Source organism: Cinclus cinclus, chromosome 25 (genome assembly GCF_963662255.1).
Source record: "Cinclus cinclus chromosome 25, bCinCin1.1, whole genome shotgun sequence".
Classification (NCBI taxonomy): Eukaryota; Metazoa; Chordata; class Aves; order Passeriformes; family Cinclidae; genus Cinclus; species Cinclus cinclus.
Window position 1 is genome coordinate 3,850,582 of NC_085070.1, and position 71,310 is coordinate 3,921,891.

Here is a 71,310-nt window from a genome sequence, read left to right on the forward strand (position 1 = left end):
CACGTTTGCAATGCAAAGCTGAGATCTCTGCACCTCTTGGAGCATCCGCTGAAATCCTGGGCTCCTCTCTGAGCTGTTCCCTGCCTCACGGAAGTGATCAGTGCCCGCAGAACTCCTGGGTGTGTTGGAAAATTCTCTTTCTGGATGATGACTCCATTGAAAGGGTCCTGAGAAATGAGAGACTCGATGGGAAATTTGGTGTGGGTTGATTTAACGGTTTCTCTGCTGTCTGAAGAGGGTTAAGCCCTCTTTTGAGTACCTGAAACCTTATTTTGTCATTACATGTCAAAAATATTGTCAGATAGCCAACTTCCCTTGATATGCAACAAATCTCTTTTCATTCATTGAGCTGCTTTTAGTCTGTTGCTTTTCCTGTGTTTTCAGTTGTGTGGCTTTATGGGGAACCGTAACAACAAAGAGCACCAGCAAAGACTTTTGCAGTTCACAGGAAGTCTGACATAAACTCTGCTGTATTTGTAGGCTTTCTATATAAAGTGTAACATCCAGTAAAATAAAAACAAATGGATGCTTGCTATGAGTGCACTGAAGTGGAAAGGGAGAAGGGAAAAGGACATTTCTTTCCCCTGAAACTGCAGCAATAATTTAGGGAGGCAGAGAGCATTGCTCAAGGTTTTTTGAGCTGGTTTCTTAATTTTAATGGCTAAGGGCAGTCTGGTGTTTGTTATTAATATTTTTTCAGCCTGTTTGAGGGTGAAACCATTTCCTCATTAGAACATCCTCTCGTTTCATGCTGAGTTCTCTGGGGAAGGAAAAGTGGGAGAGAAGGAAGGATGAAAAATCGTAAACCCCAGGTGGTCTTGAGAGCTTTTCTGGAAGTTTTATTTGTAGGCATCCCCAGGGGACAGAGCCCCAGTGGCTGCTCTAAGAGAGCACTGAGCATTTTGAGACAGAAGTGAAAGGAATGAGGGAATTGTCTGTACATGCTTACTGTGGGTCTGCTGGTGAATAAAACTGGATACTGAGAGGTGAAAGAAACAATGGGAAGAACCAAAAATTCCAGAGGAATTCCACTGAGTGACACAAGGATATGAAAAGCAGGGGTACACATTAGCAGGGGTTTGTGTTAGGTGATTTGGGAATCTGGACCTCTCAAGAACCTCAGCCAATGGGGATAGAGAGAGGGAAATGTGGCTGGGAAATTGGGATAAAAAGGAGGCTGCATCCTCTAAAAATCTGAGAGACCCCACAAGAAATGCCCCATGGCCTCTCCCTTTATTCAAATAAAGTTACAGGACTCCTCTCTTTTTACAAAACCTCATTGTAGCCACCTCTGAAAAACGTGATTTGAAGTCCTCTGGCTTTCTGATGCTCCTGAAGAGCCTGAGGAGGTTTGAGGGGCTCCTCTTCCTCACTGAAGGGTTACACAGGGTGCCGTGTCTCACCTCAGAGCTGCCCGGGAGCTGCTGTGACACATTTCTGTACCAGCCCCTTCCCCCTGCATGCAGCTGCTAACGATGAGCTTTGCTGAAACCAGACCCTGACTCTGAGCTTATTCCTGCACAACCCAACCAGCCCTGTGCCAGTCCAGCCTTGACTTCCTTGTGCTCTGTGGATTCCTCCTTTTCCTGGGTAAATAACCATGGAAGGGGCTGGAAAATCCAGGCCAGGGAAGGGCAGGTTTGCTGTGGTTTTTTTTACAGGGCTCTCACATGGAGGGAGGACTTTCTCCTTCTGCCTTTTCCTGGCTCTGAGAAAGCTCAGCACTAGCAGGGCCCATTAATTTTTAATTTAGTCCTCTCTATGCTGCACTGCTATTGTGGTTTATGAGGATATTATGCTGGAACAGACGCCTGTAAAACAGGATTTTAAAGTTTGGGAAAGGAATGGTTGTCATACATAATATGCACGCTGTAGTAGAAATGAGTGGGTATTTATAGCAGAGCTAATATTAATTATTTTTATTGTGATGTCAGCCCTGCAGGTCAACTGATGAGTAAGTTGCAGTGGGAGCCAGAAATCTCCAGGCATTAAATTATATTAATATGAAATGTTGAAAAGTGGTTAATTTGTGCTGCTGGCTTTGTTTAAAATGTTTTCCTGTACAAAGCCATATCTCCAGTGTGATAGATTATTGTTAGGAGGGATATAATTCAGCCCCATTACAGGGGAAGCCCATGTGCTTCATGAAACCCAGAGCTGGGAGTCCAGCTCTGCCTAAAATAAAGAACTACAGCAAAATAACACTTTTGGAATGGCAAATCGCTATTTTTAATTGCTAACCACATCTCTCCATCACTTGTGCTTTGTCAAAGCTATTGGCAATATCAAAACTTTCCTGTTGTCTCCAAACTTGCACAGATTCCTCCAAGGGATGTTTGATTCCCCCTGCTTCATGAAAAACTCCAGCGAGGGGAAGTGTAAGAGCTGAAATGAGGGATGGGGGCTCCAGGCGGCTCTTTAAAATGCTGATTATTGTGTCCAAATGCTGCAGCAATTCGCAGGTCGTGGATGACAAGAGCCCAGCCCACAGGTGTCAGCCTCACCTGTGGGTTTGTCTGAAGCCACTTTAATTCTGGTTACAATGCATTACAGACTTTTCTCTGTAGAGCATTTTAATACACAACAACAATCAATATTTTTACTATTACCCACCATAACTACTAACGTTACCATATTCATGTTACTATTTCCAATCACAAAAAAGTTAGTATGTTACAGTTTAAGCTGGAAGTTGTTTCTCAGTTTTCTTGCAGTGGAAAATTCTGAGATCTTTCCTCTACTTGCAACATTGGCTTTCTCGTTTGCCTGTGAAAAGCTTTTTGCTTGGTAAAAGCATCTTTTGTTTGAGATGGATTTATCCTTTGCTCCGAGTCATAAAAACCCCTTCCAACTCACTTGCTCTTTGCCTTCTAGTAAGACTGGCTCAGCAATTCTTTTCTTCTATATCGAAGCTTTCTTATCATTTCTATTCCTTCTTCAGATTCTACATTCAAAGATCTTTCTGTTACACATACCCATCTGTGAGACCTTCCTGTCAAATCCTTATCTTTTCCAACAGGGAAGCTGAGACTGAAACGCTCGCTGCGATTCTGTGAAGTTTTGTGAGGAAAGTTTGGGAGGATGGAGGAGCTGTCTTGTACCCATCATGTGCTGGATGTGAGAGATGGGGGCTTTTCAAAGCGTCTGTTATGTTGAAGAGGGAGAAATTGCTTCCCCTAAAAATCTCCTCCTGAGCTGATATTTTCCTAAAAGCTCAAATTCTGGCATTTCCCTGCAATGGACCCTGGGTGTTCCACCAGAGCTGTGCCTCAGCTGATTGCATGGAAATAAAGACTCGATCGTCTTTAAACAATCAGGGAATGATTCAGCTTTGATCTGCTGAAGAGGAGAGTTAATGGACGAATGTTTTCAAAATATCTGTGCTCTGTGTGCCTCCAAACTCACAAGGTGAAGGTCTCAGAGCTTTGGAGCCAGGGGCTTTTCCAGCCTCCTGTGCAGGATGGGCAAGGTGAGGAACAGCTCCTGTTGAATTGTGACCTCGTCTGGAGATCCTCACTTTGGATCACAGTGAGGGCAAGGTTGGGGTTGTTTTCTCGGTCTCAGCACGAGAAAACACTAAAATATGGAAATGAGGAACAGCACAAACATTTTAGGCTTGGCTTGTTTGCTTGTGGGCACAGTGAAGAGCCAAGAACTGGAGGGAAGTCTTGGTCTGTGCTGCGCCTTACCTGAAGAGCTTCAGGACCAGCTGATTGCTCTTGTTCTTGAAAAGGTTGCTGCCAGAGAGGGTGACTGATTTGAGAGGCTCGTGCTGCCTGAAAATTGCAGCATCTTAAATCCCTGAAGCCTTCCTCCCTGCAAAAACACAGAAAGATAATGAAAACTTGATGAAGCGCAGGAGGAAGTTCCTCGTCAGCACAGTGCAGCGGTGGGGAATCGGATTTTCACAGCTCACTAACCCCTTAAGTGTTTAATAAATCCAAGAGATCTGCTCCAAGGATAAGGTGGCCCTGGTATCTGAGCAGACAGACTCTACCTGCTGTCATCTTTCTTAAAGCTGACCCTGCTCAGCAGGACCAATTACCCAGCTAACAAAGTGGAGACAAGTGTCTCCTTCTGCCACCCCGGCCCCGGAGCTGGAGGCGTTCTGGTTGCCATGGCAATATTGCTTGAGATCCTGATAACAGCAGTGGCTGAGATAAAGTAAGAGAATAGGGGATGGAGGCTTCCCCCCTGCTTTTCTGTATGGCCTTTGCTGGTTATCCATGTGCTCCTTGCTCTGGCAGGCTGCTCCAAGCAGCTGTGGCCACTTGCTGCGGTAAATTGGCAAGTTGGAAGCGTGGTGGGTGCTGAGGTCAGTTCAGTGAATGAGGTTCTGGGCTGCATGAGAGAGCTGACCAGGAATATCCACGGGAAAAGGCTCCTGTGTGCAGGGAAGCCACGTGCCAGGCTTTCCCAAACATCACTTTTTAAGCTGCTGTGCCTCGTGCAGGTGACACTTGTTCTGCTTGTCAGGGTGAGAATTCCTGTTCCACCCTCAGCTGCTCCTTGAGGAATTCCTGCTGCCCATGGATTGTAGACCTGGGCAAATGAGGATTTCAGAGCTGAGAAAATCCCAGGAGAGGGCACTGATGGCACCAGGCCACTGATGTCCCAATCAGCTGCTGGTGGCAGGAGGGCAGCTGGCACCTCAGAATTGATCTTGGGGATGAGCTGCTTGTCTCTGCACTCAGGAGAATCCCTCTGAAGTGTGTGCATTCGTGCTTTATTTTTTGGGGAATTTTTTCCTGTTTCCAGCTTCGAGTTCCGAGCCAGGCTTCAGCTTTTGAAAACTTGGAGATATTTTTTTCTGGTATTTGAAAAATATTGATCAAAAAGGACAACTCTAAAGTTTTCTCCTTGTTTTTACAGCCTGGCTGTCTTCACAGAATTATGAGAAGTCTGAACTTATCTTCTGACAGGTTGACTTCCATCTTTAACAATTCAGCAAAATTTGAAACAAGTGGAACCAGCTTTGATGCAGGAGGTCCAGGACTGGCAGTCAGCCTGATTTATTGATATTGTTGTTTAGGGATCTTAGGAAAGTTGTGTCTGACCTTCTTGCCTTGATTTTCTTAGTCAATATTGAAAGTACTGACTGACCTTGACTTATGTAAATCTGGTTTACATGCCTCAACCAAGGGAGGATTAAAAATTCCATGTCCTGATGTTGCATGTAACCAGATTGTCCCAAACCAAGATTACTTTCCCTGTGCAGAGCAGAAGTATTTTGTGCAGTTTTATTCTTTTTTTGCCCTGTCAGAGCAGTGATTGATGACCATCCCTATTCAAGCCTGGGTTTCCTAGGGCTCAGCTCAGCTGCAGTTGTGGGTCAGAGCAATTCAAGCTGCCCCAAATAATTACTGATTAAACTGGCCAAGTTCTGGCTCAATCCCAAAACCAGGTTCTAGTTCTGTAGAACTGGGTTCCAAGTGGGATATTTAGAAAATTCTGTAGGAAACAAAGCATCTGTGCCCTTTGGGGATGTGAGATGTTGCTGTGTGAGGGCACAGACCTGGAATGGCATCGATTTGCATACAGAAAGCAAATCCTTTACACAGTGCAGATAATGCACATTGTAAAACAGTTACAATAACATTCACCACAGCCATGAAAACAATTTTACAGCAGATTAAACACACTTAGAAAAAGGGGAAAGATGAGTGAGAAGGCAATGCTGACACTAAATTAGACTTGAGTCAGCAGCAGCGAGAGAACAGAGGAGAAAATGAGAAAAATGTTCCAACTGTCCTGCTGTGTTTTTTTTTTCCCCGAGGCCAACTCCATTCTGTGCTCACCTATTTTGTTGGACTGGGAAGCTTTGGTGCTCTCTGAGATTGTGGTAATTAGTGGAAAATATTGGAACTGAGGTGAGCATTGCCTGGGCTAGTGCTCAGAGGGCAAGGCAGTGTCATGGTTCTGACAAAGAGTGGTTTAGTGGGTTTGGTCTCCTCTGCCATGTCAAACACTCTGAGTGCTTGAGAGCATTGCAGTCATGTCCCACTGTCAGCCCTGTGTGATGTATTTCAGGTGCTTTACCAAGGATGTGTTTCCCCTGCACGGTTTGGGATTTGCCAGGTGAATTGTTTGCATGAGGCACAGAAGCTCGGGCAAATGCTGAATTTTGTTCCACACCAGATCATGAAAAATGAGTTTTGTGCCATTGTAAACTTATGGCGTGGTTGTAAACGGCAAATTTGGATTTTTGGATGATCTTTTAAATGCTGTTTTTTGCCTCCAGGCTCTGGATCACACAGGCAGAGGGGTCCTACGATGCAGAGGGGCCAGGAGGTGTTGGAGGCCCGGCACTGCTGAAGGTTCAGATTAAATTTGGGAGGTCAAACACATTTGCTGCAGCTGCCTGGCTGTGTCTATAGAATTTTCATTAATGAGCTGTTGCTTCTTGACTTTACACGTGTGTGTGGTGGTTGATTATGCAGGATTATCTTCTTGCAGCACACAGACACCTGCTAAAGAGGGAGTAATCTTGTTATAGGAGCCAAATCTCATCTGATCGTTAAACAGTGTGCTTACAACTCACTTGTCAGCTCTGCTTAATTCAGCATGCAGGGCTCTGTCACAAGGGCTATTGATTCATTGGGATTGCTTGGCATCTTTGGAGATGATGATCTCGGTGTCCGACAAGCTGCTGGGCCCTTGCAGGAGCAGAGCTGGCCATAAATGCCACTGGCTGGTGTCGGGCAGTGCCCTGGCTCCTCTGAGCCCTCCCTGGCCGCTTTTCCTGGGGTTAGGAAACCCTGCTGGGGTTCAGGTGTGGGTGGCAGAACGGGGGGGTTCTGTCGGTGTGTGTCCTTTGGAGGACATCAATGGCCACAGCAGCTCTGTGGGACGGGGCTCTGGGCGCTGTGACAGCAAATCTGAGCCCTGCTGGTTGTGAAACGCCCGTCTGAAATGGTGTGCTTTGTTTGGAGCTGTGCTGAAGTGCTGCGGGGATGTGGAGGAAGCTGTTCCACAGGTGAAAACACCTGGGTGAGGCCAGGCTGGGCAGGACCTGGAGCAGCCTGGGCCCGGGGAAGGTGTGCCTGGAATGAAATGGGCTTTAGGGTCCTTCCAGCTGAGAGGAATGAGGGATTTGTCTTTATCTACCAGCAGACCCACAGCTTGTTTGCAAAACCAGCACCGAGATATGAAAGAAACAATGGGAAGGATTCCACAGATTGATGAATGGAAAAAAAAAAAAAGATATTTGCCTTTACAAATAAATTGTAGGTTTGCTGATAAATGAAATTGGATATTGAAAGATGAAAGAAACATGTGGGAAAAAAACCATGAACTCCATAAGAATTAAAAATTAAAAGGGAGGGTTATACATTAGAGGGGAATCTCAGGTATCAGGTGTTCTGGGAAGTCTGGACCTCTCAAGTACCTCAGCCCACGGGGAAAGAGAGTGGGAAATGTGGCAGAGAAATTGGGATAAAAGGAGGCTGCATCCTCCAAAAACTGGAGAGACCCCAGGGGAATGCCCCAAGGGTTCTCCCTTTATTACAATAAAAAGGACTCCTCTGTCTCCTTTTCGGACATAAACCTCTGGTGTTTGTGACTTAATTTTTCCTGACACAACCCAAACATGGGATTCTCTGAGGGACACGTGGAGGCCGTGGGATGGGGAGAGCTCAGGTTGGTGCAGAAGCGAGGCTGAGCACGTCCTGTGGGGGCTGAGCCAGGGTCAGAGGGATGTTCCCTGGAAACTTGGGGTGTCTCTGAGCTCAGGAGCTCCCTGGGGTGCTGCTGGTAACACACAGCAATGGCTGCAGATCAAACGCTGCTGCAGGCTGTCACTGCAACCTGCATTTCTTAAGAATCAGTCTTCAGCTGTGCCAAGAGAAGTTTAGGTTAGACATCAGAAAGAAATTCTTCACTGAAAGGGTGATTGGGCACTGGAATTGTCTGCCCAGGGAGGGGCTGGAGTCCCTGGATGTGTTTAAAACCAGACTGGATGTGGCTTCAGTGCCATGGTTTGGTTGAAGAGGAGTTAGGTCATAGGTTGGAATAGATGATCTTAAAAGTCTTTTACCTGCTTCATTCTGTGATTTCTGTCATACCCCTCTACCAGTGTTCCCACTCAGCTCCATTCACTCATTATGGTGCCTGTTCTGGTCTCTGTAAATTACCCCTTTTTTTGGTTAAAAATGAACTATTTCTGTAGCTTTTTCTGTCTGGAGACTGCTGCCCCTGTTGCTCTAAGACACTGCTCAGTGAAAGGAGTGCTTGGAAGGTTTGGTTGTATAAATGCTGAAAATACCTAAAGGAGGCCAGGAAAAGAAATTCTCCTCCCAAGGAAGGAAAATACCAGTGGAAAACCTTCTTGTGGAAATTTTCTTGTGATTTGAGTGAGTGCCAAAGGCCAGAAGGTTCTCTGGGACACTGAAGTGCCCCCTTTGGGGACAAGGAAGGATACATTCCCTGTTGTCCCCACACTTGTACCTGCCCAGGGCACAACTTGTCACTGCTCCTGTGTGACAGGGCTCCCCGTCCTGATATTGCCGTGGGTTTATTCTGATGGAAGTTTGCAAAAGTTCTGCCTCCTGAGGGATGAGCGCAGGTTAAATGAAAGTCAAGAAGTTGATTCTATCAAGATCATCTGGGATTTTCCATCCTGGCAGATTCATTACTTCCAGAAATGATAACTGATTGTATCTGAAGAGGTGAGGGGAAGAGCGATTTAAATTGTGTCTATTACCTGTCAGCAAATAATGCTGTGTGCAGCTGTGAGGAGTGAAAGGAGTGCATCTGACACTGCTGTAGCCTCTCCTATTTGACTTTCCAATAAGAGCTGCTATTTGTGCTATTTTTTTCCCTTTTTACACATCTATGCCCCATGGAAATTTCAATTATCACGACTGGAGGGAGAGGTACCTGTGGAATGTGTACAGTGAGTGCTCCTGGATAAGGGAGGCAAGTGGAACAATGTGTTACTCATTAAATCTTGCAATCACTGGAAAACCTGGCCTGATGCAATATTCTGATCTGTTAATCACATTTCTACATGGCAAACAGCTTTCTGGAGTGTTGTTTGCTCTCTATCTCAAAGCTAATATGTACTTTTGATTTGAGAATAATCCACAGCTTCTGCTTCCCTGTTAACAAAAGTCATTGCTGTTAATTAGTCATGGGCAGAGATGAAATATTTATTTGAGGGGGTGTCTGCTCTAATTTCACTTCTTACTGTGTCCTTACGTGGGTGCACAGGGCTGAGGCTGGAGGAGAGGTGTAGTTCTTGTAGTGTGCAATCAGAGCAGACAAAGGCTGGCTGAAAGAGCCACCAAAGCCCCGTGGAATTCCCAGAGGAATGCTTGTCAGGCTGTCCAGCAGCCCTGGAACAGCTCTGGGCTGGTAACAGGGAATTCAGTGTCTCCAATGAGTCTTTCAGCTGGGGAGTGTCCGTGGGGTTACAGCAGAGGCCACTTGACTTCTCTGCAATTTATTTGCTTTTTTAATGTGCTCTCCTAGTCCCTGTCCAGCCTTGTTGATTCTTCAGGTTCTAGGAAATTAATTGGATTGGGATTAGACTGTTGATTTTCACCTGTTACACAGACACAGAGCTCCTTACAGGGCGTGGTGAAAGCCCTTCCTGGTCTGAGTGGAGCCCCCAGGAGCACAGTCCTGAACCCTGCCTGTTATCCCGAGAATTCCATCCTGAAAATTCCATCCTGAACCCTGCCTGTTATCCCGAGAATTCCATCCTGAAAATTCCATCCTGAACCCTGCCTGTTATCCCGAGAATTCCATCCTGAAAATTCCATCCTGAACCCTGCCTTTTATCCCGAGAATTCCATCCTGAAAACTCCATCCTGAACCCTGCTTGTTATCCCAAGAATTCCATCCTGAAAATTCCATCCTGAACCCTGCCTTTTATCCCGAGAATTCCATCCTGAAAACTCCATCCTGAACCCTGCCTGCCATCCTGAAAATTCCATCCTGAACCCTGCCTGTTATCCCGAGAATTCCATCCTGAGAATTCCATCCTGAGCCCTGCCTGCCATCCTGAAAACTCCATCCTGAACCCTGCCTGTTATCCCGAGAATTCCATCCTGAAAATTCCATCCTGAACCCTGCTTTTTATCCCGAGAATTCCATCCTGAAAACTCCATCCTGAACCCTGCTTTTTATCCCGAGAATTCCATCCTGAGAATTCCATCCTGAGCCCTGCCTGCCATCCTGAAAACTCCATCCTGAACCCTGCCTGTTATCCTGAGAATTCCATCCTGAACCCTGCCTGTTATCCCGAGAATTCCATCCTGAGAATTCATCCTGAACCCTGCCTGTTGTCCTGAACCCTGCCCTGTTATCCTGAGAATTCCATCCTGTGAATTCCATCCTGAGAATTCCATCCTGAACCCTGCCTGTTGTCCTGAACCCTGCCCTGGTAATCCTCAAAATTCCATCCTGAGAATTCCATCCTGAGCCTGCCTTCCACCCTGAAAACGCCACCCTGAAACCTGTCTACCATCCTGAAAAATCCCATCCTGAAAATCCCATCCTGCCACCCTGCAGGACTGCTGGGACCTGTCTTAGAGCTGAGAAATCCCATTTATCCATCTCTTCCAGCTCCTGTGTGTGCAACTTTCCTCCCTGCTCTCTCGCAGGTTAAATTCCTGTGGTGGTGCTGTGAGGCTCATTAAGAAGTAGGGCTTGGAAAATGTTCCAAGACTTTTATGGGAACGGCTCTCAGCAGTGTGGAGAGGTCGTATTTTGGTTGATTTCCTTGTGAAATAAAATGCAGAGTAGCTTGTGCTCAGTATTTTGGGGGTGTAAAACTTGTTTACAATGTGTGAAGCTTATATGTAGTTTACTTTTACTGGTTTTTGGGCTGAATATTAATAGAGAAATAGCTTTAAATTCTAGATAGTGGAGTAAACACATTATTAAATTTTTTGAGAGGGACTTTTTTTTTTTTTTTTTTTTTTTTTTTTTTGCAGAGGGTTCTATTTTCTGCCATCCTAAAATGCCCAGAATTTGGGGTAGGGACTCTCTCAGTGCAGCTGAGGAGAATTTTTACTTCAATTTAGCAAACTCCTATAGAATAAACCCCCTGGCAACCCAGAACTTCCACTGGATTTAAATACCTGGCAGCTGTTTAATTAAATGGGATTTCTGGGAACAAAGGTGCACATGAAATTGGAGATCCATGTGAAGGGGGGTGGATTTGTTAAACCTACCAAGCAGAAATACTGACAGACGTGGCAGCAACAGCTAGGACAAAGTCCTGCTGGTGATGTTTTCAGGAGAATTTGGCTCATTTCTTGTGAGCTGGAAGTTTCTTGGTGGGAGGGAACAGGGAATTCTAAACCAAAGGCTCCTCCGCAGCTGCTGGGCTGTTTCCCTGGGAGCGGAGTCGCTGTCTCTGCTCCTGTTTGGTTCCACTGATGAGGATTCCTCTGCTGTGGGGCCAGCTCTGCCCTGGGCTGAGGATGGGAAGCATTTCCTGAGGAAGGGGCTCCAGGAGAGCTGAGCTGAGCTGTGCCATCCTCATTACACAGGAGCACCCTCCCCTTCCCTGCACGGAGCACAAAACTCCCTTCACTCGGTGATTTATTAACAGAGCTGGCAGGTGATGCCTGGAGATGCTGGACAGAGTTAAAGGAATGAAGCAGAGATTTATTAAAATCCTTCAAAGGACTCACCTTGAGCAGTGCAAGAGCCTGGTCGAGGCTGCACCCAAGATGGACTCAGAGTCAGGAGTAACACTTTTAAAAGTTTGGGTCTATTTCCACATCGGGGTTCATTGTCCAATTCCAGCTCTAGATCCTCCCAGATTCTCTCCTCAGTACTGTTTTTTGCACTTTTTGGGGCTGAAGCTGCAGCTTCAAGATGTCCTTGGCTGTGGGGCTGGACAAGGATTGTTTTGTGTGACTGAGCTTCGAGGAGAGCTTGGAACACTTTGTATGGATTCAGAGTCACACTCCAATGCGGTTCAGAAAATGGAAAATATGAGAACTCAAACTTAAGGCATCAGAGGGACAGGGACAAGGAGGAGCATTTTCCAAGTGGGGGATAAGAAGGGGATTATCCTGCTCTGCATGGGAGTGCTCAGACCCTGTAGGGGACACCCTGACCTCCTGGGGAAAGCCCCATCAGCATTTCTGACTTGAGATGATGAAACTTCAGTCTCTGAAGAGCTGGGGAATATTCCATGGGTTTGCAAAGCAGAGAACCCTACAGCCTGTAGTGACAAGGAGAGGGTGCTGCCAAGAGCTTCTTCTGGACGCCTTAAACTGGTTCTGATGTTCACTGGCCACATTCGCCAGCTTCATCTTAAGCAAATTGACATGCAGAGGGTGATTTAATATTAAATATTTAATCCACTCCTGCTTTGGATGCCATTAGCATAACATAAGGAGAGAGCCGTGGCACAGGAGGGATAGATAAAAGCAGTTCCCATGCCCTTGGGGGGCTTTTCCAACCACAGCTGTTGAGCCCCCAGAAGTTTTCTGACAGCTGCTCTGCACTTGTTCTCTTGTAGCCTGTGTTTACAGTTCAGCAGTAAAACTGAGAACTCCTGTTTCATGTGGAAATCTAAAAGAAATATTTGAAAGCATCACCTAGCTTCACTTGTGAAGGAAGGTGCCAGAGCAGGACTTCCCAAACCAGAGGTAGAAATGACATTAGAGACATGAACTGGCTGGTGAGAAGGTGGTGCCTGAGCTGGGGAAGGTCTTTCTGTGCTCTTTGGCCTCTCAGGTGGCTGTGGCTGTGGCTGTGCTGGAGGATGATGCTGTGGCTGGGGACTAAATGCATCTCCTGTGCACATCTCCACAGCAGAGGGGCTCAGCCTGGTAGGGAACACAAGTTTTTAGCCATGTCTGGTGTATATTTGTGGTCGTATCTGGTGTAGTGACAGCTGTGAAAGTGGTTTTTGTGTCACCGTTAGGTTACAGCCAGGGAAAAAAGTGTTTCTGCTGAGTGCCAGAGCTGCAACCTCCAGAGCAGAGAGCAGGGGAAGTGACAGGGGCTGCAGCTCCTGGGGCTCTGCTGAAATGCAGATTATTGTCCTCCCTGGCCAGGAGAACTTCCTGGAGGAACAGGAGCTTTTTAATTCTCCACTCAAGGCAGTGATGCAGGGTAAGGCTGAGCTCAGGAGATCTCGAGCAGTGCTGGGCATGGAAAAGGGAATTTGGCAGCTCTGATGGGCAGTGCTGATGGTGCTGCCTTTTAAAGCCCACCTGCAATGGAAGCAGTGCTTTGGAGAGAGGGTTGGTGTGAAATATTTGTGAAATATTAATTAGTGCTGGGTGTTGAAGGGAAATAACCAGGGTGGGGGTGTGCACCTGCTCTGGGGAGTAAGGGCAGGGAAAGCAGGGGAAAACTGGGGAGGAGGAGTGGGAAACCAACAGACTTGGTCTGATTTAGTAACTCTGAAGTTCAGTTCTCTGGCTGAGACTTTCCCAGAGAAGCTTTGATACTCTCTGCAGTGTCCAGCCCCAGCTTTTCCCATGAAGTGATGAGAAATAAGAATATTTGAGGGAGTACGTGTGTTTATAGCTAGACAAATAACAATTACAAACCCCAACCCACACCTGTCTTTATCCTTTCTGATGTTTTGAAGGATAATTAAGTACAAAGGTACCAAGATACCAAATATCACAAAATTGGTACTTGAATTGAATTGAGGCTGGAATTTTGGGTTAAGGGGTGTAAAAGAAGGCAGTTTATGCATGAAAAAGGAAAAATCATCATCCTCTGGCCACATATGGCTGGAAGACATCTTTGCCCTCAATACAGCACAGCTTTGTGGCAGTCAGTGAACCTGAGATGTTTGGCAGGGCTGAGGGGGATTTATTTAAGTGCAATTTTATTTTCAGACTCATTTTGTCTGTTTTGACACCTCCTGGCAATTTTCCTAAGTGCTTAAACTGCACATTCCAGTGAGGAATGTTTTTAAGCAGCTCCACATTGAAATTGGGTGAGGCTTATTTTCTGTGTGACTCCTGCCAGTGACAGCGTTCATTTCTCCCAACGATTTCTGCTAAATGAGTTATTTTTCAGTTGGATTGAGCAGGTTCCCACATTTGCATCTCCTTTTCCATTTGCATATCATGCCTTTCCTGGCAGTGCCAATCCCGGAGCTCCCTGGGTAAAGGATGATTTCAGGAGCCAAACGTTGCCTGACGTGGTTTGTGCAGCAGAAGGGGCAGGAAAGCAGAGGGGGCTGAGGAGAACCTTGGAGCTTTTAGCTCTTGACTGACACAGGCAGCTGCATGAGAACAACAACTTCATTTCATTTGATTCCTTGTTTTCTATCAAGAATGTGTTGATAAAGCAGAGGAGAGAGACACAAACCCAAATAATGGTATTTCTACAGAGAGGTTTTGTGTTGCCTGGATTAAGAGCTCCGAAGGGCTTTAGGATCCCTATTTTTCCATATCCATTTCCCATTTTCCATGAGAAAAAATGGAGAGGACAGAGATGCTCAGACTTCATCTGAGGGGCAGGATTTAATGGCCAAGGACAGATGGAAGTTATTTCAGAATGGTTCTCCTCTGGGACTTTAAAAACTTCTGATTTGAGCTTGTTCTGCTCTAGGTGTGAACTGAGCAGAGGCAGCTGGGTGTGTTTATAACCTTGATTTAGATTTTTGCTGCTTTTGGAGCTCAGAGCTTAATTCTCTACCAAGCATTCAAGTAGGAGGGCGATTAAAAAACCACAGCTAATCTGCAGTGGCCTTTTGCCTGCCAGAACTCCTGCTCTTGTGAGGAAGAGAAGGAAGATACTGGTGCTGAAATTAAGAATCTTCCATTCTTGGCCAGTGTTTTTGGTCTCTTTCTCTCTTGAGTTTGGCTGTTGGACAAGAAATCACTTTGGTTTTTAAGTTTTCTGTCTGACGCTTGTTTACCTGATTTTATTTGATTATTTTTTTTTTTCGTGGTGAGTTTGTGTTTCTGCCACAGAGCTGCTGTAATTCAGATCCCTCTGTGTTGATGAATCTACACTCGAAGAATATGTTTGCCTTTGCCAAAAAGAATCTGTCTTTATTTATATTGTGCCTGTCAATTGAAACACAGCTGAAAAAATAAAAAAAGAAAACAAAAACCAAAAAAAAAAAAAACCACCAGAGGATTTTGGGGCTGTTTCATCATTTGTGCTACAGCTGTGACTCTGAAAGAGCTTCTGCCTCTTTAAGCCTGCTGTGCTTAGCAGAAGAATATTCCAAGTTTTGATCTAGGAATATTCCATTGGTAATTGGAAGTTTGCTTCCAAACAATCAATAACAAATGTCATAAAGCACCAATCTATTCAGGAAATTAATTGGAGATACTTAGGAGAAATTAATAATGAATGTTCAAGTGATAGTTCCTTTTTAACCTTGCAACATTATCAAGACAAAGTAAACATCAGAGGAATTATAGTAAAGCAGACAAACTATGGGGAAAATTAAGTATGCAAACGAGAGTGCTGCATAAATCTCCATGTTATTAATTGGGGGAGAGTTCCTGAAATTATCATCTGGGCTGAATATTAAGTATCATAAATAAAAATGAAATGCAGAGGTGCTCTGTGGGGGGAAATGGGAGGAAGCATTGCAGGCATCCCTCAGAGGACTGCAGCTTTTCCTGGTGGTGGATAATGAACATGATGGGTGTGATGCTTTAAATGGATCCTGTTTCCTGTGTATGCAAAAAAAAAAAAAAAAAAAAGGAATGATCAAAGCCTGGAATAACCACAGTGAGGAACTTTTCATTAGAAACCTCTCTAATTGCACAGCCATTGTGTTTTACCTCCTACAGCCCCCGGCTTCTCTTGAGGAATTTTAGCTCAGAAGAAAGCAGGTAATTCACATTCTGGCTGCCCTCTGAAATTGCTTCAGGACGTGCTCTAAATGTTTTTCATGCTGAAGTTTCAGAAGTGTTTCAGGTACCTAAAGCACTTCGACAAAATTCTCTGAATAAGAAAACATTTATTGAACCATCTCCCTACTTGAGATCGTGTGGAGTGCACATTTTACCGAGGATTTCCGCTTCGAAAACACACCAAATAAAGGTCAGGAGAATGTTTGAACTGATCCTGGTACAGCAGTTTAGAGCTGTTATTTATACTATTCACAGCTTCATCCACTCTGGCAGAATTCACATGCCTTAAACACAAGCTGTGCTCTATACCCTTCGTATATGCAATTATCTTCCCTGATGTCATTAGGTACCCTGGAAACATGTGAGAACACAGTTTAATAGCTGGTAAAACTCCCGAGAGTGAGAGTTTAGCTGAATGGCTCCAAAAAGAGCTGTAAAATTGCTGCCAGTTGTTACTGCAGTGAAGTTTTTGGGATCCTCATCAGCCCAGCTGAGGAGTTGGCTAAAAAGCCACCAGTGGTAGTTCAGGAGCTGTTTCTGAATCTCTTCTTCATATATCTCTTCCCTTTCCCCCTCTTTAAGGCACAGAAGTGTTTGCTGAAATGCCCAAGGAGTTGGCTTTATTCCATTTTGTGATGAAGCTGCATTATTCATGAGGCAGCACATCCCAATTTGTCACTTCCAAACAACGTTGTGCAGATGCCCATTGTGAGGTGTCCAATAATGCCCCTCCCGTGCTCCGAATTATTTCCAGCTGGTAGAAGTCTGAAATTGGTCCTACCTTAACTCACGAGTGCTGTAGTTAGGTGAGGGTTTAGTCTCAGCTCTGAAAATTCAACAGGAGGGATTTGGGCTTAAAAATCAGAGTGAGGAGGTGAGTGGAGATTTTCAGGACTGCTCTGAACCTGTATTTGCCTTGAAATAAGAAGTTATTTTCAGCTTGAATATCACCCTGCAAATGCCTCATGTCTGTGATGCCTCAGCACTGCTATTAAATCTCCTCAGAATGTGCATTTTGTGTCTCTTTTCTGATTAAGACTGAAGCATCACTTCCATTCTTCCCAAGCAGTTACTGAAGAACTGAACCTGCCAAATGTATGGCTTAAACTGTTTGGGGACATCTTTCTGACTTTATGCATTTCCCTGGAAGAAAAAAAAAAAAAAAAAAGGCTTTTGTGAGGAGCGTTATAATTGATTAAACAGGAAATTAATGTGGGGATATGCCATCGTGAGTGTGAAGAGATGGAATTCCTGCTGTCTCACTTTTCGTTATGAGCTTTCAGGAGGGTGTTGGGATCCTGAGGGAAGTGGCAGCAGGGAGGCTGGGGATGGAGATGGGAGGGAATCCAGGAGGGACCCTGTGCTCAACATGGCTCAGATGGGAACCTGTTCCACCCTTCCCTTCCTTTTTCAGTGCTGCCAAACTTCCCTTGGACACAGCCCCTCATCTTCTCCCCTTGCAATGAGAAAAAAAAAAAAAAGGGGGAAATAACTCAGCAGGTTATTGGCTAAACATCACCCATTGTTTTGCACTTAAAAATTGTGTCACAATTGGTTTGTTTCTGCTCTGATTGGAATCGTTCAGAGTGGATATTCTGTGTATTACATCATCTGCTCAGGGAGGCCAAACAGCTTTGGGGTGGCATTAAAATTCAGATTAAAAAGGGTCAAGTTTCTAACTGAGCTCCTTGTGGGACAACGACTCCCCTTGAAGGAAAACACCAGGCACTGCCAGTGGAAAGAAGTTGGATTACCCTTAAAAATATCCCAAAAGCTTCCCCCATGGATTCAGGATGATCTATAAAATGTAGACTCTGTGGAATCTCCATTCTGCTCCCAATTCCAGGCATTAAAAATGATACAAAAATGATTCAGCAGGAGCTGAGCTCTGATAGCGCTGCCAACATTTTGGGGAAGAAACATCTTAATTTTGCTTTAAGTCCACGGACCTGGAGCCTTCCTAAGGGGCTGGAGGAGTGGATATTCCTGCAGAAAAAAAAAAAAAAAAACAAAAAAAGCTTTTGGAGTTGAAATGTCAGAGGTAAAATGTTAATTTTACTATGGATTCATGAATTGAACACTGGAAGCTCAAGTGCTCTCTCTTCATGTGCCCTAATTTTTGTACAGTAGCAGGAAAAGCACTTGAGTGGTTTTTGCTTTGTTTTCTTTTCTTCAACAGTGCTAATTTTCTCCAGCTCAGAGAACTGGGTAATTAACAGTTTCAAGACTGTGCCTGAGCACCTGATACTTCTCTGCTGCACAGCCAGAACTGTACAGCTGCAGCTCTTAATAGTTCCTTTGGTTTCCCTCAAGAAAATCGGTTTCCGTCATGGGAAATTATTTCTTTACTTGTTTTTATAAGGGATGAGATCCCCTACTACCGTTTTTGGGATAATTGGCTTCTCCTGTGACTCCTTTGACATTGAGTGGTTATGGCATGGATGAACCTTTCTGTCTCAGCTCCAAAAGTGCTGTTTCCTGCATGGTTTATTTGCTCAATATCCTTTTTTACTCTTGAATTTAGTCGAGATGTTGAATGTCAGTTGATCCCTTCAGAGTCCAGCTCGTTTAAGATTTGGCCTCTGGTTTATGCTGGGTCTGAAGGTATTTTTAATGTAAAGTTGAATGGATTTGGGGTTTTTTCCCTACTAAAAATTGAAACACCATCCAAAGAAGCACAAAAACACCTCAGGGAAACGCGACTGAGAGATGGATGGGAGACTTGGGGCTTTGAAATAGTTGCATTTCCTTTAATTTTTTTTTTTTCTGGATTTGTAGCCTGGTGTGGGGTTTCCATCAGGGACTCACATCACAGATAAAGCTGCCCTGAAGTGTGACATCATTTATGGTCAGTGATTGCAGCTGCAGACCATGGCTCGCCTTCAGAAGGGGCCAAAATCCCTTGGAGGGAGGCTGAGGCAGAGATGTCAGCCTGATCTCACCCTGAACTCTCACCATGAGTGGATGTTGGAGCTGGGAGTGAGGCTCAGATCTCCAAACCCCTGAGCACTAATTCACCCCACAATGACAGTGATCATGTGCTCACATCTAGGCTCGGCTCCATCCTGTTTTATCCCTAGAAAAACTCACAGATTTGTGTAAACCTCTGTCCCATGGCATAGCAAAAGAGACTCTTCTTTCTAAGTGAAGTGAAGAAAGATCTTAAGAAGTGGCAAACTGACTAAAAATCCCATATATTGTATCCCTGTGCTGTCAGTGGGAAAGAAGGAAGGGCTGAGGTGTGTTCTGAAGGTTTGGTTTATTTTAATTCTCATTATCCTCTTTTGATTCTGTTAATACTTTTTTTTTTTCCTTTATGCCTTTTAAAGTTCTGAGCCTGTTTTGCCCTTAAAGTGTTTTCTCCTTACCCTTATCTCACCCCATGAGTTTTCCTCCCCTCTCCTCTGCTTAACTGTAGCAGAGGAAAATGAATAAATGATTTTTGTGGGTACACTGGCATTTGGCCAGCATCAACCCATCACAAACTGCTCAGGACTTGAGCATCTCTCAGTGGAGAGATGTGACATAAAGCAGATAACTCCTGAGTGCTCCCTTCCTGCTGCACTGGAACACTCCTAAGAAAACAAAAATCCTTCCATTTCAGAGCCTTTTCCCTGAGTTCTTCTCCCTTCGCTGGAGGTGCTGTCCTGTGTAACCCATCCCTGAACTGCCTTGCCAGAGGTGAAAGAAGGAAAGAAACAAAAAACATTTTAATCGTTCCATACACTGCCTCTGCTCCCCTGGGAGCCAGGAACAGAAAACAAAATAGGAACAGAACAAAACAGAGCAAAACAAAAAGGAACAGAAAACAAAAATCCTTCCATTTCAGAGCCTTTTCCCTGAGTTCTTCTCCCTTCGCTGGAGGTGCTGTCCTGTGTAACCCATCCCTGAACTGCCTTGCTAGAGGTGAAAGAAGGAAAGAAACAAAAAACATTTTAATCGTTCCATACACTGCCTCTGCTCCCCTGGGAGCCAGCAGCAGCACCTTCATGTGTGACCCAGGGCCTGTGAATTCATTGTCCTGCTTGATCCCAGCCCCTGGCAGGGCAGCTAGGCTGGAAAGCCAGGCACAAAGTGCTGCCTGTCTAATGAACCCTTTCAAATGAGCTCCAATTAAAGCATTAAGCTCTTCCCCCAGCGTTCTTTCGGTGGTGGTTGTTGTTCAGTTGAAGGTTGTGACAAAAGCAGAGCCATTAGCAGGGCTTTGGCATTGCTCCTGAGAAGGATGAGGGGAAGGATGGGGTTGGAGAAGCAGGGAGAGATGTCATGATTTCACACTTGGTTGTAATGTTCAGTGTTAGCTGGAATTGCTTCATAATCATTTAAAAACAGCAACAGCAACAAAAGCTCAGTCACAGGTAGATTTTGCTTGATTTTTGAGAGGGGAGGGGAAAACTCACTTAAAAATGTGACAACATTTGAATGCATCAGAAACTCTGAATTGTTCAACCTGATGCCTGGAAAGAGATACCTGGAACAGAGGCTGGACAGAGTTAAAGGAATGAATCAGGGATTTATTAAAAGCCTTCAAAGGATTCACCTTGGGCAGTGCAAGAGCCTGGCAGTGGCTACACCCAAGATGGACCCTGGGCCAGGAGTTCTCACACTTTTATCAGTTTGGGTCCATTCCCACCTTGGGGTTCAGTGTCCCATCCCAGCTCCAGGTTCTGCAGTCCCACCCTCCCAGATTCTCCCCTCAGTTCTCTGCTCTTTGCACTTTTTGGGGCTGGAGCTGCAGCGGTGTCCTTGGTTCTGGGGCTGGACAAGGATTGTTTTGTGTGACTGAGCTGAGGAGAACTCGGAACACTTTGTATGGAGTTCAGAGTCACTAATGCAGTGCACAAAATGGAAAATACAAAAGCTCAAACTGAAGGCATCAAACCCCACCCAAAAAGAGCCATTAAAAAACCAGTGAGAACCAGCTCAGCAGGCACAGAACAGCCAAGTGCCTGCCAGTGATGAAAGTTCCCCTGGGGACCTTCCCGCTGCTTTATTGACCTTGCAGGTGCTTGCAGCTTCACCTGCAGCAGGGAGGGAAGGAGGGTGTTTGTCCTTCCTCCCCAGCCCAGGTGACATCTCTGGATGAGCCATTTCCTGGCAAGGCTCAGCTCCTGCTGCCCTTGCAGCAAACCTGTGACAAACACAGAAACCTGTGCCAAAAACCCACTGACGCTCATCTGCTGTCGCTCGGTTTAGGCGCTGCTTTATTCACATTTTTTATTGCTTGCAGTTGGATTAATTTTCAGAGGGAATGCTGGATGGACAATGAGGAAGGGAATAGAAACTGCTTGATGTTTTCTTTGTTGCAATCAGAATTCCTTGCCGTGTAAAACAAAATGAAAAGCACACACATTTTCCAAGCGCTGCCTAAATCCTGGTGTGTACGTGTGTGGTTTCTCTGTGTGGGTGTAAATAAATCCATGGCTCCCCCAAGTATCGCAGTGTTCACTTCCAAAAATGTGGAATTTTCAGGGATATTTCACACTATCTTGGAAAATCAGTCAGCTGAGGCAATACACATTGCTGGCAGAAAATATTGGGAAAATCTGCTTGCGGTCAGAAGTTCATTAGTGAGAGTGTGAAGTTGTTCTAAGGCTGGCAGTTGAGCAGAAATTCCTAATTCCAAAAAAACCTTCTTCGTTTGTGAATGCTTGGAAAGGCTTGGTAGGAGCAGGAGTTGTTGTAATACAGGTTTTGTTTCCCTTCCATCTATTTCTTGTGTGAGACTGATTATTTTACTGGGGATTTTTTTGTTTGTTTGTTTTGTTTTGTTGTTTTGTTTTGTTTTTTTTCCTGCAGCTGCCTCTTCCACAGTGTTTATTCGGCAAAAAAAAACCAACCCAACAACTTACAAATATGCATTTGCACCGAGCAAGTATTTGTGGATAAATATCAAACCCCAGCTTGCTTTTCCTCTGCTGACACAATATGTCAGAAATAATGGCCTGAATAAATGCTATCAAAGCAGAGTGCTTAGCTCAGGCCTTTGCTGCTGAAAGAATTGATTATTATAATGGTTTGGTTTGGGATTACATTGTGTTCTACCTCCTTCAGTCTCTCTTGGCTGGTTACTGGTTCATTCCTAGATGGCTTTGGAAGCTGTTTAAATTTCAGATTTGCTCTGGGTGCTTGTATTTTCTCACTTATGTTTCTGTGTTGCTGTACAAAACAATTCATTCATCAGAAAATTACTTCACTGGGGTTTTTCCAGTATTGGTGAGAAGAACCTCCTTCAGGACAGATCTTTATTTACTGTTTCCCTTGGCTTCTGAGGGGTCTGGAAATTCCTGCCTGGAGCCTGATCTAGAGCCACCCTGAGCAAGGATTTATTCTGGAATAATGGTGCTGAAAGCCCAGCAGGAGGGTTTGGAGAAGTTTAAGGGACTGAGGGAGAAATTCTGATTGAATAATTCTGAATAATGATTACCCCTCTCCAGCCAGGTTGGTTTGATATTGTCCACTCTTCCTGTCCTGTAAACCACATTACTGAGCCCATGATCAAGTTCCTCTGCTCTGGATCTGCATGAGGGAGTATAATTTTAGGGATATTCTCATTCTTTCTCCCTCAGCCTCCAGGATTATCCTTGGAGTGAGCTCAGCACTGAAGTGCAACTGTGCAGGTGTTGAAGTGTTGGCACTTGGAGTTGATCTGGGATTTTTGCCTTCACACCCAGGAAGGGCAAGAATTCATCAATACCTTAAATTGTCCCCTTAAAGAAGAACTGCAAGGTTTAAATTTCCTTAAGTTTCACTGCTGTACAACAAACTCACGTGTTTTACTCTAGATCAGCTAAAATGCAGAGCATTCCCTAGAAACAGAATTTGAAATTCCCTTGCTGCTGTTCTTTCCCCAGTCATTGTGTTCTTTTGATGATTAATATTGGCTCTCATTGTCTTAAAGCCAGTTGGGTTTCCACACCTGCTGTGCCATCCCAAAAATTAAAGCACCTTTCTCCTGCACTTGCATTGCTCCCAGTTTGGGGGCAGCTGGAGCTGCAATTTCCCTGTTCTGAGGTTACTTTGTGCAGAAATGGCTTTGGAGCTGCTGGTACGTCTTGGTGCTCAAAAGCAGAGATTGAAGAAGGAAATGGAAGCCCTGAATGGAGAAGAAAATGAAACCTCCTGCTTGGAAAATGATTCTCTTGTACTCCTCATGAATGTGGTTCATTCTCTCCAGGTCCTTTCCCTGCCAAGATTTCCCAGCCCCAGCTCTCAACTCGGTGTTTTTCTGCCTTTGTCCCTCTGAGCTGAAAATAAAGCTGCAGTTCCCTTTCCTGCAGGGTCTCCAGCCCTGACCTTGCCATGACTGCAGTGTCAAAAGGAAGGCAGAATATGAAAATGAGCACTGGGGTTGCCGTGGTAGCTCAGACCAGGACCAGGACAGCTCTGCAAACTGGCACTGGGAAAACACTTCCCACTCGTTCAAGCATCAGCATTTCACCCACTGCAGACTTTACTGGTGTCTGTGGCATTGCTGATGGCACAGCTAATAGAGCTTTTGAGAAAATAACCCTTGTCTGTGAGTTACTACAAAAATCACCTCGTTTTCTGTTAATTTTAAGCCATTTTTCACTTTTTTTGGCGCCTTTTCCTCCAAGAATCAACTGCTGATGCAGTGACCTGATGGTGCTGGTGGCAGACCTGTGGCTCCTGGGTGTATTTTTCTTGTTCCAGCTGGGGCTGCAGGGGCTGTGATGTGCCAGCTGTAATCCAAGGATCACACAGGGGAAACTTGGGGTCGAAGCCAAGCTGGTTTCCACAACCAAACCACACAGCAGCTGCTGGTGGTGCAAAGCATTTTGGCTCTGGTCTTAAGATATGAAATCTCAGCTGAATTATTTGAGGAGGTTTGAGCGGTGGGAAGGTTCTAAGACAGGGATGGATAATAAAGCCTGATCTGCTTTATTAATTGTGGGGAAGTTTTTCTCTCCTAAATGAGGATGGAACCTGAAGCCAAGGGGTGAGGAGGCAAATCTTCACTGCCCCTGCAGAACGACAAAAATCATTTTGCAAAATTCTCCAGCTGCTGCTCAAGAAGCCCCTCTGTGTCACCCAGCCCAGCTGAGCCTTGGTTTTCATCTGTGCAATCCCATCCTTCCCTGTTAAATTTGGGGTTGGATCCCCCGTGGTGGAGGATGGACACCTCCAGTGCATCCTGGGGAGCAGCAGGAGCAGTCCCAGAGCTGAGTTGTGGAGGGTTGGGTGGGAATTTCTGTGAAATGAGCTGAGGAGAGACCCCTGGGCCTTCTCCCCAGGCAGCTGCTCAGTGAGTGCAGCTGTCCCCTAGGAGGGCTGCTGTCCCAAATTCCATATGCAAACAATAATTAAAGCAATAAATGCTCTGAATGCAAATTCTGTTTAGAGCTGGCTTTGAAATTATCTCTTTTCTGTTGCAGTGGGGACAGGAGAACAATGGAAGTGAAAACCATTGTTTTCACAGAAAATCATTTGTGAATATCTTTGTGGAAAACAGAGGACAAAAAAACATAAATACAAAATGCTTTGATTTTGAAGTGGAATTGGCATTCATTTTTTCAGATGTAAACAAAAAGGATAACTATCAAGAGAAAACAAGTTTCAATCCTTTCTCTCCCTTCCAAATACTTTTCACTTGGTAATATTTTACCAAGCAATCTCTTTTCTCTTCCTTGAATTTCCAGTAAGAGAATCTAACACGTGATTGGTATTCTTGGAAATTGGTCAAACAGTCTTTCCAGGCAAGTTGGATGATTTGAAGTGAGCTCAGCTATTAGAGAGTGACATTTCTTCCTCTAAGAGCTTGGCTCTGTGCAGAATTGTAGCACTTGTGAGTCTTCCAGGGCTCAGATTTCCAGAGAAGTTAAGGTCAAGGTGGGGGAGAAGTCACATCTGTAACTTTTGGGCTTCTTGTGATGAAAAATGTCTTAATGCAGAGGACTTTAAGTGCTCAATCCTGCCATTCTTGCTCATGATGAAGAATAAGTAAAATTGGATTCCTGGCCCAGAATAGAGTTGTTGAGTGTTAAGGAAAATTTCCATGGGTAAGAAAAGTGACCCTCAAGTGTAGGAAATAAATTCACTGCTGCCTTTGTCCAGCAGAAATGATGATCAACAAATTAAAAGTCAGATCTCCTAGGAGAGAGATGGGATTCCTGTAAAGTCCTTCTCCAGTCAGAGATACAAACCTCCTTAAATTGTTCCACTTGTAGGAAAATGAGAGCAAAGTGGTGGAGGCTGGAAGGAACAAGGATCAGGGGGAAAGGGAACAGGCAGGGATGGCAGAACTATAAAGAGGAAGGAGCTGAATGAAGATAAATGAAGATAAATGGGGAGTGGAGACAAAGAAAAACAACAAGTGTGGGGGAAACTTATAAACTGGAATTGCAGTAGAATAAAGGAACTAATTTTGGCTGGGGGTTAAACACTGTCCCAGCACTGAGAGGTACAGAATTAAACACACATCCTCCACTTTATAAAAATCCCCACCTTTAGTTCACCTGGTAAAAGAGATTACTTGTTCTAAAAGGTGCTTGGTTCTATTTTTCTAAGGAAAAAAAGCAGTTTGAAATGGAAAGAGAGCAGATTAGTGAGAAGCAGCTCTTCAGTTTGCACTGTCCAGCAAACCTGAAATGACAAACAACGAAATCAAAAAGGCTTTTTGCAGCAAAACCCCTTTTGTCTGGAGCAGGCAGGGAGCTTCCAGCCATCCCTCTGCACGAGGAGCTGTCTGCTTTGTTCAGAAGTGGAAGCACTGCCTGGGATGCTTGGAGCAGGGGATCTGCAGTGACAGGAGGTGCCAAAGGGCTCGTGTGCCACAGCTGTTGTGACACTGCTGATAAGGGGACGCCCTGGTTCAGCACGGGACTCTCCAGCTCAGCAAATTACCCAGCAAGGGGAGAAGCTGCTGCAGAATTAATGTCTACCTGGAAAACAATTTCATGCTAGGCTAAACAGGGATTTAAAAGGAAAACCTCCCAGAGCTGCTACACCAGCCAAGCCTTGGGTTTGGAAAGGAATCAAGCAGTTATCTCCAGGTGTGACTACAAATCTGTCCAGGGTTGGGGTGGCCTGACCCAAGTGAAGCTCTACAGCACATCTGGCTACTGGTTATAAATTTATTAAGCAGTATTTTTGGGGGGACGTCTGCACCTTGAGTGTGTGGGGAAGGAGGGATGATGGGAGAACATCCAGAGGGGCTGAATGGGAGGATTTATCCCGTGTAGATCAGGGTGCAATCCACAGCCCAGATGTTTAAAACCAAGTTCACTTATCCTGCAGAGTTTTGAACCTGGGGCTGGATTGTTTTCTTTGTAGTTTGCACCTCAAGGAGTACATGGACAAGGATCTGAAATGCAGCATTTGTGTGCATTTAATGTATGGCCACTTTGGGGCCATTCCCACATTTGCTGGATGGGAATAACCAATAATCCATCCAAATGTACTTGTTGGATGGGAATAACCAATAATCCATCCAAATGTACTGGTTGGATGGGAATAACCAATAATCCATCCAAATTTACTGGTTGGATGGGAATAACCAATAATCCATCCAAATGTACTGGTTGGATGGGAATAACCAATAATCCATCCAAATGTACTGGTTGGATGGGAATAACCAATAATCCATCCAAATGTACTTGTTGGATGGGAATAACCAATAATCCATCCAAATGTACTGGTTGGATGGGAATAACCAATAATCCATCCAAATGTACTGGTTGGATGGGAATAACCAATAATCCATCCAAATGTACTTGTTGGATGGGAATAACCAATAATCCATCCAAATGTACTGGTTGGATGGGAATAACCAATAATCCATCCAAATTTACTGGTTGGATGGGAATAACCAATAATCCATCCAAATTTACTGGTTGGATGGGAATAACCAATAATCTATTCAAATTTATGGCTGGATGGGAATAACCAATAATCCATCCAAATTTACTGGTTGGATGGGAATAACCAATAATCCATCCAAATTTACTGGTTGGATGGGAATAACCAATAATCTATTCAAATTTATGGCTGGATGGGAATAACCAATAATCCATCCAAATTTACTGGTTGGATGGGAATAACCAGTAATCCATCCAAATTTACTGTCTGTATGGAAATAGCTTTTCCTGAAGGAGTTAATGGGGAAACATCTGCTGGAATCTCACGTTCTGTGGTGAAACAGCAGCTTGAACTGGGATCTTGCAGAAAATGTTTCGTTCAGACTGAGCAGGAGGCTCTTAAATGTGGGAATTCTGGGGCTCTGGTCCTTCCTCTGCCTTAAATTATTTTTGGCCTTAGGCAAGGCACTAAAAGGAGGGTCTGGAAAAGCTTTTAACACTGCATCCTAAGGCACTGCCACTTCTGGAAGGGAACTGGGCATCCAGTGGAGCAGAAACCACTCAATTCCAGGTTGCTTTTCTCTGTCCAAGCCAAATCCAGTCAAACCAGTGGGAAACTTGTTTTATTTCACAGGATATTGCAGGTGCCCAAAGGGTTGGGTGAGTATTTGGCTTAGCACAGAATAGAACATCCCAAAAAGCTTTTCCTTCATGTATTTGCATCAAATCTGCCTCGGTATCCCAGGGGTAAAACACATTTGGTGCCCTGACTCACGAGGGTCTTCCTGTGGGGAATACACTGGGTGACAGGAGAGAGTTTGTAAAGGAATAGAACAGCTCTGAGAATCTGCTGAAATGCTGCACCCTGCCCTCTGATCTTGATTCTTCCATCTGTAAAAAAAAAAAATACAAACAAACAAACAAAAAAAAAAGAAGTAAGAAATGTTCAGTGAGAAGCACCACAGTTCAGAAACAGATTGCTTTGGTCATGTCTCACTTGGCAGAATTTCCCAGAGCTTTCTCCATTAGAAGTGCTGTCACTCAGAAATGTGTCCCTTGTTTAAATATATTTTTTTTTAAGCCCATAAAGTGGATCTTTGAGGGAAAAAAAAACCAAAAAAACTTAAATGAACTTTCAAGCAAAGCTTAAGTGAACTTTTTAGTGCTGCTTGCTGAGTGACAGTGACTCACCAGCACAGAAAAAACCCATTATATGGAGCATGGTCTTTGTTCCAAGGAATAGGGGATTTTAACAATAGCTTTAGAGATTTCTCTACAACGAGGGAAGAAGTTTCATCTCTTCAGTTCCCTGGACGCAGCCCTGATGCCTGTGTTAAAATTCCCCCTGGAAATAGGGGTGAGCTCCAGAAACTCAACTGACAGAAGATATTGCAGTGGAAAAAGGGATCTGAAAGATGCTTGGGAGAATGGAGTCAGCACGACCTGGCCAATCTTTAGGTTTTCAAGTGCTTTTTTCATAATTGCTAAAGCTTCCTGACATTCTTGGAGCAGGTAAAAGTGAGATAAAGAGGCTGCTCAAGTGTTAAAGCTTGGAAATGAGAAATAATGATTTTTGGGCACGCTGTGGAGAATAAATCAGGAATGTGGATTTAGCTTTTTTTTTTTTCCCCTGCTCATTTTCCCCCACAGTTCTAGTGGATGCAAGGCACCTCTAATTCAAACTGAACTTGTACAGTGCTGGCTCTATAAAATTTCCAGGGATAAATAAACATCCAAGCAGCTTTGTTCAGAGCTGGGCCCAAGCCACAAACCCCTGAAATCAGGATCATATTGATTTATAAAGACAGTATTTCCTGACAGGAATGCAGTTTTAATAAATGTCCTTTAGTTACAGTTAGACCTTGTGAGAATATTTAATATTTTCAGCTTTCAGATGAATTCCTGATGGGATCCAGCTAGCCTGAAGTTTTTCCTCCTGGATGGACACGTTGGTTTCATGTCTCCTGTCCTGTCAGAGCCACTCACAGCTTTCATCTGCATCTGAGCATCCCACTGGAAACATCTCTTTTGTCAGGACTTTGGGATGAAGAGAGGGAGCAATCATTAAGTTCCTCTGATGGGTGATGTGAGCTCCCTCAATACAACACTTGCAGCTTTTGATAAATTACCAGCCTGATGTTTTGAAAGCCTGTTTTCTTTTTTTTCCTCTTGTCCAGAACTCCTTTCAATCATTTCATATTCTATTGCTGGCACTCACTTCAGGCTTTTCCTCTTTCTAGGCTCTGGCTCTTAAGCTGCCAGCTTGGCCTTGGAGACTTCTGCCACAGACCAATTTCTCTGCTAAAATCTTCTGCAAGGTCTTGGCAGGGCTTAAAAAGAGTTACTTCTGCTGCTGCTGGCTGACAGAATTGATCCTGGTTTTGAGAGGATGTACGAGGCTTTAAACTTTTCTGTCCCCTGCAGAAGAGGAGTTTTTGAAGGGTCAGTGCCACACTCAAAGCTATATTTAAATCTGTGCTGGTTATGCTGATGCCTTTGTTTTGTTACCTACTCCTGCGATTTTATTAATTAAGAAATGAGGCAAATAAATAATGTCAGTGGCGGGGGGCACTTTGAAATTAAAGTGCAATTTTGTTGGAGTCAGCAGCTACCTCTGCTTTTCTGCTGTGGCAGCAGTTTGGTTTGCCAATAAAATACAGAGCAGGGTCTCTCAAAAGCAGATCTGGTGCTGGCCGGAGCCTTTAATCTTGTGATATTTCTGCACTGTGTGCTAATCTATCAGTCCATGCAAAGGGTTGGGTTATCTGGACTCCAGTTCTTGGGTGTTGTCAGGGATTTTTTGGTGTTTTGAGGTTGGACTCGGTGCTCTGTGAGGTCTTTTCTAACCTGAAGGATTCTGTGATTAAATCAAAGGTACAGCATCAAAGTTCCTCTTTATTTACAGACTTCAGACTTCAATTTATTTTTATTTATCCTCTGTATTTACAGACTTCAGACCCTCCTGGGGTTGTGACCAACCCTCTGTAGGGATGAGAAACAACACCCTGTCATATTTTTACCCTGGTGTTCCTGCTCCATCCCTACTCCATTCTTGGGTTTTCCTACAAAGTGGCCACATTTTCCTGGGTTATCTTCTCCTGTACCTGCTTCTAGTCCTGTAAAGAAGAGAAGAATTTTCAGACATAATTTGTATCTATTTTCCAGGCTGGTGTTTCCAGATTTATTTCCATTTTTTCCCATTGTTTCTGTTTAAAATTCAGCCCACTGGAGCCAGGCTAGGAGAATGCACACCCAGATAAAATTCCTTCCCTATAGCTGAAATATTCCTTCACCAGTGCACAAAACCTCTGTATTTACAGTTGCCTGAGGGACTTGGATAAAATGGATCCATGCTTTTTTACACCCCTGCTGTTTATTTTGTCCATTTTCCCCTCCCCATGGGTAGAATCCATCTGGGCACTGGAGCATGCAAATATCTCCTATGATGGAAGCAGAATAACTGGGTAGGTCTAATTCCTTTCATTTTTTTTTTTTCTGTAATTCAGGCTGAAGAACTTCTCAAGGGTCAGTTTTGGGGGTGTTTCACTTATTTGTCTCCTCCAGCTTTCCACATGAGCAAGTTTTTATTGTTTGAAAATAAAAGCCAAGCCAAAATAATTCCCCCATTCCATGTCACAGTTCTGCAACAAATTTTAAAGTGCTTTTGTTCGTTTGTTTGTTTGTTTTCACATGGGTTGGGGAATGTTCCTTTATTCATAGCTGGGGATGGGGGTTCCACCCCATGAATTTGGTTTATTGCTAACAGCAATAACAGAATACTCTGGGATGTAAATATGAAATGGGGAAGATCAGCTGGAATAAATAAACACGATGTGGTTTATTATCCCAGCCTGGCAGGAGCTGAGAAGGGATTAATCCTTGTGTCCAGGATTCACAGCTGATATTTCAGGCTCGGTCAGTTCAGCCTTTTCTTGATCCTGAGCTGTGCCAGGTTTGGAGGTTTTGTTCCTTCTGCTGTGCTCTGTGTCACACCTGGGCACCGCTGCCTGTCACAATCCCAGCTCTCATCCCAGGCAATTCCCAAGCCTTGGCGTGGACAGGAGACAGAGAAGGACTGGGGATTTTGGAGAGTGCTCAGGGAGAAGGCGAACACCTGGCCACAGGGTCAGAGCAGGGATTGAGAGGTTTTATGGTGCAGCTGCAGGAGCTCCTGTGCTGCTGCTCTCATTCCAGCCTGGACCGTCCCGCAGGCAGCGGAGCTGGAGCCAGCCCTGCTCATCACTCTTCATGCCCAAAATTGCCTCCCTCGCTCCCTCTGGCAAACCCTCTGCACGTTCCTCCTGCTTCCTCCAGCTATTTCAGCACCAGCTTCGTTTGGGAGCCAAGCACTGGCCCTGTTTCTATTTTTTGAAGATTTTATGATCCAATCCTCCTGCTATAGTGGGATATCAATATCACTAGTGTGGATCCAACATCAATGATCCCCTTTTTGCCTGTTTATTTACTTTCCAGTGATGCACAAACCATATTTATGAAGCCGCTTCCCCCTGAGCCTTCCAGCAGTGGGTGCTGAGGGCAGCATCAGCTGCTGGGGGGGGGGATTTCAGATGTGCTTTTGGACACCAAATCAGGGATGTCAATCAGACTCAGGAGCCAAAAGACATCAAGAATTATAATTGCTGCTGGGCACAACTGAATGTGAATGGTTATGGGCAGCTGGGATCAGAAGGGACTGAATTTTCCTGCCCTCCTCATGAAGGACAATGTGAAGAAATATGAGATTTTCAGCAGTGTCTCGGTGCAGTTTTCATTAATTGCAGTATAATTACATTATCAGTTTAAGAAATATTGCTTGAATCTTCTCGGGGTGCAGGAGGCACCAGCAGAAATACATGCTGTGTTGAAGTGGGATTTAAAAAATTTTGGAAGTGTTGCCTGCCCTGTGACAGCATCCAGGGACAGCCCTGGGCTGTGTTTCAGCCTTAGCAGAGAAAAATCCAAAGTTCTGGGAGCCTGCACCAAGGAAGGGTCAGTCTGGTCCTGCCCATCTCATTTTTCACAAAAGAAGAATTTTCACTGTGTCCTTTTCAGAAAAGAAGCATTTTCTGCTGCCCCTGCTCAGAGACAAGTGGAAGAAATGCTGTGGTGTCATGAGCAGCGCGTGGCGCGTTTAACAGAGCTCGGTTTGCAGAGGGGCAGGAGGCAGAACTGATGCAGCAGCGGGGGAGAAGCACACCTGGGGAGGCTGAGAGCGCTGCGTGACAGCTTTTAGCAGCATTAGGCACCGGAGCTGCGAGTCCCCGGGGCTCGCTCAGCTCTGCCCAGCCCCACTCCGGCAGTGTTTCTGTCCGTCCGTCTGTCTGCGCTGCGTTTCCGTGCTGGCAGGGTTTGGTGGTACAGCAAATTTTATTTGTTGTGTGTCCCACCACTCTCTGTCAAAGCTGAGTTTAATGTGAATACGTTTGATACAGGTTAGATCAGTGCTGTGTCAAATCTTAGCCTTGTGGAAAGCCAGGAATATTTTGCTTTTGGATGCTCTGGATTTACAATTTCCCCCCCGTTTTTTATTTTTCCCCCTCCCTTCCTGCTGTCTTTCGCTCCCCATTTCCATCAGCTTTCCATGCCGTGCTGCTGGAGATGTCTGGGAAAGCTCTGCTTCACCTTCATCTGAATTTTCTTGAAGATTTGATTTTCTGTGTTCCAGCATTTAATTTCCCCTCTACGTCGTGTATTGCCTTTGTAAACTCAGTATTAACTGTGCAAGCTTAGTATGGACGGAGTTTAACACAAATAATAAAGCTGTGCTGTGATTTTACATTGCTGCAGTTTATTCCAGAAGAAGAAAAACTTCCGGTTACATCTTGGGTGTGTGTTGGCATCCTGCTCATGCCACCCTCAGGCCAGAGGTTTGAAATCAAATGATTTCTCAGGTCTTTCCAACCCAAAATATCCCTGATTTTATTTTTTGGGTCCCCTTTTTCCAACTTGCTCTATGACTGCCCAACAGGAAAGTGGCCTCTGTATCACTGCAGCACTTCTCAGAAAATCTGGGGAGATTTATATTGGTAAGCAGTGTTATGTTGTGATATTTGCTCTTTTTTTTTCTTTTTTTCTTTTTTTTTCTCCTCTCCAGGTCATTGGGATGAGCATATAGGAAGCACTGGAACTGCCCAAAATCCCACAGTGAAAGTGTTTTATAGGTGCCATTAGCTTGAAGAGTTTTTTGTTTTGTTTTTGTTTTTTTTTTTTATTTTATCAGGGGGGTGTGTATTCACACAAATGCCTGCAGGAAAGATGTAGCCCTAACTAGATGTAGCCTAAAAAGGGGAATTTTAATGTATTAATCCATAGAAATCTATCAGTGTAATAAAAAAATGAAAAAAGGAGGAAAAAGAAGAGGCAAGAAGAGGAGGGGAGGCTCAACCCTCACCCATCCCTGCCATTCCTGTCATTTTATCAAAATGTGTGGTTGAAGTTGAAATGTCCTTCCTGCTGATGTACAAGAAGTTTGGATTCAAAATCACAGGGTTTTCCTTTTGTTTTGAAACCTCTGTGAGCTGTTGGTGCTACTGAAATTTCTATCTATACAAAGAAGTAATTAAATAATTCCCAATGTGATTTCCAGCTCCTGCTTTTTCCCCAGTTTTGAGCTGTCTCTGTCCTTTCCCCACTCCCCCTTTTCACCTCCACACTCACTGTGGATGAAATGAGATGTGCAATTTGGGGCATTTGCATATTTTTCATTTAGGAAAGGGATATTTTATCAGGTTTGATAGCTGAGGGAAATTGCCTGTTTGAAAATGGAAACCAATTTCAGGATGAGTGATTGGAGCTCCCTGCACGGTTCCAGGTCATTCCTGTCCTTTCCAGTGTGTTCACACCCAAAATTCTTGCTCTGAGGAATTCCTGCCCTTGGAGTGCTGCTGGTTCCACACCTGGGAGGTGCCACTGAGCTGAACAGAATGAGTTTTTGGGGGCCAAATCAAGAAAAATAGTGAAGGACTTCAAATATTTTGGGGCTGCCTGGTTCCTTTAGGATTGACCAAAGAGTTCAGGAAAAGTCAGAGCTCTCCAGACACAGTCAGGGCAGCAGGAGCAATATCAAGAGGAGAGATGAGTGTGCCAGTGCTGGAAGCTGAGCTGTTTGTATCCCAGAGGGATGAATACGCTGATCCTTGGTCATCTTCCAACACCTGCATGGAGAAGAAGACATTCCAATTTATTTTCCACTCCCACCCCTGTGGATCGATTTATAATTCAATCCATGTCCATTTGTTTGCTGACAGAAGAGGATGAAATCAGAGCAGCTTTTCCTTATAGCCAGGAAGAGAAAGCTCAGTGTGAAGATGAGGGTTGGGGATATTTGGGGTGAACGCTGCTGCTGTGTGAAGAAAATCCTAAAATCCTGGAGCTAGTCCCGGGTCGCTGCTGCCTCGCAGGGCTTGGACTCTGTGCAGATTTTCCTTGTTGCAGACTGCAGTGGAAGTGGGAAGGTTCAACACGGAGGTGGATGAAGCACATCAGGACCTGCTTGGAGAGGTTTTGTGCTGGGAATTGGGAATTCTCAGGGGTGCTATCCCAGATAAGGGTGTGACATCCAGCGAGTCAGGGCCCCTCAGGGCTCCAGTGGCTGATGAGAGGAAGGACAGGCAGCACTTCATCCCTCAGATGAGACCGCAGTTAAACAGCTGGCCCTTCCCCGTGCCCCAGCAGGGAGTTTGACCGTGAATTATCTCTGCCCACATCTGAGAACTCTGCAGTGCAACAGGAGGGGATCTGACCCCTGAGCTATCTCTGCGTAAATCTGAGTATCCCGTAGTTAATTGGGGAACTGGAAACTGGAGAAAGCGAATCAAACCCTTCCTCTTATCTCTTCCGCCTCCTATTGCATCTTCCATCCTTTGTGAACTTTCTGAAGTACAAGGGACAAGCAGGTCGAAAATGAGAAGAAAATCAGAAGCACTTGGCCTGGTGCCTGCCTTTAAGCTGTGTTGATTAGGTTTTAATTGGCAATTCTTGCCTGTAATAAAAGATAATTGCAGAGATTTTCAGGAATAGCTGTACAATAGGAAGAAAAGACACATCTGAGTTCTACTGGAGGAATTTAATTGAAGACTTGCGAAAGTGCAACAGATGGGGCTTTGCTGGGTGGGAAGAAAGGTGTGAGGCCTCTGTGGACATGATGTGATGGACAGAGCTTCTCCTGCCTCCTGCCTGCAAATGTTCTCCACCACCTGCAGGAGGGGACTGCGACAATTCAAGGATAATGCACAGTTCATGTTTTGGTCCAAATTCTAAAGGTCAGAAGTCATCAGACAAGGGGGAATGGCTTCAGACTGGAAGGGAGAAGGTTTAGATGGGACATTGGGAAGAAATTCCTCCCTGTGAGGGTGGTGAGGGGCTGGGATGGAATTCCCAGAGCAGCTGTGGCTGCCCCTGGATCCCTGGAAGTGTCCAAGGCCAGGCTGGATGGAATTTGGACAGTGGGAGGTGTCCCTGCCCACGGTAGGGGTGGGACTGATCTTTAATTTCCCTTCCAACTCAAACCATTCTGGGATTCTTCAAAACTTGGAAGAGCTCCTTCCTCCCCAGTGCCCTGCATCTTCGAAGAGTTACCTCGGAAAGGGAAAAATGAGTGGATAGTGAACATTCCAAGGGAGAATCCTGCTTTAATAACAGCTCATCTGGACCTCCAGCTTCCAGCAAAAACCTCAAAGTGCAGAACAAACCTGCAATGTTTCACCTGGCTGTAGAAGGAAAAGAAGACATCTGTGACCCTGCAGGGCCCTTTCCTCAGGGTGATTTTGGGCAGCCAGACAGATCTGTGAGATGCTGACAAGTGTCCTTTCAATTTTCCTTGCGGATGCTCCAAGGGTGTTCATTATCTCCCGTTTAAAGGAGTTTTTCTCATATTTTAGCCTCAGCGGGGCTGCAGGGAGTTCCCCTGGGATGAACTCTTTGTCCAGCTCCTCTTTCCGCAGCTCAGTTTCCATTTCTTTTGGGCTGGGTTGGAAAGTGATTACCTGGAAGGGGTTGGGTTACCCTGAGCCTCCACAAAGGCAGCACCAGGAGTTCAAGAAACATTTTAATCAGAAGTTCTGAGCTTTTGTGGTTATTTTAGGAACTGCTCACAAGCCCCCATGGCTCAGGCTTTGAGCTGGCTGGTTTTGTTCTGGAGCCTGAGGACCTTCCTCAGAGGTGAGTGGGTGACTTTTGAAAAGCAAACTTCATTTTTTATTTGCTTTGCTGGTTTTTTGTTGGTTTATTGTTGTCAGGTTTTTTTTTTTAATGTGTTTATTTGGGTTTTTTTTGTTTGTTTTGTTGCAGTTTTTATTTAATTTGGGGGTTTTTTTGGTTTGGTTGGGATTTTTTTTTTTTTGTTTAGTTCTGTCATTGTTTTTAATTGTTGATGCTGTTTCCTTCTCAAAGCCAGACAGCATTTAAGATGGCAGTTTTTTGCTCATTTTGATGACAAAGCGTGGCTGCACAATTTTTTTAGGAATTCATTCAGGAGAGAAGATAGAGCAGGTGGGAGATGAATTCACCAAGAAGCTTTAATTTTCTAAACAGAGAAAGAAAACACAAAAATGTCAGTGTGATGTGATAACAACAATCCCAAGGTGCTCATTTGAGTATGAAACAAAGGGGGAAAATTCCTGGAACTTTCCTTCCCACCCTGCACACACAGGTTTGGTTCCGTGTGAGGAACTTCCTCTGGATTCCCCATACTTTAAAAAAAAAAAAAAAATCACTTTTAAAAACCAAAATAATTCATTTGGACAGAGGCATGGGAGAACCTAAATCTGATTGTAAGAAATTAAAAAAAAACAAGGGAGATAATTCAGGGTTTGTTCAGATTTTTCAGTTCAGCTTTCAGATGTCTTCCTCTTTTTGAAGAATTTATCGCCTTCCTCTCCTAGAATGTGATGTCAGGAGATTTCTTGAAGAGGGGTGGGTAATTTTACCTTTACTCTGTGGACTGAACAGATGAAATAGAGAAGAAAAAGCAGTATTTGGTTGAAATTCTGAAATTCTGAAATTACAAAACACAGCACCTCCTTTATCCCTTGGTTCTTTCCATCTGTGCTCTCCTGAAACCTGAGGGTTTCAACCTCCTGGCACACAAAACAAGACTTTTCCTAAAGCTGAGAAAGGCATGGAAGAGGCTCCCTGCTGCCTTTTCCAGAAGCGAATGGTTTAGTTCGATAAAGAATTTGAAACTGGGGTTTCCCCCAGGACTTTGTGATTAGAAAATTTACACAGAAATCTTAAGGGAGCAGATTTGAAACTTTTCTTCATTTTAGCCATCAACACTTCAGGCTGAGTGTGATAACAGGCAGTGAGATTGCATCATGGGGTAATAATAAGTGGTTGTTTAGCTTGGAGTCTTGAATATTTGTTAATGGTACCTTAAATTTGCTTGATTTATTTTTTCTTCTTCTTCTTTCAGGGGTGTCTTCCCTCTCAGCTGACTGCAGCCTGGACTGCCAGAGCCATTGCCTCATAGACTGCAGCCAGGGGTATTATTACACAGCTGGCAACTGCCTGGAGTGCCCAGCAGGGTTCTAGTAAGTCCCCTGAAAAAAATGAGAGTTAAACACTCAGGGCATCTGACATTCTGAATGTTCTCAGGGTTGGAATGCAGGGCTGGAGGTGAGGCACAAAAAAAAAATCCCCACAAAATGTTATTTTTATAATATGTGAATAATCAGCTGAGCAGGAAAAACTATACTTGGGTTAAAATCCACGGTTCTGTGACCTAAAACATTTATTTATTTTTTGAGAAGTGAGCCAAGTGGGATGTTCCCACATTTACACAACCCCCACGCTGGCTGATTGGGGATGGAATTCAAAAGGAATTAAAGAATTTAATTTTATAACATCATTATTTTTGATCCAGCTGCCCTGGAGGCCGAGCAGCTCCAAGGAAATGCCCACTGGGAACTGCCAATGAACTGACTGCCCAGGGAAACCTCTCAGCCTGCCAGGTGAGCTGAAGACAGCGAGCAAGTGAAGTTCTTTTTGCCTCTACTGCCATGTACTGTGAGCCCTCTGATCTCAGGCTTCTCCTCAGGTTTTTCCAGCCTGCTTTGAAGTTTTTCAGGAAATCCCTGAAAGCAGGTTGTGCCTCCAGGCGTCCAGCAAGGAGCTCTGCCTCTGTGCAGATGGAAAAAGCTCCTGTGGGGAATTCTGAGGGGCTGAAAATTCACAGAATCACCGGGTTGGAAGAGACCTCCAAGATCATCGAGTCCAACCCAAGCCCCAAGACCTCAACTAGACCATGGCACCGAGTGCCACATCCAGTCTTTTTTTAAACACACCCAGGGATGGTGACTCCACCACCTCCCCGGGCACAACATTCCAGTACTTGATCACTCTTTCCATGAAAAACCTTTTCCTGATATCCAGTCTAATTTTTCCTTGATGCAGCTTGAGACTGTGTCCTCTGGTTCTGCCAGTGCTGCCTGGAGAAGGAGACAACCCCAGCTGAGCACAGGCACCTTTTGGGGAGCTATAAAGAGTGATGAGGTCACCCCTGAGTCTCCTTTTCTCCAGGCTGAACAACCCCAGCTCCCTCAGTTGTTCCTCATAGGGTTTGTGTTCCAGACCCCACACCAGCCTCGTTGCCTCCTCTGGATGTGCTCAAACCCCTCAATGTCCTTCTTAAACTGAGAGGCTGAAAATGACCCAAGATCCTTTCTGCCACCAAAGCTGGGGATCTCTGGAGCCGTTTATTTGCATTCTTTGTGTAAAACCCTGTGTTTGCGTGGCTGTGCCTGCAGGTTTGCCCCCATGGCTACCTGAGCCTGGAGAGCAGGGCTGGCTGCCGGCCGTGTCCCCAGGGATACTCCTGTGATCCGGGCACGGGCACCCAGAGGAGCTGTGAGCCTGGCCAGCACTCGCCCCCGGGCCAGCTGGGCTGCACGGAGTGCCCCGAGGGACACGCCTGCCCCGATGGACGGAGCACACAGGTACAGGTGAAACTCCTTCAGCAAGGCACCCCTCCGTTCCTCTGGACACGCAGGAGGGCCTTGCCAGGAAAGAGAATTCCCTGGTTTAACAGCAGGATGTGGATCTTGATTCATCAGAGAAAAGCATTCAGGGCACTTGATGATGTAGATCCAGGATTCAGAGAGACACAGGCTATCCTGAGCCGGAATAGATGCATCAGGATCATCTCATCTGGCTCCTGGTCCTCACAGACACCCCCAAATCCCACCCTGAGCGTCCTTGGCAGGGGTGTCCAACCCCTCCTGGAGCTCTGGGACCCACAGGGATCATCAGTTCAACAATCCCAGTGCAGTGCCCAGCACCCTCCGGGGAAAGGACCTTTCCCTGACACAAATATCCCTCTATTAAAAGAAATAAATACTTTTCATCTGAATTCTGGCAATGTTAGGGCTCCGCCTTCATGCCACCCTGCCACCATGAAGAACTCAGACTTGGAGGCTGAGGTACCATTTTTGCATCCAGAAATTGTCATTGGAGGATGGAGTTGAGGCAATGAAGTGCAGAGAATTAAGAATGCAGTAATGTTTTTTTTTCCTGACTCAGGCCTCCCTGGGACACTGCTTTTGGGCCGAAATTGGACCTTTTTTGTGCTGTGAATTGGTGTTTTTTCCCCTCAGCACTGTTCTGCAGGTCAGCAGCCCAACCCCAGTCGCACCCTCTGTGTCACCTACACTCCTGCTTCCCTCTCAGCTGAGGACACCAGCCCCTGCCAGCCCTGCCCAGCAGGTAAATTCATCTCACAGGGCTCTTCTGTGCTCATTCAAACACAGAATTTAAGGAGACTGCCAGTAGCATTTTGCTCTGGTAACACTTCTCTGACTTAGTGGAACAGAGAGAGGCTCCTTGCGTTATGATAAAACTGGAGGTTAAAATTAATTCCTGAGACAAAGCAGCTGCTGCTGCAAAGAGCTCGTGAAGGGCAGAAATGGAAGTGAGAGATCACAAAGGATCACAGCTGGTTTTGAGAGTCTGTGGGAGAGGTGCAGCTGATGCAGCCCCAGGATGGGAACCAGAGTGTGCAAATGTTACTGAGCAATGAGGGAAGCGTTTGGGTTCTCTTCTCGCACTGAAAGCAGAGCTCTCACTCTCTGATTCTTAACTGATCATCTGTAAAATTGATTTACGTACAGTCAGAGCTCTCTCCACTCCAGGCCTTGATTCACTGGCTATCACAAGTACCATTTATTGTGAGAGCTGTAGGTATTAGGAACCAGAGAGGGGAACACTGATTTTCTTACCTAATTTCCCTTTCTGCTCCACACTCTCAAATAAACCCAAACAAGCCCATGTTGAGGAAACTGCTGTGTGTTGTTGAGGGTGTCCCTGAGATGCAGAATGAGGCAGCAGGGAGTAGACTGAGAAGGTTTTGTTGCAAAACCATTGCCTCTTGAAATTCTGACTTTTCAGCGAGAGGGCAGGAGAAACCTTCCAGTACTGAATGGCCATGGGCCATTGTTTCCCTAGGAAAAGAGAATTTTCTGCAGAATTGAAATCCTGGAATGTCCCAGACAAAGAGAATAAGTGAGGATTTGGTAGTCTGAGGTGAACTTACTCTTTGTGCTTGTTTCCTGTGAATTATCCCTCCAAGCCTCCATGTAAATCCTGTCCTATCCTTCAGTGCAGCCCGTGGCAAGGGAAGTTTGGGGCTAAAGGGAGCAGCAATAGCACCAACCATTCCCTGCACACAGCCTCAGCTTAATCCCCACTTCCCAGCCCACCTGAACCCTCGGGGAAAAGGCCTGATGGAGAGTGGGGTGTAGTTAGAGCTCGCAAAAGGATCAGCAGTTGGCAATCCCAGCCCCTCCATGCTGTTCCCTCTCCTCCAAGCCCTGGATTGCCACAGGAGATCATTCCATCAGCAGCTCCAGGTGCCTCCTGCAGAGTAACCAAGCTCAGTAACTCAATTCTGAGCTCTGTAATTAGAACCCTTCCTATTAAATAATGAATTTCTGTGCTCTGGGTACCTTACCTGCTGTCCAGAGAAAGGGTGAATGGAAAACATAAAGAGATCAGGATCTCAGTGGTTCAGTTATAAAACAGGGGAGGGAATAGAAACAGGAATTCTGTTATTTCCAGTGCCTGGGGTTCAGTACAAGCACAGTCTATCCCATGTTGGAATTCAGTGTTCTTAAATCCAAGCCCCCAGAACAACCCCAAAGTCCTGAGGTGATAAGGAGTTGGGATTCCATCACCAGCCTGAGATTCCCATGTTCTTTTCCGTGCTTCGACTGATTTTAATGGCACATGATCTGTGTATTTAGTGTGAGAGAAGTGCACAGTGATGGATTTCAGCATAGCAGTGCCTCAGTTAATCCTGCTTTCTTTTTCTTTCTGCTCTTCAAACATCCATCTGGAGTTTAGGAAACCATCTGATGATCAGGTTCTGCAAAACCTTAATTGGGAAGAGCAATTAATTTCAGGTGGATGTCAGCTTTTTGTCTCAGTGTACGACTGGCAGCAGGATTTTAAGTGGAAGATCATGTACTGAACTGGGGAGAGGAATGTGGTGCTTGGGAAAATATTAGGAACACTTCAGATGATCTTTAATCTCCATGATCTAGGAGACAGCAGAAGAACTGGAGTAGAAAGAGAGAACAATTAACTCCAACCATGCTAATAAAACTAATTTAGCCAGAAATTCCACTGTATGATTTGAATTTAAAAACATCATTTTCTGTTAAATATTTGAATTTCCTCTGCCAGCTCAGCTTTACAAAAGGAAGAAATTTTTAGGCAGATAGACCCAGAGCTGCCCAGAATGTTGGGATGTTTTGTAGTTTTGGTTTTTTTTAATTCTCTCCAGGTCACTTCTGTCCTGATGGCCTCGAGGTCCCTCCATGCCCAGCTGGGAGCTTCAAGCCCAAGGAGGGAGTTCCCAGAGCCAGCAACAGCTCCTTGTACTTGCCAGGTCTGTGTCCTGGAATTCTAATTTTGGGCTGGCTGAGGTCAGCCAGCAGGTCAATTGTGATGAAAAATGCAGAAGCTTTCTGGTTTTAAACCTTTTTTACAGGAGCTTTGAACAGAAGGCACTTTCTAAACACTCCTAGTGAACTTTTCCAGCACAGCCTCTTCACTCAGACTCCTTTCCAAGCTCTCTCCTGAGTGGGAACAGAGGAGGAACACAATGAAAGCTGAATCCCTTTGGGAAAGGGGCTCTTTATTTGTGTTTGAACCACTCACAACAGTCCTCATTCCATTCTTGCATCCAGGGGAAATGAGGTTACAGAGCAGGGAAAACTTTCATATTGTAACAACAAAAAAAAGCCCTGGAATTTCTGCCTTCAGAAGCTGCTGAGGCCCTGCCCTTAAATTTAAAAATGCCAAGAAGATGAAGGAGTTTGTAATGTTTGTAATGTTCTAAGTGCTGCAAGGCAGCAGCACAAGGCTTCCCCAGATTTCCAGCTGTGATGCTTCCTTCTAAATATTTTTGTTTTGGTTTGGTTTTCTAAGCCAGTAGAACTTTGTTTTGTACACAGAGCACTGAGTCACCCTAATGACTGGGAAACATGGGGAAAGCAAGGAGATTTTGGTTTAGCTGTTGTGAAATTAAATTTAAAAGGCAGAATAATAGAGGTTTGCTAGTCTTTTCTGATATCAGATCTTTGCTTAAAGCATGGAAAGGGAGCCCTGGCTTTATAATCACATGTGGCTGAGGCTCTCTCTGAGTTTGAGCAACTCAGTGGCTCTCACAAAGGTATAAAAATCCCTCTCTGGCCTTAAAAACAGTGTACAAATAGGAAAATGGAGGGAGATTCAGGGAATGAGCTCGATCCACCAAAGCAAACCTTGGCCCAAGCCCAGAATGTTTTATCCAGGGTCACAAATCCCAGCCAGGAGCACAAACCTGGAGTTCAGGTGCTCGGTCTCCCTTTGCATCTCTTGGGTTCTTCCCCTCTTGTGCTAAGAAAATAATTATCTCCCTCAAATCAAACCATAGCTTTGTCTATCTGATCATTTCTTTCCCAGCAAATGACTCAGCTGCTAAAGTGGCTTGACTGTTGAATGATTTTTCTTTGCTCAAAAGGAAATTGCTGCCTTCCACCCACTCCTGGAATTAAAAGCAGGAGTGCATTTCCGTGATACAGCAAGGAGCAAACCTCACATCACATCAAGACAGCCAAATTCAACAGACAGGGCCAGTGGTATCTGAAAACAAAATCATTGTAGGAGCTGCACAGCAAATTAGAGTTTAAAACCCTTTGGTTTTAATAATGTAAGCTGTTGTGCTGTGCCTGTGCTGCTTTATATAGTGATGTCGTCATCTCTCCTAAAGAACACTTGGCAAAGGCAGGAGAGCTCCTGAAGCTCCAGGACACAGGGACGAACTCTGAGAAGCCCCAGGATATTCTAAATACACTGCCCCCGTGGTTTTGCTGTGCTCAGCCCCTGCACTGTTGTGTGTCAAGTGTGACAAACTTGTTTTCCAGTGAAATTGAAGTTTCATGTCTCATTTATTGCACAGCAACAGGTCCAGCCTGGTCCTGCAGAACAGGTAAAAGCGTGGGTCAGAGATTACATGCTTGGATTGGCCAGAGGAGCTGTGGCTGCACTGGGAGTGTTGGAGCAGCCTGGGATGGTGGAAATGTCCGTGCTGGGATGGGATGGATGAGCTTTAGGGTCATTTCTAGCCAAACCATGCTGGGATTCTGTGCTGTAAATCTGCTCCCTCACTGATCCCATATGAAATGTCCAGGCAGCCACACTGCTCAATGAGTTCTGAACTCCAGCATCTCCAGAAAGTCAGGCAAGAACTGGGAATTTTCTGCCCCTGTACCCACATGGTTCTGTAAAACCACCATCCTGCTGGATTTGCTGGGGGTGCAGATCCACATCAGGAAGTTTTTGTCAGCTTAAGGCTGAGTTTTGAGTGGGTCCCACAGCTCCACGAGTTTGCAGCCCCCTCAGGTGTGTTAGTTCAGCTGTGCTCAGTTCTAGGGAATTTTATAGTCTGGAGAAACTCAGATTTCATCCTGCTCAGGTTTCCCCACCCTGTGCTCCTCTGTGGTGTAAATGTAAGGAGGAAATCATGAGGTTTCTCTGAGGGGTGACAGGGAGTAAGGGGGTGGAAGGCAGAGGGGGAGACGACCCCAAAACTCATTTTGCACCCTGAGGAATCCCAACCTGGCACTGTGCCTTCCATCTGTGGAGGGGGGAGCCTGGATTTTAATCAATCCTGATATTTTGTGGGCTCTGTTGCAGCCTGCAGATGCAAACACACACCAGGGCATGACTGAGGCTTGGCAAACTCGGGTTTGTCCAGTGTTCAGCCGGGAAGTTCTCCATCCTCAGGCAACATTTTCCATTTTCCCTTCCCCTGGAATTGCTCTGTTTGCTTTAGAAAAACCTGGCTCAGGAGGAGAGCAGCCACTCCTGGGATGAATTTGTTTCCTTTATTTAGGAAGGTTTTCTAATGAAATGCACTTTCTAAACACGCTAACAACAGCCAGGGATTGTTGGTTTATTACATATTGATCTTGCTTCAGTTTGCAACACGAGCATCTTTTGTTGAACACATGGGATTTTAGGGATGATCACTGTCATTCGAGCAGCTTTGCACTGAGTTTATCTCCAGCCTGCAAAACCCCTCCATCTCCCTGAATTCAGACGTGGAAAGAGCCCGGTTTTCCTGGAAATCTCTCCCAGCTGAGCCCCAGGCACGGTGATATCTGTACCTGCATCAGAGGCTGTGTTCAGGCTGATGGGTTTGTTTGTGTTTTAACTCCTCAATTCTTATCAGAGCAAAGGGGTTTAGCGCTTCCAGGACTAAATTCAGCTAATCCAACATCACCACCTCCTGGCTTTGCAGGAACTTTATTCCTGGCGTGGATGAACTTCCATCAGATTTCCTTGCTGCAGGTGGAAGCAGAGGTGAAATATTTTGTAGGACACTCTGACCTTAGCAGGTCATAATCCCTTTCTGACCTTAAATATCTCTTTATTTAGGAGCTGGCTTGTGTTTGAAGTGCCCTGCTGGGTATTTCTGTCCTGCTGGAGCCAGTTTCCCAGTGCCCTGCCAGCCAGGGACACACAACCCTCTGCCAGGACAGGATGAGGCTGCTGACTGCAGAGCCTGCCCTGCAGGGAGGGCTTGCACCCAGGCTGGCCTGGCCCAGCCTGACACAGAGTGCTCAGCAGGGTAAGCCTGGATTATTTTCTGCCCACTTCATTTCACCTCCACAGTTTCTGCTTTGAGCAGTTTTTTCTGCTTTTTTTTTTTTCCCTGCTCACCTTTGCCTCAGCTCACACAGCACAGAGGTGCTGCTGTCTCCTTGCACCAGGAATATTTTGGCAGCTTTCAGAGCAGTTTTCTGCTGGGTGGTGACCTCCAAAACCTTCTTCAAGCTGTGTGATGGGTCTTCTCCCAAAGGGAATCACTTTGTGCTCCTGTTTTCCTCCCCAAATCCTCCTGCTGGGTCTTCTCCCAAAGGGAATCACTTTGTGCTCCTGTTTTCCTCCCTGAACTCCTCCTGCTGGGTCTGCTCCCAAAGGGAATCGTTTTGTGCTCCTGTTTTCCTCCCCAAATCCTCCTGCTGGGCAGTTTTGTGCTGCTGCTGCCTCCAAGGGTTGTTCTTTGCTGCCAGCAGAGGATTTATCAAACCCCCCAGGACAACCCAGCCCCCAGGAACCCACAGCAGCTTCACCCCTTAGAAATGTGGGGAAGATCCCTCCCTGTTCCCAGCTGATGGAATGAAGAGAATTAGAGCCACCTGCAAGAACAGCTAAAAGTGCCCCTGAGAGGGGAATAACTGGCACAGATTTCAGAAGAGCACCATGAAATCCCCCCTCAGGTGCAGGTGGCTTCATGCCCTGTGCCAAGGTTTCATTGCAGCTTCTGGTAAACCCGTGTGACACAGACTGTCCCGCTGGAAGCTTCCACAAAATAGGTAAGAACAGCCAAGAGTGAAGCCAGGCCGCACACCCCATGGCTGTGAACAACGTGAGCTGGCTGAATAACCCACTTTGGGTTTAAAAAATGCCTCACACACCCGGCCCATTCCCGGAGTTTCATTTGAACTGTGCACTATTGGTGTTGCTGTCGTACACCTCAGCTTTCCCCCAGCTGTTTCACCCCAGTATTTCTGTAGGGCGCGGGGTTTGCCCTCCCCTGGCATGCAGAGCCTGTGCCAGGTGCTGTGCTGTGTTCTCAGGTACGTGTGCCCCACGGGCTCTGCCAGCCCCCATGCCCCCAGCAATGCCTGTCCTCCAGGAACTGTTGGCAACCGCTTCGGCCTCTTCGACAAGTCCCAGTGTGAGCCCTGCCCTGCAGGATTTCTCTGTGCCAGAGGTACGTGGCTTTAGCACAAAAACGAGCTGAGTTCTTCGGTCACCACTACCACAGAGCCCACAGATCACACAGCGATGGGAAATGGGAAAAAATGTTTTCTTTTGGTACCCTCTGTGCCTGCTGGATGAGGTAATTTTTGCTCTGAATTCTCTCTTTGTGCCATGCCTGGTTGCTGTTTTAACTTCCTGACCTCGAGGCAGGCAGTTTTTACAGCTTTCCAAGTTTTTTTAGCTTATCTGTGGCCTCTTCACCTTCATCTCCACGCCAGCTTTGGGCAGAGGCACCAACTGGAGTTGGAGAATAATTGCTTTAGTAACCAGCTCTGGGGTAGAGCAGAGGCAGTAATTATTGTTATACCATTTAAAATAGAGAAAAAGGTACAAAATGAGGGGGAGATTTAAGTCAGGCTAAGAGCTGAAAACTCTGGGAATTGGGTGCTGTGAAGCCAACACCCCACCCTCTGCTGCTGTAACATTTCCCTCGGTGTTTCCACAGGAACTGGGGGGCAGCAGAAGCCTCCCAACCCGTGCCCAGTTGGTCACTACTGCCCACCTGGCACCAGACCCCCGGCCCAGCTCAGGTGTGCCCCGGGCACCTGGAGCAACAGGAGCAGCCTGGCATCAGCACAGGAGTGCTCTCCGTGCCCCGCGGGCTGGTTTTGTGTGCCAGGAGCCCGTGTCCCCACTGGGAGATGCAGCTCAGGGCACTACTGCCCTCAAGGTAGGCAGCTTCTCCTGGGAATCAGGGAGATTTAATTAATTCTTGGCTTTGGGAACTCTGATAAATCCCCACGCTGGCGCCATGAATCCATTTTTTTTTGCACTGTGGATAGCAGACTGTCCCTTCTGTGTAGTTCCTATTTTATATTATTTGAACAATGCATGTTTGTCCCATTATAATTTTTCCCCCACCTAATTTGCAAAGAATTAAAATGTCCAATCAAGCACCTGGTACAAGCAACCATTCTAAATTTGAATCTTCCTGCAAATATTCTGCAATTGCTGCTAAATGCTGACTCTTTGTTATTATCAGAGCTGTGAGCAGAGATTTCTTAATTTACAAGCAAACCTTGTAAACAATTAATAGCCACGATAAAAAACCCCATCCTGAATTTTGTTTTTGAAGCTGTATTAAGACCTGGGTGGTTCTTTGCTCTCTTTCTCTGGGACAGGCAGCTGGAGGAGCACACAGTTCCCCTGTCCTGCAGGAACCTACAGCTCCAGGCTGGGCAGGGGCAGGGTGGAGGATTGCTCTGCCTGCCCTGCCGGAGCCTTCTGCCCCCCTGGCACCTCCAAACCTGTGCTGTGCCCACCGTAAGTGCAGGACAACGCTGAGGGGCTGTGCAGGTACAAGGGGAAATGTCTGTTTGTGGCATCTCATGGCTCCTCTGGTTTTAATTATTGTTTTGGTGCGCTTGGAGTGTTAGAGGTGCCTTTCACATCGTGTGTTACCAGGTGAAGTTTTGGCAGAATTGGGTGGGGTTTGCTGCAGAAAGGACACGTTTCCTCTAATCAGAACGCGAGGAATTCAGGATAGACTTGCACTGCTGATGCCTTAGGATTTTAGCTTTTCTATTTTCCTATATCCATTTGTAACCCTGCAGCTCTTTAGTGTAGAACTCTGAACTCCATACCCAGTGTGAGCTGCTGCTCTCCCATTTTGGGCACACACAACAATTCCTCTCCAGGCCTGGCAGTCAAGGACACCTCACTGTCCCAGCCCTGAGAGATGGAAACAAAAGTGACTGGGGGGAGCAAACTTGGGCTAAATGACTTCATTACCTGGAGCTGTCATTGGAAGATGAACCCCAATCTGCAAATGGACCAAACTTATCAAAGTGTGAAACCCTGTGAGCCATTGTCCATTTTGGGTGAAGCCCCTGGGGTCTTTGTCTGCCCTAAATGTACCTGAATGCCCTTCCATAAATAGAACTGCTTTTATTCTCTGGATTTTGCCTGGCCTCTGTTTTTAGGTGGTCCCAACAAGGCATCAGTGCATTTCCTTTTTCTGCCTGGCTGCAGGGTGAGAGTCTCTGTTGTGTTTTCTCCCCAGAGGATCCTTTTGCTCGGCCCCTGGAGCAGAGGTGGCTTCACACTGCACCCCCTGTCCTGGGGGACATCACTGCCCCGAGCTGGGCATGGTCACCCCTCGGGCCTGTGGGGCTGGCAACTTCTCAGTACGTGGCAATCCTTTAATCCTGCCCTCCCTTCAGCACAAACCTGGGTTTTGGCACAAAGGGAGCTCCCAGGGGAGGTTGTGAGTGCCCCGAGGGAGGCACTGGGATGGGTCTGGGAGTTTGGGGTGGCTGTGTGCAGAGCTTCAAACACCACTGACCACCTGTGCTGGCTCCACAAGGGGTTAAACTGCTGTTCCAGAGACTGGGAATGTTCCTACAGCAGGTTTGGGGCTGCTCCAGACACAAAAGGCACCTCCAGGGATGCAATGCTGCTCCTGCTGCTGTTCCCAACCAAAGGCCATCCCAGTTCACCTGCCCTGTGTCTGCTGGCTGGAAACCTCAGGTTCTGGTGGCACGTTTGGCCCTGGCAGGGAGCTGACAGCTCTGTTCCCTTCCTGCTCAAAAGGAGCTCTTGGATGGCCCTGGGATTAAACTCTTAGGTAGCCTGGGAAGGGAAAGCAGCAGGGTGGAGTCACAAAAAGGGACAGTGATGGCACAACTATTCCCACAAACAGGTGCTAAGGTTTGATTCATATTTATCTGCTCCAAGCCTCTAATTAATTGTACTGATAATTGCCACTATTGGTGAGAAACTGCTGTTGAAGGACCCTGGCACATCTATCCTGGCCAATTTTCATCCCTGCAAAAATTTGGGAGCTACCACTGGAACCCTCCACTGAGCCTGGAGTGGAAATAAATTACAAATGGCGATTTTGTTGCAAATAGACCCAGATTATTCCTCATTTGCACCTGGGGTTGGGTGTAACAAGGAAAGATAAGGCAAAATTTCTGTATTTCCCCTGCTCCTACTGGCAGTGTTGGATTTCGTGCTCTGAGTTTGTGTGGCTAATCCACAGGTGTGACAGGGCTGATTTCTAGAGCACAGGCTTCATTTTTGCAGGGTGGAGGCTCTGAGTTGTGCCCTGATTGCTGTAAGAGCTTGGGGCTGGTTGGAAATGGGACGGATTTTGTTGCCCGTGGCATTCCTGAGCACGGCAGGGAATGTTTTACAGAAGGAGCTGCACTCACAGCCTTGCTCTGGGGCTCACCAGGGTTTGCCAGAGGTTGTTCAATGCTCCGGCAGTGACCCGGGATCCTTTCCCATTGCAGGAGCCGGGTTCAGCCTCCTGCTCGCCCTGCAGAGTTGGGCACTTCTGCGCCAGTGAGAACACCAGCCTGGAGGTGATGCTGCTGGCCATGGTGTGCCCGGCAGGGCTCCTGTGCCCGGGGGGACAGGCTGATGTCCCCAGTGCCACTGCCAACGCCTGCCCACAGGGACACTTCTGTCCCCGGGGAGATGCTGTGAGTGACTTTGCTCTGGGGACTCACCCTTCTCTCTGACAATGATCATTGCTATGCAAAAACCTTTCCTAATAATATCTCGTTTCTGATTTCTGCACTCTTTGTGTGTTCACGGATCTTAGCAGAATTTACCCCGCACAAAACTGTTAATAATATAATAAAATAATCTATAATTATACAATAATAGTTACAGGATAACACTTTCTGAGAATTATTCTGAGTTGTTTTCACAGCTTTAACTGGTGCACCCTGGCCCTCTGGGCTGCAGGACTCATTTTAGGGTGTCAAGGCCCCTTTTGCTCTTTCACTTCCAGGCTCATCCTTGCCCCAATGGCACCTACAGTGAGCAGAGGGGGCTGAGCAGTGCTGCTGAATGCTCACCCTGCCCTGCAGGGAAGTTCTGCTACACAGCCGGGGCAGAGCCTCCAGGAATTCCTCACCCTGTAAGTACAGCCCAGCTTCCCCCAAATTTTTGCCCCAAAAATCTTACCCCAGGCTGCATCTGTTAATGGAGACAACTTTGTGCTTTGTGCATGTTTTCTGTCTTTATTCTGCCTTCTGCCTGTCAGTGAAGGCTGGGAAAGAGAGTTCAAAGGTGAGGAATTGCTGCTGCTCCTCATGTAATGAGTTTTGGGATTTTTCATTGCAACTGTTTTGTCTCAGGGAAGAATGAACTCATCAAATATTAATAGCTGTAAAAAAAAATAAAAAATGCAGATGTATTCTCTTCCACATGGATGAATACATGGTTTTATTGAAGAGTAAGGTGATACATGGTTTTATTGAAGAGTAAGGTGATAACTCTGTCCCAGTTACAGCTTTTCAGAGCATTGTCCCCAAAACCATACAAGCAAAACTTGCAGGGCTTTTCTCAATGCTAAGATTTCACCCTAAACCCACCTTGCCTACAATAATTATCCCACATGGTCAGAATTTTGCTGGTAAGAGTATAAATTCCCTTCTTTTCTTCTTTCCTACCCCATGTGCTTGCAGTGAAGAAACACCAGGTTATTGAAAATTGCAGGTGACGCTGAACAGAAGATTCCTCTGCTCTGGACAGACAAGAGCCAAGCCTGAGTGTGTGTTTTGTTCCCAGACAGGGCATTGTCCACCTGGCTACCTGTGCCCTCCTGGGACTGGATTCCCCTTCTCCTTCCCCTGCACGCCAGGCAGCTTCTGGGATAACTCCAGCACGGAGGGACAGGGGGTTTGCAAGCCAAGCCCAGCCGGGCACTTCTGTGACTCCCCTGCCCTGACAGAGCCCAAGCCATGCCCAGCAGTGAGTGCCTGTCCTTGCTTTCATGGAAGAAGCTGTTCCATGGGATTTATTTAATAGAAAAGCCTTGATTGTATGAACCTGGCTGTGTTTTGTAGGGTTTCTACTGTGCTGAAGGCAGCTCCAAGCCTGAGCCCTGCCCGGAGGGGACATTTGGTGACAGGCAGGGGCTGTCTGGACCCTCGGGGTGCAGCCCCTGTGCTCGGGGTTCCTACTGTGCTGGCCCAGGACAGACTGGCCCAAGTGGGCCCTGTGAGGCTGGGTTTTACTGCCAGGGCAGGGCTCTGACTCCAGTAAGTCCCACTGATGAATTTTGCTCCTCCTTTTCGAACTGTGTTCTCTCTGGTGTTTTATTTTCCCCACTGTGGTTTTGTTTTTAAACCCAGTGATTTGGACAGTCACAATTTTGTGCTGCTCACACTCAAATTTATGGCAGGAGGACCCTCTAAGGGAGTGGGGCCATATCATATTTTTCCCCTTTCAGTGCTGACACCCTCTTAATTAAAAGGTCACCAGGTTAGAAGTCTGGTGCGTGTGAGTCACTGTAAAATTTCATCCCTATTTGTTCTTTGAATTTCTTTAAGTCAGTGTTTTCTGTTCTCTGCACAAGAGCATGCCTCTATTATTTTTTTTTTTCATTGTCTAGGTCAGTTTGAGGTCTTAAATAGTTTAACCTCATTTTCTCCCTTGCTTTAATGATCCTTTTCCCATTTTCAGTGGCCCACAGATGGTGTGACAGGAGCTGTGTGTCCTGCTGGGTCCTACTGCCCACCTGGCTCTGCCTTCCCCATCCCCTGCCCTCCAGGCACTTTCAGCAACATCAGCGGGCTCAGGAGCCTCCAGGAGTGCTTGGATTGCCCACCTGGGTGAGTGTCCTCCAGGTCTGGAAGCAAACAGGAATCAGGTCTCTAAAATTCCATGGACTTCTTGTGTTGAAACTGTGCTATCCAGTGGAGGGAAAAAAAAAATAAAGTCATTATTGCTACCCAAGGATTTTTCTTTTCCCCCAACTTAGCTTGTACTGTGATGGGACAAACAACCAAGCCCCCTCAGGACCTTGTGAACCTGGATACTTCTGCACAGGAGGGGCCAAAAATGCTCTCCAGCACGTGGTGATGGAGGGACATTATTCCTTAGCAGGAGCTTTCAAACCAGAGCCATGTCCCCTGGGCACCTTCCAGCCTGTGAGTACCTGGGGGGTCAGCAGAGCCCTTGGAAACTGGAAAAGCCTGTGAGTAGAAATTCCTGAGGTGTTTGGAAGTGGACAGCTTGAAAAAAGGAGGTTTGGGGGTCTTCTGCTAATTTGAGTTATCACCACCTGCTTTGCTCTTACCCTGTAACAGAAGAAGAACCAAAAGCCTTTGGGTGAAGACACCAGATCCATCAGTCCAGGGCTCTTCCCTACACCTCATGGGGCAGTTTTTGTTAAGTTCTCTTGCACAGTACAAATTTGGAAAGGTGCTGAGTCTTTGGCCTGGCAGGGATGAATTAACCTGTGCATTTCCCTCACTTCTATGTTTGATCAGGGCTGTGCCTGCCATTGCTTTAGGGATGCAGGTACCCCAAATTTGTTGCTTTGGGACTGCAGGTCGTTCCCTCCGGTGTTTGTTTTGCAGCAGGGACTCCCTGGGAGTTGGTAGAACACAGAAAGTTTATTTATTCCTGTGGTAAGCAGCCATACCCCACCCCTGCCAGGTGTGTGCTCTCTTTCAGGGCCGTGCCCAGCCTCTTTGTAGGGACTGCCCTGAGGGGACTTTCTGCAGTGAGCCAGGCCTGGCTGTCCCCCAGGATTGTCCCAAAGGCCATTTCTGCCTGGCTGGCAGCTCCTCGCCTCTCCCGTGCCCAGCGGTAAGGGTCAAACACAGATTTGTTTTCTGAAGCAGAGATTTCCAGGAGGTTTCCCATCCCTTGGCAGTGGCTGTCTCTGTGCAGGGAAGTTACTCGGATGTGGAGAGGGCAGGTTCCTGCGAGCCCTGCCCTGCAGGGATGTTCTGCAGCAGGGCTGGGCTGTCTGAGCCAGAGGGGCACTGCCAGCCTGGCTATTACTGCAGTCAAGGCTCCAACACCTCCTCCCCAGTGAGTGATGAACATTTACATTGCTCAGGACCTTCTAGCTCTAGCACAGCTTTCATAAACCATAATCAATTTAATTTCAATTCCCTTCAGGTGGGGCTCCCGTTTGGAGATCTTTGCCCACGAGGACATTATTGCCCAGCTGGCACTGGGCACCCCAAAGAGATGCCATGTCCTGCTGGCACCTGGAATGGCCAGAGGGGAGCCCAGGATGCCACTTGGTGCCTGCCCTGTGCCCCTGGGTTCTTCTGCAACATGTCTGGCCAAGATGCTCCCGGGGGGCTTTGTGCACAAGGTGAGACAAAGACAGAACTCGTGCAGCTTCTTAGAAATTGGTTTTGACTTGGGGGAAGAACTCCAATGTTTTCTGTTTTAAGGTTTTTACTGCACGGGGAGGACCAAGACTGCAAAGCCCGAGGATGGCATCACTGGAGATCTCTGTCCTCGAGGACATTTCTGCCCTGCAGGCTCAGCAGCACCTTCCCCCTGCCCCAGTGGGGAATACAGCAATGCCACAGGTCAGGAGCTGCAGAAATGCAGCAAGTCAGGAGTTGCAGCTTTGCACCATGAGCTGCAGCTGTGTCACGGGTCAGGAGCTGCAGAAATGTAGCAGGTCAGGAGCTGCAGCTTTGCAACATGAGCTGCAGCTGTGTCACAGGTCAGGAGCTGCAGAAATGCAGCAGGTCAGGAGCTGCAGCTTTGCAACAGGAGCTGCAGCTGTGTCACAGGTCAGGAGCTGCAGAAATGCAGCAGGTCAGGAGCTGCAGCTTTGCAACATGAGCTGCAGCTGTGTCACAGGTCAGGAGCTGCAGAAATGCAGCAGGTCAGGAGCTGCAGCTTTACAACTCCAATGTGACTCAGGGAGATGGAAACACTGCTCGTGGCTTTTGTCTGTATCCAAGAAGGTCCTGAAAGCTGCTGGCCACGGGGAATATTCAATATTTCGGGGAGTGGGGTCGAGCAGGGATGTTCTGTATTTTTTCCCGTGGTGTCACATGAGGAATGCAGCAGCTCCTGTGTTTTTAGGTCTGTGACAGTGACAGTGCACAAAGGGCTGGCAGCAGTTTCCAGCTTTCCCTCTGCTCCGGCTGCCACCTAATGGGGACACGGGGAGGTGACTCGGGCTGGTGGAGTGCAATTTGCTGAACTAAATGCTCCTGGGAGAAATCAGAATTTGAGGCCAGTTACTGCTGGAGAGCTTAAAAAATCACTTTATTTCAATCTGTGCCTCTTACAGTGCACAACCAGGCAGAGGGAAGCTGTACACGTGGTATTTTCCTTCCATTTCATTCCATTCTTCCTTTTAATTGCTATTATTTTTCCCTCACAGGCCAAGATAAATGCTTTCCTTGTCCTGCTGGGTTTCACTGCTCAAAAGGGCTCCGGCGCCGCTGCCCTCCTGGGTTCTACTGCCCTCAGAAAACTGGGATCAGTTTTTATCCTTGTCCCCCTGGCACTTACAACCCTTCCTATGGCCTGAGCCAGGCTGAGAGGTGCCAGCAGTGCCCTGCAGGTGAGGGATGCTCTCTTGGCACCTGTCTAAGAGGGTCATGATCTCTCTGCAGCTCTCTCTTCCCCAGCTTCTGGTGTGTTTTAGCCTCCAGAAAATGCAAACATAAAAATCCCGAGTCAAAAGAGGATGCTGGTCCCACTTGTGGTGTCCCCACGGGCTTTTGGAGGATCTGCAGAAGGGTTTGGTTCACACTCAGGGGTTCCCAGAGGAGCATGAGCTCAATCAGGATGGGGTTCTGTCCCAGTTGTGCTGATGCTGAGGGATTTGATTTCTCTAAGTCTTCCCTTTGCCCTCCAAACAGTGCATGCAGCACAGCAGCTCTCCTGGGGTTGTTTTTGTGGTTTTTGGGTTTTTTTTCCCTCCCGTTTTGCTGATTCTCTTTTCTCTCTGTGGTCTCCCAGGAATGTTCTGTGGAGAATGGGGATTATCCTCTCCCAGTGGTCCCTGCTGGCCAGGATTCTTCTGCACAGCAGGTACAGAATTTAGGATTCAGAGGGCAGAAAAGGTGGGGAGCTGTGGCCCTTATGGTCCTTGCTGTTATTTATTCCATTCCACCATGGATTTCTGGCTTTACTGTCATGAGCTACAACCAGCTCCTCTCTTCTTTCACCTATGGAAGTGGTTCTTTAGCCATGGGGAGAAAATTGGCCTGTGAGAAGCAACCCAAAAAATTCAGGATACTTTTGCTTTATCTTTCTCGTGTAGGAGCAAGTGTCCCAAACCCCAGTGGAGCCACAAACACGAGCAGTGGTGGCCCCTGCCCACCTGGACACTTCTGCCCAGCTGGCACCAGTATCCCCCAGCGATGCCCTGTGGGCACTTACTCAGACAGGTGAAGCTCTGTGGCTCTGCTGATGCTAATTTTTATTTTCTTTTCATTTTTGTTTATCCATCAGCCCTCTAAGCAATGAAGTGCAGCTCAGTGAGGCTCATTAGACACATCCTTGCACTGATCAGAAAAGTTTTGCTGTTGCTTTCGCTGTGCCAGGGCTGAAACCACGGTGACCCCTGTGCTGAGTTTCCCACTTGCCAGTTGAAACCCTCCTTCTGTCCCTCTCAGGCTCCACAATGGGCAGGATTCCAGCTGCACAGAGTGTCCACCTGGCCAGTTCTGTGGCTCCTCTGGCCTCACAGCCCCTTCAGGACCCTGCTCACCTGGGTACTTCTGCCACCCTGGCGCTTCCTCACCATCCCCGCACGGTGAGCTGCACTGGGGGTTTTGGCAACAGGCAGCTTTACAAATTCCACCTTTTTTTTCCCAGTATCCCTGGCCCTGCCTCCTGTCAGTCATCCAGATCCCTGTGTGAATTTTCTTTGAGGGGTTTGTGCCAGTGTTACCAAGGGAAATGCCTGTGCTGAGCACTGGGGCAGTCACGGGTGTCTGCCTTTAATGGGCACAGCCACTTTCTCAGAAATAAAAATTTCCAGGGGAGATTTCCAACCCCCTTCTCCTGTGTCCCAGGTGCGTGGGAGAAAGGAGGCCCTTGCCCTGTGAGCCACTTCTGCCCAGAAGGGACCAGCTCTCCCTTGCCCTGCCGTGCAGGGACTTACAACAACCTCTCCAGACAAGCTGCCTGCTTCCCCTGTGCTGCAGGCTACTTCTGCCCAGAAAACACCAGCAGCTACAGCACCAACCCCTGCCCAGCTGGATTTTACTGCCCCAAAGGTGAGATGGGCCCAGGGAACATGGCAATCCTTTGGCCAGGCTGAAACTTCTTCCTTAAACAAAAGAAATTCACTTTGTGAACAAAATGTTTAAGTGTCAGCCTGGTTCTTCCCAGAAAAAATACCCCCAAATCATGTTTGAGTGTCTTTTTTTTTTTTTTTTAAGTGTACTTTTTGACATGTTTAAGTGTCAGCCTGGTTGTTCACAGGGAAAAAACAAAAAACAAAAACAAAAAAGAACAACAAACCAAAACAATATTTTAAGCTGTAGATGTGGCTGTTGCTTAACAGCTTCACAAATTAAATAGCACCCAGACACAATTTTGGCCATGAAGGGCTGTGGAAATCAGCAGTGGGATAAACTGGCAAAGAGGACATGAAGTGATGCAGCAGGATTCAGAGCCACGATGGAGTTTATATTCCATGAAAGATTCCTGCTCTCTTTATCCCACAGGCACCAGGTTTGCCACGGAGTTTCCCTGCCCCAGGGGCTACTACAACCCTGACCCCATGAGCCAGAGCTTGGACAGCTGCCTGCCCTGCCCACCTGGGCACTACTGCGGGCAGGAGGGGCTGACTGCTGCCTCAGGCAGCTGTGACCCAGGTGAGTGTGGGGTGGCACTGGGGACAGGGTGTTCGGGAGGGAGATGCTGTCACCCTGGAGCCTTTACCAAGCCCTTCCAGGGGTTTTCTGTAGGCATCCAGTAGGATTGAGCACACCTCTGCTGGCCAGGTGGCCCCCAGGATGTGCCTGGTAGCCAGGAGCAGTCTCTGCCTTCTGAACCTGCTCAGGCAGCTGAGCTGAGCCCTGTCACCATAAAGCAGAGCTGCAAGATCTCTTTGTTAAGATGGTATTTATAGTATTAAAGTGGACGTACTATTGCATAGGAAATGATGGCCTGGCAGAGTTAAACTTTGGTGGGGTGAACCTGTCCCACACCCAAAGCCATCCCAGCTGGTTTATTTGTGATGTTTGCTGGGGCTCTGTCACTGCCAGACTGTCTCAGTCCCGTTTCCTGTTCCCAGGCTGGTTTTGCATCTCAGCAGCCTGGACCTCGCAGCCCTTTGACCTGGACAACTACACCAGTGCCAACTGCCTGTGCCCAGCCACTGCCACGGGGGGCAAATGCACAGCTGGCTTCTACTGTCCCCAGGGGAGCCCAGAGCCTCTTCCTTGTCCCCCAGGGCTCTTCTGCAATGCCTCAGGTTGGTGTCTGTAGGAAGAGCAGTTTTGAGGGGATTTTCCTGGTGTTTCCGTGGGGATGCAGCAGTGCTTGCCAGGTGCCCATGGTCTCCTACAGGGAGCCTGTGAGCAGTTGTTGTCCCTGCTTTTCCCCCTTTGTCTCAGTGCTCTGAGTGCCATCATCCTCTCTGTCTTGCAGGGCTGCCTGTCCCCAGTGGGGAATGTGCTGCTGGCTTTTACTGTGCAGGGGGAGCTGCTGGCCCTAAACCCACAGATGGAGTCACTGGGAACATCTGCCCCGTGGGCTCTTACTGCAGTGGGTATCCAGCACTGAAGATTGGGTGGAACAGAGTGCCTGAAACACTCACAGGGTGTGGCAGCCAACTGCTTGGGGTCTGACCATGGTGCCAAAGCCCCAGACTCTTCCCCTAATTCTTCCCCTCCCTTTCAAAGTGGGAGGTGACATCTTTGTCTCAATATCTGAACTTTTATTGGCTTTGTCTGTGGGTAAAATGAAGCCAATAATTTCTGTTCCACTCCTACGCAGGACTGATGGATCTATGGGTGGGAAAGAAGACTTCCCTGCTGCTGTTTTGTGTTCATCCAACCCCTGAGTGCAGCCATCTCACTCATTCTTTCCTTTTTCATTTCTCTTCTGCTTCTCCTTCTGCAGCTGCAGCATCAGCAGCTCCCCAGCTCTGCCCAGCAGGCACCTTCTCCAGCCTGCCAGGGAGGAGAGCACTTTCTGAGTGCCAGCCCTGCCCCTCTGGCTTCTACTGTGAGGAACCTGGCCTCAGTGCCCCCACTGGGGAGTGCTGGGAAGGTGAGTGGGGAATAAAGTGTCCTGCAGGCTGTCACAGTCCCTGGGGATGTGCTCAAAGGACTGTGGGTGACAAATTCAAAATAAATGTCTTTCTGTTAGCCACTATCTGGAGTGGAAAAGTCATTTCCCTGCTGGGAGATCTGACAGGAGCCGGAGGTGCTGCACATCCAGAAAAAAAAAAAAAAAAGGAGTTGTGTTTCACAAGATCTAGATGTTGTTCTGTGCTTCCCTCAGACAAGAGATTGCAGCTTGTTGTTGTCTTTTGAGCCTTCCCATGATCAGAGATCTGCTGCCCACCTAATTTCTTCTCTGTACTGGAGAAGAATATTTTCTGTCTCTCTCTGAAAAGCCCATTAGAGGTTAAAGCATCTCAGATGTGAAAGCAGAAGTAGCAACATCTGTGTATTCCAAGCAATTTGAACACTGACAGGGAAAAACTCTGATGTTCAGAGGGAAAACTTGAAGTTGTTCAATGACTGAAGGGAAACAGAGAGATCATAGTTTTCCTGTGTCAGCTGTAGGTCTTGTCCTGGTTTTTGAGGACCACTGGGTGTTAAATTTCCTGTTAAGGGTGCAGTGTGTTTGTGCAGCAGCAGAGGATCAGATCAATAAATTATTTAAGGTTTATTCTGAGTGGCCAGTGAGATGTTTTGTGCGCCTGGAGAAGCTGTTCCTCCCTAATGAGCAGTTTCTCTGTGTCGAATTCAGCTCTTCCCTCTGTCCCTGCAGGGTTTTACTGTGACAGCCAGCAAGGGCCACTCATCGATGTCACCCTCTACCCCTGCCCACGAGGTTTTTACTGCCCAGCAGGGACCAGCAGGAGCTCTCAGCACAGCTGCCCTGCAGGGACCTTTGGAGCAAGGCAAAAACTGAAATCTCTGCAGGAATGTCAAAGATGCCCAGCAGGAAAATACTGTGAATTCCCTGGCCTGGCTGCCCCAACAGGTACATTGCTGTCCTGAGCATCCTGGTTCCTGCTGAGATCATCAGTGGCTGATAATTAGTGCAGGGGTTGCAGTTGGGCTCCAGGGTTCTCACCTCAGCTGAGGTAAAATGTAACATTTTACTTGTCTAGAACTTCTTGAGGAAGGAAAACCCCCTCGTTTTTCTAAGCAAGGAGTGAGAAGAAGGACTGCAGAAACCAGAATTCTATGTGTGATACTTCTTAAAAAAAAAAAAAAAATCACTGTGAAGTTTTTCAGGGTCTGGCATTTTATTTAGAATTAGTTTGGGTTTTTAGTCTGGTTCCCAAAGATCCTTCCATGTAATCGATGTGCACATGAGTAGGTTTAGAACAGAGGGCAAAATACCCAGCAGTGACATCTTTCCATTTATTTTCAAGATTTTTTTTCCCACATCTGGTGATTTTTCATTGATCCTTATCCTGAAAGGCCCTATTTCAGCAATGCACTTTGATAGAATTCTTAATATTTCAGTCTCCATTTAAGGATGTGTTGCACATGATTCTGAAGGGAAATGCGTGCTAGAATATTTATTGGAACGTGAGATATTTATTGGAATGTGGAGGCAGTGCCCAGGCAATGAAAGGCTTCTCTGTCACCATGGCATCTGCCACCAGCCCTGCCCTCCTGGCAGGTACAGCAGCTCCTCTGCTGACTATTCCATCAGGGATTCCCAGATGGCAAATGGCCGTGTCTGAAATCTGTATTTACATGGGTTTTCTCTTCCCACTGTTCTGTTTTTCCAGGTGATTGTGCTGAGGGGTTTTGGTGTAGAAGCGGTGCCCGAGTGAGGAACCCCCAGGATGGAGAGTCAGGGCTGCCCTGTCCTGCTGGGCACTACTGTCCTGAAGGTAGGGGAGCCTTGGGGCAGCGTTTTCCTTCATTCCTTGGCATGCTGGGAGCCATTTCCTCAGCCTGCTGTGATCTCACCAGGTGCCCCAGAGCCAGTGCAGTGCCCTCCTGGCACATGGTCCAGCCAGGAGGGCAGGAGCAGTGTGCAGGACTGCCAGCCCTGTCCTGGGGGACATTTCTGCAAGGGCTCTGGGCAGAGGGCACCCTCGGGGCAGTGCAGCCCTGGGTGAGTAGCACGACAACCCCATTTCCATCCCTGCTGTGAGCAGGGATGGTCTCCAGGGGTTTTTTACCTGTTTGGAATGCAGAGGTGTGTGCTGGCTGCAGGTTCTACTGTACCAGCGGTGCCCAGAGCCCAGTGCCCAGTGATGGGCTCTCAGGAGCTGCGTGTCCTGTCGGTCACTTCTGTCCCCAGGGCTCCAGGAGCCCGGTGCCGTGTCCCCCTGGCTCCCACGTGCCCCATTCCCAAGGAGAGCAGTGCCAGGCTTGCCCAGAGGGTCAGTACTGTGTCTCTGCTGAGGAGCCACGGCCGTGTCCCCAGGGTGAGTTAAAGCCGCACAGAAATGCCTGGTTTGTCTTCGACTCTCCAAACCCTGCTGGTTCTGACCTGCTCTATCTTTTCCAGGGTATTTCTGCCCCCAAGGCACAGCTGTTCCCATTGCTTGTCCAGCAGGATCCTATAACCCTTCACAGGGCCAAACCAGCTGCCTGCCCTGTCCTGAAGGGTGAGACCCTGGGGCTTAGGGACTGCTGGAAATAATTGTTTATCCAGGCATCCTGGAGCAGTGTGTGTGTGGGGAAAATGAGTTATTTTACCACTGGAAAGCACCTGAGGAAGAGCTGTGAGACAGCAGAGCAGCTGCTGAGCTGTTTCACACCACCACACAGTGATTACAGGACCTAGAGAAGCCCCAGTCCCACACTCAGCCCCACTGGAAGGGAATTGAGGCTGTTCAATCACAGAAACCATGGGCACCATCAACTTACTCCATGTCTGGAATAAAAGCTGGTTCCCTTGGCAACAGGCTGGCACCAGCCTGCTGAAGAAGAGGATCTTGAAAATCACCTGATGCTGAGCCGGGCTTTTCCTTGGGGGATTTATCTCCAATTACTGCCTGGATTTGAACTTGATTAACTTTTACAAGTTGATGAATCACAGCTTGGATGTGTTGTGATTCAAGTTAAGAAAATTACGTCTCTGTGGCTTTTGCAATTATGCCATCAATTTGGCATTTGAGGAATCAACTCAGACTGCAGTGATATGCACAATTAGGTCCTTTTTCTGGTCAACCCAGAGCGGGAGCCAAAATCCTCTTTTTTTTTTTTTTTTTTTTTTTATTCTCTCCTTGGCCCAGGTTCTTCTGCCCCAAGAATTCCTCTTCCATTTTGGAGAATGAATGTCCCCCTGGGCACTACTGCCCTGCAGGCACTGCCTCTGCAGCTCAGTTCCCATGTCCTAGAGGGACTTACAACCCCCAGCCTGGCAGCAGCCTGAGCTCCCAGTGCAGCCCCTGTGAGCCAGGTGAGACACAGGAGCCTCTCTCAGCGTGGTGACAGCAGGTGCTGGCTGTCCCCAATGTCCCGAGGGTGCTTTGTTCCCTGAAATGTCCTCTCTGCTGCAAAGCAGGCTGGGGGGAACACTGATGGGAGAGGATGGGAGCTGCTTTTCTGGGAGAGTTTTGTGTATCCCTGATTTCCCCCTCCCAGCCCCTTTTCCCCCATTCCAGCCCCATTTTCCCTAGTTCTCCCCCCATTCTGACCCTTTTTTTCCCCACATTTTCCCAACCCCAGGCCCTTTTTTTCCTTGTTTTTTCCCCATCCCATCTCAGGTTTTCCCCCTTCTTCCAATTTTTTCACCCATCCCAGACCCTTTTTATCCCATTTTTCCTGATCCCATCCCAGTTCCCCCACTCCAGCCCCATTGTCCCTAGTTTTCCCCCATTCTGACCCATTTTACCCACATTTTCCCCCTCTCAGTCCCTTTCTCTCCCAATTGTCCCCAGTCCCAGCTCTGTTTTACCCCATTCCAACTCTAATTTCCCTATTCCAGCCCCATTTTCCTTAATTCTCCCCCATTCTCACGCCTTTTTTCCCCACATTTTCCCAACCCCAGCTCCTTTTTTTCTCTCCTGTTTATTTCCCATCCCATCCCATCCCATCCCATCCCATCCCATCCCATCCCATCCCATCCCATCCCATCCCATCCCATCCCATCCCATCCCATCCCATCCCATCCCTGTTTTTCCCAGTTTTTCTCCCTTCCAGACCCTCTTTATCCCACCTGATCCCCTCCCATTTCCCCCCATTCCAGCCCCATTTTCCTTAATTTTCCCCCATTCTGACCCCTTTCTCTCCCATTTTTCCCCTCCCAGCCCCTTTCTCTCCCATTTTTCCCCATCCCAGCCCTGTTTGTTTATTTTATTTTTTTTTTCTGCCTGTTTGCTCTCTCAGGTCACTTCTGTGCTCTCCCTGGGCAGTCCCAGGTGACAGGACCCTGCCTGGCCGGGTTTTACTGCACTGGGGGAGCTGTCAGTCCAACCCCCAGGGATGCTCTGGTGGGGAACATGTGTCCCCAAGGATCCTACTGCCCTCTGGGCTCTGCCTTCCCACTGCCCTGCCCTCCTGGCCAGTACAGCAGCTCAGCTGGGAACACTGGGGTGCAGGATTGCCTCCTGTGTGATGCAGGTAAAACACTGAAAAATCCTGATTAATGAGATTTCAGTCATTTCTAGGGCTCCTGTGGCTCTGGAGCACAAAATTCTGAGCGGCTTTCCTGAAGAGAGGTGTTGGGGAAAGGATAGAGATTAAATCTGCCCTTTTTCCACCTCGGAGGATGCTCACAATAAAGTGTAGATGGAGAGGTTTCCTTTCTACCCTTTCTCTGGATGTCCTCACATTCAGAGGTGACACAAGTGCTGCTTGTTCTCTGCAGCTATAGCTGAATCACAGGATGAATATTTCCCCATCCCAAACTTGCTGCTGTCTGTCTGGAGTGACCAACATCATTCTCTGGATTTGATTTCAGGTTATTTCTGCAATGGGACTGGACTTGTGTCTCCCACGGGATTGTGTGAGGCTGGGTTCTACTGCAGTGGAGGAAGCCTTTCCCCCAGACCTCCCAGGGTAAGCTGAGCTGGGGTGGAAAGAGTAAAAAATATAAAATATCTGTGGAACTGAGGTCACCTGAGTTCTCCTGCCCTGGATTAAACTCCCAACATTACTTCCTTTGTCAGGTGCATCTGGTTGATTGATAGTGAAAGGGGAACAGAGATAACAAAACACATCTGGCCTTCCTTGAGCTTTACATTTAAAATCTAAGCAAAAGTAGCTCTGTCTTTGCATGTTGATGCTGCAAAGCAGCGTGGAATGCCACTTCACATTAAAATTCCAGAGGTTAATAGTTCATGAGTTTGATTAGAATGCTGCATCTGCCAGCCCTCCTCTGAGGCAAAATTCAGCAGGAATTTTTAAAGATGATGACAAGACTCAGCCCTGGCTTTGTTCAGCACTCAGGAGCGAGGGGTGAGAGCAGGATTTCATGGTGAATGTCTGGTTCTCTCCACCTGTACAACCTGACTCAGATCTTTTTGCACACAAGGAGTTTTTAGGCTCTAATTGTGGTGTTTTCCTCCCAAGCCAAGCGCCAGTGGAGGTCCCTGCCCCCCTGGGCATTTCTGTGAGGAGGGGAGCAGCAGAGCCCAGCCCTGCCCTGCAGGGACCTACAGCCCATCCTGGAGTGGGACACGGTGCCTGGAGTGCCCAGAGGGATTTTACTGCACCTCTGCCTCCACCAACTACACAGATTGTCCCCAAGGTGGGTCTGGCTGCCCCACCCAGGGCACCTTGCTGCATTTGACACCCCTGATGGGATGTGCCTGTGAGAGCAGTGACAGATTGCAGGATGGACCCACACTCATGGCTTGGGGTCAGTCCTTCTGATGCCTTAGGATTTCAGCTTTTTTATTTTCCTATATCCATTTGTAACCCTGCAATTCTTTAGTGTAGAACTCTGAACTCCATACCCAGTGTGAGCTGCTGCTCTCCCATTTTGGGCACACACAACAATTCCTCTCCAGGCCTGGCAGTCAAGGACACCTCACTGTCCCAGCCCTGAGAGATGGAAACAAAAGTGACTGGGGGGAGCAAACTTGGGCTAAATGACTTCATTACCTGGAGCTGTCATTGGAAGATGAACCCCAATCTGCAAATGGACCAAACTTATCAAAGTGTGAAACCCTGTGAGCCATTGTCCATTTTGGGTGTAGCCCCTGGGGGCTTTGTCTGCCCTAAATGTACCTGAAGGCCCTTCCATAAATAGAGCTGCTTTTTATTCTCTGGATTTTGCCTGGCCTCTGTTTTTAAGTAGCCCATAAAGGCAGCACTTCCCCCAAAGAGAATGCCTCATATGCAGGCTGGGAATCCTTCCTAGGCTGTGCCCAGCCTGTCTTATCCATTATGAAACCACCTTTTCTCTCTAGGTCACTACTGCCCCAGGAGCACAGAATTTGCCACGCAGCATCCTTGTCCCCCTGGAACCTACAGTGAAGCCCTGAATCTCTGGGATGCCTCCAAGTGCCAGCTGTGTCCTCCTGGAAGGGTCTGTTCCAGGCCAGGCCTGGCAAGGCCAGATGGACTCTGCATGCCTGGGTGGTTTTGTCCACCTGGATCCACATCAAGCAAACCAGCGTTTCCTGGAAATTTCTCTGGTAGGGAAGGGAACAGCAAAGGGTGAATGATGGTGGTGGTTACTGAGGAGGACACTGGGGTCACCTAAAGGATATTAGGGTCACCAGGCAGGTTCAGGATGGCTTTCTTTCTCTTCTCCCCCCGCCCTTAGTTCAGTGCTGTAGCTCTCTTCCTCCTGAGCTATTCCAATAAAATAGAGTGTTTGCAATTCTCATGTTTCAGCTCACTCTGTCTTTCCCATTCACAGCAAAGGCAGCTCCATCTCCAGGATCTGTTGGGTTGTGCCCTGCAGGAACCTTTTGTCCTGCTGGGTCATCCCTTCCTCTTCCCTGCCCTCCAGGTAGGAGCCGAGTCTTTCTTGCATCACACATTTTTTGGGGTTAGATTTTTGGTGCCTTTGTCCCCTTTCCCCTTCTGCCAAGATGCAGAGGTGTCCCCAGCCGGGTGCTGGGACTGCTGCTGCTGTCTCCAAAAGCTGCTCCTGGTTCTGCCCCGTGCTCCAGGTTGGTTCTGTGCCAGCCCAGAGCTGGCAGCTCCATCTGGGCCCTGCGAGGCCGGGTTCTACTGCATGGGAGGCTCCACAATCCCAAACCCCAGGGATGGAGCAGTTGGAGACATCTGTCCCCAAGGCCACTTCTGTCCTGCAGGGAGTTACTCCCCAACTCCGTGTCTCCCAGGTAGGTTTGGTGGCTGTAATGGGGTGGTGTTTTGCACCATTTAATTAATGGTTTTTCTGGAGTCTCTTCTGTCTTCACCCAGAGCCAGGAGTAAAAATCACATGAAGGAAACAAATTTTCTCATGTTTGGGCTTGGTTGTTTATTAAATTTTATCAAAAGTACAGAAAATTCAGCAGCGCTTCTAGCCACCAGCTAGAAATGAGCAAAATGGAGACCTGAATCTAGTTAGTTCTTAAAGCTAAACAGCCCAATAGAGAATTAACACCTATATTATTTATACTTTTCACCAAATAAGCAAACTCCTGTGACCCTCAGTGCAGCACTGACTGTCCAACCAGAAACTGTTAGTTGCAATCATGAAGAAGGAGGAAGAAGGACACTAAAAGAAACACCATCCAAAATCCTCAATCTTGTCCCATACCTATCACTATATTGTAAAACCCTTTAATTTAAAACCCTTCATCATATGAAATCACACACTTCCATTTAACTACATGCCCGTGACTTTAACTCCGTCACTCAAATTTGGAAGCCTTCCCCAAAGCCCCAAGTCAAAAGCAGTGTTCTCCAGGGGGTCAGTGCAAGAAAGCACCAAAAGTTCAAAAATCCCAGGTTTCTGGGATCCATCAGGTGGCAGCTGGTCCCCGCTGCCATTTCCCTCCCCAGAGCCCAGCTGAGGCTCTGCAGCTTCCCAGGCTGTGCTGAAACTTTCCTGTATTCCCCAAGGAAAAGCTGCTCCCAGCATGGAAATTCAGCCATGGAAATCAATGCAGTGCTGCTGTATTGGAACATCAGCCCTAAATCAGACAGGAATGGTTGGACTGCCCCTGGAGCTGCTGGTGGGGAGGGAAGGTTCTGCTGAGCCCTCCTGAAGGACAGGAGGTCACCCAGCCAGCACATGTGACAGCCTCTGCACCCCCTGCACAGACAGATCATTAACAGCACCACTAATGAGACAAAGGGCTCATTAAATAAGAGGCTCTGGAACATTAGTTTCTTTCCTGGGTTAAATCTATAGCTGTATCAGCAAGGGATTGCACTGCTCAGTCCAGAAAGAAACAGGAATTCACCTCAGCAGTCAGGGGCAGCCTCTCCCATTCCCTCTGATAGGAAGCTCTCATCCCGGGGAGTGCTGGGATTTTGGGAATTCCCTAAACCAGCATCCTTCTGCATCTCTGGGGACAAGTGCAGCCAGAAAGTTCCTGTGTGAGCTGCTGCTTTGAGATCCAGATAATTCCCCCACAACCACTTCCAGCAGGGTGCGTGAGGACTCAGTAATGCAATTTTTTTGTTGTTGTTTTTTGTTTTTCTTTTTTTTTTTTTTTTGTTTGTTTGTTTGGTTTGGGTTTTTTTTTGTTTTGTTTTCAGGTTTCTTCTTGCCTCATCCTGGTGGCCACTCAGCACAGGATTGCCAGCCCTGCTCCCCAGGCTGGTTCTGCTCCCAGCATGGCCTGAGCTCCCCACAGGGTTTGTGTAAGGAAGGATGGTTTTGCCCTGCAGGTTCTGTGTCAGACCAGAGCTCAGGTAGGAATTCTTTGGGGTCGTTCTTTACCTACAGGAGTTTCAGCAGCAGTTTAAAATCTTCAGTTACGGTTTAGAAATGACTTTTGAGGTGAAAAGCATTTTCCAAAAATTATCCCAAGTAGCACAGGGTAGATGATTGGGTAATAAGAAGTATGGAAAATACATCTTAGCAAGAAAAAAAAGCCAAAAAAATAAAAATATTTTCAGCAGAGGGGTATTTCTTGTTTTGCTCCCAGATTATTTGTGTCCTGTGGGTCACTACTGCCCCCCTGGCAGCCCAGAGCCTGTTCCCTGTCCACCTGGAGAGTACCAGGAGCAGGCTGGGAAAGGCCACTGTGAACCATGCCCAGCAGGAATGTGAGTGACATGGACTCGTTCCTTCCTCTTGATGCTTTCTGAGGAATTACCAGGAGTGTTTCCCCCTGCCTCAGGCAGCTGTGTTTGATATGCAAGATACACTTTGATACACAAGAATGGTTTTGCTGTTTCTGTTTTCAGTTCACCTTTCCCTTCACTGTCACTTTCTGTACCGCACAAGTGTCCCAGGGAATCCATCCTGGCAGTTCTGCCTGCTGGGATGGGCAGGGGGATCCTGGCAGGTCACACCTGAGCTCTCCAAGGAATTTCCTTCCCTTTCCTTGTGTGGTCACTGCTGTGCACCAAGTGTTTCATCTCTGGCAGAACAGAGGGAGAGCACAAGTGCTGACATTTCTTGGCAGGTTCTGTGCCCCACAAGAGCACCCAGGTGATGTCCAACAGAACATCCACGGCGTGGCCAAAGCCCTGGAATGCCCAGCAGGACATTACTGCCCACCAGGAACGAGGGCTGCCAACCAGTACCCGTGTCCAGAGGGCACCTACAGCCACCAGCCTGGCCTGGCAAACCCCAGGGACTGCAGGCCCTGTCCTGGGGGCACGTTCTGTGCCAGGGCAGGTGGGAACTTCGTGTGGCTTAAACAAAATCCTCGTCTGCTTTGGGTCTGGGAGTGAGGGAAGTGTTCTGTGCAGTTCATCCAAGTGTCATGGAGGATTTTGAGCGATTTCTGGGACCCCTTCAGCAGATTTTAAAGGGGTTTTTGCCAACCATCTTTTGCAACTTAACTTAAAGGCAGATCAAGGTGGTTTTATTTTAGTAGAAGTTTTGAAACCAGAAATCAAGCAGCTTGGGGGCTAGGACTCATTTGGGTTTGTCTCTCAGTGGAAAGACTTGTAATGATCAGCCTCCTCTAAAATGGTGATTTAGGAAATGGTTTGGGCTTTTCTCTCTGCTCATCAGTTGTGTGAGTAAATATTGAGAGTCCAGATTGAGCTTTGAATTAACAGAGCTCCTGACCAGGAGGCTTTGGGATCATTGTGGTGACCAGGATTGTCTGGTTGCTTTAGTCCCAAAATGGGATCTCTAGGATTGGTTTAGTCACTTATTGGGATCTCTAGGATTGGTTTAGTCACAAACTGGTATTTCCAGGATGCCCCTGGTTCATCTGACTTGGTGCTCGTTCCCTTTAGGACTCTCAGCCCCGACTGGCCCATGCTGGCCTGGACATTTCTGCACTTCCCAGGCACGTGTGCCCGACCCTGTGGGTGATGGGACAGGGGGGCTGTGCCCAGCAGGGCATTTCTGCCCTCCAGGGAGCCCCGAGCCTCAGCCCTGTCCCAGTGGCTCCTTCCTGCCCCAATCTGGGATGAGTTTCCATAATTCCTGCCTGCCCTGTCCTGCTGGGAAGTTCTGCCAAGGAGAAGGTCTGGCTGCTGTTTCTGGTGTGTATTGCACACATCCAACACCCTTCTTCTCTCCCAGTCTCTGGATATTTTTAATATTTTCTGTTTCAAACCTAACGCTGCTCCCTTGCAGGACCATGTTATGCTGGGTATTTCTGTGATCCTGGCTCCACACAACCAGACCACAGGCACTGCCCTGCTGGCTTCTACTGCCCTGAAGGCTCTGAATTCCCAATTCCCTGCAGCCCTGGAAGCTTCAACCCTGCCAGTGGGAAAGGGCAGGCAGCAGACTGTCAGCTCTGCCCAGCTGGGCACTCCTGCAGCGGTGAGGAAGTGCTGGGGTTACAGAGTGAGGAAAGAAAATCACCCACCACAGCTTCATTTCTGACAACTTTGGGTACAGCAATAACAAACTGAGTGCCCCACATCGTTTTTAGTCAGTGATGGTTTCTAGCACCAAGCAGAAATTCCCCAAATCATTTAAATTCCAAAACTCCTGCTGGGTCCTCGGGAGCAGCCTCAGGTCATGGAGAACTCCTTGTTTGCTGTAAAACCTCCTCTGCACCTCCTGTGCATGTCTGACATGGCTCTGGCCTCGCAGGGAAACAAATATTCCTGGCAGGGAGCTCTTGGTCTGGCCATGAGCCAGAGCTGCTCCTGCTCAGAAGTTCTGACCATCTGCCTGCACAAGATGTTTATCTGCACGCCCCAGCACTGAGACCTCTGGGGTCAGTCTGACAGTAACAAATTCACCCATCATCTTCCTGGGGACAGAGGCTTTTCCTTTCTCAGGTCAGCAGCTGAAGCAACGGGGAAGGAATCACTTGTCTGAGCTAATGTGAGTTTTAGCGGAGCTGGAACCACAAATGAGAGCCTCACAATCCCAGCTGAGGTTTTTAATGTGAAGCCTTTGTTTTCCCCAGGTGTTTAATTCAGGACTGACTCACCTGTGTGGTGAAATGCTCTTTTTTTCTGAGCCTGAACTTCACATAATTGCTACTTCCCAATGCTTGGTAGAGATGTATGAGGAAGGAGATTGCGATTTTGGGTTTCCATTGTCTCTGATTTGGGCAAAAGCAGCTCTGAAGGACCACGTTCTGTATCATCACTTCCAGACCCCACTGCTATCCACAGGGATCCTCCTGCCCCATGGGATCGGTTTTCCCATGCCCTGTGTCTGGCTGGACAAACAGGGGAGGGAGGATCTTCTGTTGATGGAGAATGTCATTCCCTGTCAGTCCCTCCTGAGCAAGCTTCTTCCCTTGTATCCCAGGTCCTGGAGCACAAACTCCTGAGCTGTGCCCTGCTGGCCACTTCTGTCTGCCAGGGACCACCTTCAGCACAGAGCATCCATGTCCCAAGGGCACCTTTGGCCCCAGGACTGGTGCCACCAGTGAGTCTGACTGCGAGCCCTGCCCAGCAGGTGAGAAGGGAGTGGCACAGGAAAGGTGCAAATGATTTCTCTTTTCCCATGGCTGACCCCTCCACTGCTGTTCCTTGCAGCCCTTCTCCCTGACATGGCTGTTTCTTTCAGGGATGTATTGCTCAGCTCCAGGGCTATCCCAGCCGTCTGGATTTTGTTACCCAGGTTATCACTGTGCCAGGGGAGCCGTCAGCCCAGCCCCTTTCAAGCACAGGGTGAGTGCCAGGCAGCAGCAGCAGCACAGTGATCTGGGCACCAGGACTGGCCTGTCACCATCTCCTGGCTGCTGGTGGCACCAGGACTGGCCTGTCACCATCTCCTGGCTGCTGGTGGCACCAGGAATGGCCTGTCACCATCTCCTGGCTGCTGGTGGGACCAGGACTGGCCTGTCACCATCTCCTAGCTGCTGGTGGGATGTTTTTCAAGCATTTCTGCTCTCTCAGCTGCAGGGATATGCTGCTCCTGATGTCTGCTGGAATACCTGGCTGCCCATTGATAAGTTCTGGCCAGGCCTTCATTTCTACATTGCATTGGAGCATGGGGTCTAGATCTCCTCCAAAATACTCCATCAGGGACAGGATAATCACCCTTCAGGACCCAGGACCCTTTTTGTGCCAGTGGTCTTTGCTTAGTTTCAGAGGCAGCAAATTTGCAGGACTCAGCCCCTGCGTGCCCTGCCCAGAACCTCTCTCTGTGCACACTGTGCCAAATCTCCTGGTAACCCTTTCCCTCTGTATTTTCCTCATCCAGGTGGAATCCTCCAGCCCTGCCCTGCCCGGCAATGACATCTGCCCCGTGGGCCACTTCTGTCCCCGTGGCACCGAGCACCCCGTGCCGTGTCCCCCCGGGTCCCTGTCCAGCGCCGTGGGGCTGGGGGCACAGGAGCAGTGCCAGCCCTGCCCGGCTGGGAGGGTCTGCAGTGGCCCAGGGCTGGCTGAGCTGGCCCAGACATCGCTGTGTGACCCAGGGTGAGTGGCACTGTCACTGCTCGGTGACCAAGCACGGCCTTTGCTGCGTGCTGTAGTCAAGGGACATCCAAATTTCCAAATCCTGGGCTTTGGTGGGGATGTGGCATCTCCTTGTAAGTGTTTCAGAGCCGTTCCTGTTCCCTTTGGCCTGACTTTCTTATAAATCTTCTTTCTCTGTTTTCAGTGAAAAAAAAAAAAAAAAATCGTTATAGATAAATTGCTGCTGCAAACCCCTTATTTAGCCCCATAATCACACTTGCTGGGAATTTTTTTTTTTTTTCCTTTTTAAGTCCTCTTCTCCCACAAGGTGGTGCAAGAACCAGGGACAAGGCACCACTCCCAGCCTGTGTGCAGTGCCCTGAGCAGTGCCTGTCCATCTCCTGAGCCTCAGGGCATGAGGCTGCAGAAATCTGATTTATTTTATAAGTGTAAGAGAGTCTTAGAAGTGATTTCAGTGCAGTGTAATGAGATTTCATGAGATTTCTGAGAGCAGCTGGCTCCTGAATGGAGCAGAGAAAATCACAATGAAATTTGTTTAGAAGCTGAAAGTAAGCTGGGACTACACTGAGAGTTACATTGAAAAGGACTGAAAATTATTATTCT